Below are 66865 nucleotides of genomic sequence, written 5' to 3' on the forward strand. Positions count from 1 at the left end.
CCACGTGGCGTGGGTTGCTCATGTCCCCTGTGGGGTGGAGCGGCAGGAGCGGGGAGCAGCGAGGCCTCCTTGAAGGCCTCTGCGGGGAGGGGCACATGCTTCTCGGCCCACTCGCTGCCGGAAGGAAGGAACTCCCAGGAACGTGGGCTGCTGAGGGCAGCCGGCCGGTGTCCAGCTCGGACGGAGGTCGCCGCAGTGGCCCTCCCGATCCTTGTTTCCTGCAGATGTTTTCGGTCCTTCCACTGTGAGGCCGACATGCTTCGAAGGGCTTCCGCGTCCCTTCCCACTGGGCTCCAGAGAGGGCTCCTTCACCTTGGGGCTCCCCGTGCCTCGGATGCCCGTCTCCGGGCGTGTTTTTCGCAAGTTCTGCTTGTTGCCTTCTGGGGGCCGAGACCTTTGTGGCCAGCCACAGGCTGGAAGGGCCATCGGAGGCACTCCCTGCCCGTCTGGCCACCATGCCGGCCAAAGAAGCCGGGGCCCCTTGCACTGCAGAGGAGAGAGAGGTGGGCTGCAAGCCAGGCCACGGGAGCTGGGCAGCTCCCACCTTGTGCCCGTGATGGAGCCGGCTGGTGCTCAGCATGCCAAGGGCACTGCGCAGCTCAGGGAGTGGCAGCACTCAGTTGCGTGGTGCTCCTCCCGAGGATGCCCCCAGCTGTGTGCCTGCCTGGGGACTTTGCCGCCGGGGGGGTGAGGAGCGGCCCTCCCTGCTGCCGTTTTTCTGCCTACACTTTGCGAATCGGCATCCCCAGGCTGGGCTGCTCTGGGTCCTCAGTGCAGTCCTGGGATGGGCTGCTATGCGGGGCTCCGGGCTGCTAGGCACCCAGGGTCCCGGCACCTGGGGGCAGGGAAGCCCCGTGCTGCCCTCCAGCTGCTGGGGGATTTCTGGCCCAGCAAACCTTTCTGCATCCCCCAGACTGTGGCTCCTGGCTGAGGCTTAGCGCCTGCCCCTCTGGAGGGCTGCCCCGAGGAGGACGGGGCGGCTGAGGTGCAAGGGGCTCTGTGGGGCAGAGTGGATCTCACTCTCTGACAGCTGCTTTTGGGAAGGGGAGGGTGGAGGAATGACTGGCCGGGAGGAAGTTCTCCCCCAGTGAGCCTCGCAGAGCAGCCATTGCTCCTGCAGTGCCTGGTGGGGCTGCCTTCCTGTGGCGTTATTTTGGGTCTTCCTGGCTTGGTGCCAGGGGCCGCAGCAGACGGTGGGTATTTTTAATCTCCCTTCCTTTTGTACCCAGCTGGGCAGGCGGAGCTGCTTGGAGCCTGGATATCTTGGTGCCTAGGGGGGCAGTGGAATTGGGGCCATCTGTGTCCAGTGAGCCCCGGACTTTTCTGCCCCCGGCTCTGCCTGTTCTTTGCCTGTGCCAGCGCCAGGGGCAAGGCAGGGAGCCCATCCTCTTCTTGTGCTTGGAGGGCAGCCCCTCGGCACCTGACTCTGGGCTAAGGGAAGGGAGGCAAGCCCTCCGCTCGCTCACGTTTGCCCCCTTCTCATCTTCTGCATGGGAAGCTGCCGGAGGCAGGAAACAGAAAAGCCACCTGTCCTGCCTGGCCAGCTGGTCCCACGCCTGTTGTGCGTGTCTCGGGAGGAGGGAGCTGCCCAGGCTGGCCGTCACTGCTGTCTGCATTCTTCTGGGTGGCCAAGCGTCACACTTGGGGGCTTGAAGTTGGGGGCAGCCAGGACAGCTCGGAGGGGCCTTCCCCAGCAGAGCCCTGTTCCTGGAAGTGTCCTGATCCCTGGCCGGTGACAGGCTCGGGAGGGCCAGCTGGCCAGGGCTTCATGTGCCTCTCTGGGGGGAGGGGCAGGGGCTGTTCCCCGCATCCTAAAGGCGGCTCCACTGGCATGTGCTTCCTCCCACAGAGAAGCTGTACAGCTCCAAGGGCCCCGAGCTGCGGCGCTCCCTCTTCTCCTTGAAGCAGCTCTTTCAGGTAAGCCCCACTGCAGGGGCAGCTTGGTGGGGGGGCTCCACTCACTCATGACTCACAGCCCACCCCCTTCCCTCGCCCTGGGCTGCCGCTGCCCTGCAGCTGCCCTCTTCTGCGTGCCAGGTGGGGCCCTCTCCTGGCAGCTGCAGGTTCCACATGGGAAAGGGAGCTGCACCCCGGGTAGCCGAGGGAGCTGCTCAGACTGCGGTGGGCAACCCTGCCATGGGGGGCAGTGGTGCTCAGACAGGGGGCTCACCTCTGTTGCTGGTACAGGAGGATAAGGACCTGGTGCCGGAATTTGTGAGCTTGGAGGGCCTGACGTGCCTCATCACTGTGGGGGCTGAGGCCGACCAGAACTACCAGAACTACATTCTCCGTGGTGAGTGGCTGAGTGGGGGGGCAGGGGGCAGCATCCAGGCCCTTCGCGCCCCCTTTGCTGCCAGCGGAGTTTGGGGGCATGTGCAGGGGTGCATCTCATTGCGCAGATGGTGAGCCAAGCGATGGCTGTGACCCCTGGTCCTGGGGCCCCCCTGCCACCCCAGCCCATGATCACCCTGGGGTCAGACCCAGTCAGCCTGGCCAAGCTAACTCTGCAGTGTTTGCTTGGTGTCTCCTCCGGGCCACTCCTTTCCCCAGTTCCTGCCCCCTGTCCCCCACCTGCGACGGGGCCAGAGTCGGTGCTACTTGGAGACCCCTCCAGCGGCCTGCCCAGGCTGGGACCGATGTTCACCCTGCAGAGATGCCTCACCCAGAGCTCTTCCGCAAGCGGTGTGCTTGCCCGCACTAGCCGTTTCCCAGGCGCAGCCTTCAGGGCAACCAGTGGAGGCAGTGGGGCTTGCATGGGCCTGGCCCCCCTCCCGCTGAGGGCCTTCCATTTCAGCCCTTGGCCAGATCATGCTCTTCGTGGACGGCATGACAGGTGTGATCCAGCACAGTGAGACCGTGCAGTGGCTCTACTCACTTTGCGGCAGCCTGGTGAGTAGGGGCCATGCTCTCTGCGGACTTCAGCTGGCCCACCGGTGGGTGTGGGGTTCGTCATTCCCCCTCTGAGGCAGGCACGGAGCTTCCCTGGGGTGCCAGTTCCTCTTCCCTGCTGCGGAACGTCCGCCCAATTCACCCCCTGCACACGCCCCTCGTGAGTTCTGTGATCCCCCCCAGGGTTGGGTGGTCCTTTTTCCCTGGGGGCTGGAAGCAGTGTGCCCCCACCCCATGGCTCAGGGAGGGAGGGTCCCCAGAGACGAGCTGGGGGAAGGGGGTCAGGAGAGTCCCGAGTGTGGGGAGGAAGCACGTCAGCCTGGGGTCCCCTGGCTTTGCCTGCCAAAGGCCCCAGGCAGGGCTGCTGGTCCAGAGCAGGCCCTGTCCCCAGCCCCAGGGCCCTGCTGGCTTATGTGGGGGCAGCCGCGGCTCTGCCTAAGGTGCCCCCTCCCCCGGCTCTTGTGCTAGTACCGCTTGGTGGTGAAGATGGCCTTGAAGCTGCTGCTGGTCTTTGTGGAGTACGCGGAGTCCAACGCCCAGCTGCTCATCCAGGCCGTCCTCACAGAGGAGCAGGCCAGAGGTGAGCAGGTGGTCCCCGCGCGTGGGGAGGGCTGCGTGTCCCCTCCAGCAGGCTGGCTGCGGCGTCTGGGCACCTCACCGGTTGGCGCTGCCCCCCGCAGAGGGTGGGGCGGCCAGGAAGAGGACTGGGTGCTCCGTTCCCAGCGGCCACATGCCTCAGTGGCCAGAGCACTGGCGCAGTCCTTACGGCAGGGTCCTCTTCCCCGGCAGTATTTGTGTGGAGGCTGCCTCGGGGGGCTCGGCGCCGCCAGCACCGCATGCCTGGCCGGCCGGCCCTTCTTAGCGTGGGTGTGCCGAGGCGGCCATCTTCCCCTCGCCTCAGGCCAGGGCTGCCTGGGGAGTGCCCGGGGAGCCCAGCTGAAGGGATGGGCGGGTGCACATGAAGGGCTGCCCCTTTGCCATGGCCTCTGGCCAGTTGCGCTGCCTGCCTGCCTTACAGGGAGGCTTCCGTGGTCGCGCCTCATGGCTCTCCTGGAGCAGAAGAACGGGGCTGACAGGGAGCTGCAGGTGTTTGCCATGACACTCATCAACAAGGTAACTGCCGGGGTGGCTGCGGGGCTTCCGGGTGGGGGGCTCCAGCGCTGACTCTGGCGGGCTCTGTCGTGCAGACGCTGGCCGCCCTCCCGGACCAGGACTCCTTCTACGACGTGACCGACTGCCTGGAGCAGCAGGGCATGGAGTGCATTGTCGAGCAGCTGCTGGCCCAGAAGGGCCTCGACCCAGATCTGAGGCAGCAGCTGGCCGTCTACGAGGTGAGCCGCGGGCCGGGGCCGGGGCCGGGGGTGCGGTCATGCCGGCTCGTGGGCTGCCTCATCCTGCCCCGGCCTCCCTCTGCTCCACAGACGGCCCTCAAGTTCGAGGACTGCGTCGAGGAGCCCCCATCCGGCCCGCGGAGCAAGGAGCGCAGAAGGGGCGCGGAGGGCCCACGGGGGCCACAGCGGTCGGTGTGTTGTGTGGTGGCCCAGGAGGATGCCTGGAGAGCCGCAGAGGCCGAGGCCCAGCAGCCCAGTCCCGCTCCCGTTCTCACTCCAGTGCTGGGCCCTGCCGCGGAGAGCCTCGACGACCGGTGAGTCAGCTGGGGAGGGCCAGTACGAGCGGGTTCGAGGCCGGGGCCCTTCCAGGCCCCCTGGCTCTTGCGTGGGACCTCTCGCTGCCCACAGCACTGACTCTGCCTCCTGCCCACCCCCCAGGCCCGGCTCGCGGAGCACGTTCAGCAGCGCTTCCGAGGTGCAGCTCTCAGTGCCCCCGGGCGAGGGCGGGGAGCAGCTGGCCGGCCTGGGCGAGAGGAGCATCTACAAGTAAGTCACAGGGGCAGCGTGGGGCCGTCGAGGGGCCAGTTGGGCCTCGCCTTCTTGTCCTGCCATGCCCAGGGCTTCTGGCGGCCGTGGCACCTCCCTCCCGGGGGAAGGGGGCTGCGGAGAGCCATGGTCCTGCTGCCCGTTGGAGCATCGCCATTCCTACGGCGCAGGGCCCTGCCTGGGGAGGGTTTTGGGGAGCTGTCAACCGCACTGTCCTGAAGTGGTCCAGCTGGCCTGCCTTGGCTCAGGTCCTCCCACCTTCTCTCCGCCGGGTGGGCTCCCGGCGCTCCAGCTGCGGGGGGGAATGCCACAGTGGCAGAGGGGGCAAGCCCGGCAGAAGCCCCCGGGGCCTGTGGCAGGTCCGTGATGTGGCCCCACTGAAGCGGCCCATCCCTCCGGGTTTCGGTCTGCGGTGCTCAGCAAGCGACGCAAGGAGGGCTTCCATTGTTCTGCCCACATCAGGGGTGGGGGGCAACTGAAAAGTCTTGTCGTGGGTGGAGCATCGAGGGGTGGGCGTTTCTTTCACGTACGTTGTGCTGGAGGCCTGTCCTTCCCTGGCCCGTGCCTCGGGAAGGCTGCCACGGCCGGTGCAGGGAGGTGACGGTCCAGGGAGGATGGAGACGTGGCTGGGGCCAGCCTCACAAGCAGGGAAGGGGCAGTTGCAGGGGCCTTCCCAGCATGGCCACCCCAGCAGGGCTTGTCAGTGCTCTTCCACTCTCCGCTCCGCTCCGCTCTTCCTGCCCTGCTTTTTCTCTGTCTGGCCCTGGTCCGCCTGCCCGAGGTGACTTGGCCGCCGGTCCAGACGGCCAGGACTGGTGGGGCCGGCCAAGCAGCAAGTCGCGCTGAGTGCCTGCAGCCCTGGAGCCTGGCGGGGCGCCTCTTGCAGCAGCCTCTCTTCGCTCACTTGCTCACCCTGCTCAGCGCTTTGGCCTCCTCCTCAAACTGCCTTTCCTTTTCCAGGCTCCACGAAAGGGGCTCTGTGTGGTAAGTGATGCTGCCACTCGTGCCTGCGTATGGTTCCCGTGGCCAGGGAGGTGCTCTTTCGTTGCGGGAGGGGACAGCCGGCCCTGCGGAGGGGCTTGTCTGTTGGGCTTGGGGCAGGAGCGACTTGGCGCGTGGGTTTGCCTTGTGCTGCCCTCTCTGGGCTCAGCTTGTGTGGCGCTTTCTGGGACTGGATGAACTCCTTGCTGGGGAACCGTGGTGCCGTGAAGCACGTGGCTGGAAGGCTGACCTGGACTTTTGTGGGTGGACTCCACGCAGGGCCTCCCGCTGGCCTCTCCCTCCCCTCACCCTGGGGATGAGGATGCCTGCTGTGGGCTCCCTGGGAGGAAAGCTTGCAGCTCCCGCTGGGTTCACCAGGGGGCACCATTGGATCAGCAGCTGCAGGATGCCCAGCCAGCCCCGCCTTCAGGCAGCAAGCGAGCTGCCCATTTCTCTGCTCTGGGCAGGCACCTCAGCTCCACACGTTCCCAGTCTGCTTCCGACAGCAGGGACTCCACTCACCTGGCAGACGGCCCCCTAGTTCCTTCAGAGAGCCCTGCAGCCATGCAGCCAGCCAGCCACCGAAGTGACCTCTGCTGGGGCCATGCTGGGCTCCGCTGGGGCCATGCTGGGCTCCCCGCAGTCCCATGCTGAACTTCCCCGCAGTCCCATGCTGGGCTCCGCTGGGGCCATGCTGGGCTCCCCGCAGTCCCATGCTGAACTTCCCCGCAGTCCCATGCTGGGCTCCGCTGGGGCCATGCTGGGCTTCCCGCAGTCCCATGCTGGGCTCCGGGCAGGTTCCCGGGCCAGTGAGCCCCCAGGGCCGGGGCAACGCCCCCCGCCCCTTGCTGCCCCCGCAGCCTAAGGCCCCTGCAGCGCAGGGTGCATCCGGGGCTGCCAGCATGCCAGGGGCTGCAGCCCGGTGCCACTGGGGGGGCCCTCTGCAGGAAGTGGCCTCCCCCAGGAGAACTGCCTCCCACTGCATGTGCCCCCGCTTCGGCCTGGTGTCGCTTGGCATGGCATGTGGGCATGCGGAGGGGCCGCTCCTGCCCAGTGGCGCTAACAGACTTTTTCTCCCAGGCGAGAGCAAAGCCCCCCAGCGGGTGGGGACAAGCCCATTCTCAGGCGCTTTGAGTAAGTACAGAGCATGTGCCCTTCTTGGCACAAGGCCTGGCCTGGGGGCTCCGCGGGAGCCTGCCCCCCCCCCGCAGACACCTGGCCCCCTGCCCTGGCCTCTTGTGCAAGGGAGGTGCCAGGATCTCTGCTGTGCTGTTGGGGGGCAGGGGCAGCGGCCAGCAACCCCGCGTGGCCACTGTTAGGGGCGGCATGTGCGGAAGGCCCTGGGGCAACTGGAGACGTCAGGGCAGCGTTGTGTGCTTTTGGGTCCCGGCTCTCTTCCCGGACTGGTGCCTTTGCTCAGTTTTCTGTGCAGAGCGTTCCTGTTTCTTGCTGCTGGCTCAGCCTTTATGTGCAATCTCGCTCATTCTTTCATTGCAAAATAAAACCGCAGACACGTGATGGGGTGGAGGTGGCCAAGTGAGGGGAAAAATCCGGGGGCTCTTCGGTAGAGAGCGCAGGAAACGGAGCTGGACCGGCCTCCGTGGTGGGCCATGTGGCCTTGGTGTCCAGGCTGGCTGCTGGTGCTCGGCAGTCTTCGTGCGGGCGGCCCGCCTGCAGCGACCGCCCCTGTGAGGCTGTGGCCGATGCAGGCGAAGGCCCTGGCCCCTGGGTCTTGGGGAGACCCAGGGCTAGAACGGGATCTGACCACAGAGAGGGCGGCTCCCGGGACCCGGCTGCTCCAGGAAGGGGACAAGGGAGCCGTGAAGGACTGGGAAGGGAGGCCCGGCTCCAGGCCCCAGTGTGCTGCTTCCCCCCCGCCCTTGGGGTGCAGAGCCAGACTGGGGGGGGGGGCTTCTGGGAGGCCTGGAGCCCCCAGGCTAGGCTAGGCACGCGTGTCAAGAGAGCCGCGGCTGGGGAGCCCCGGGCAGGGCAGGGCAGGCTCCCAGGTGGGCGAGGCAGGAGGGGCCTCTGCCCAGGAAAGGGCAGGTGCAGAGCAAGGGCCGGCGATGCAGCCGTCTGGGGAGGCTGTGCTTCTCCCCTGGTTTGGATGGTGGGTCTCGGTGGGAGCTTCTCGGTGCTTTGCGGCGCCCCACAGCCTCTCCGCCCCAACTCTAAGCCGGGCAGCCAGCCTCCGTTGAGTGCGCCAGCTCCGGCAGGGGACTCTGGAGCCTGGCAGGAGCCTGCCGTGTGTGGCGTGGCCGGCACCTGCGCCGTCCTGTTGGCTACAGCTGTGCTGGGAGGTGCTTCCAGAGCCCCCAGCCCCACGGGGGGGGCTCCCCGAGCCCCTTGCGTCCCCGCGGGGGCGCTCAGTCCAGGCCCCGTCCCTTTGCCAGGGCCCCGGCAGACGGTGCCATGCCGCTGAAGTGTGCAAGAGGTGGGGAGCTGCACAGGGGGCCTGTCGCTTGGGCATGGAGGGCGGCAGCTGCAGAGCTGGGGCCTCCTGAGGGCAGCTGGTCCGGCTTGCTTTAGCCCTTTGACCCTTGCATTCCAGAGTTATTCCTGGTGTGGCGTTCTCTTCCCAGGAATGCTGTTCTGGGGGAGTCCTTCATTGGTGCAGACTGCGGGAGAATGGGAGGAAAGGCCTGCATGTTCTGGGGTGGAGGGGGACTGATGTGCTGCCCCGGTACCGTTTGGAGTCCTTGAGCTCCATGAAGGACATTCGGCTGCTTCTCTGAGCAGGCGCAGGGAGCTTTGGGTTCTGGGGAGCTGAGTCGGTGCTGGTGTGCTGGATGCTGGGCCAGGCTGGGCTGGGTGGTGGCCTTCTGGCTGTTGAGTGCCAGGGCTTTCCTCCTCTGCAGAGCCCGTTTCCTGGAAAACCTTGCTGCATCCCAGAAGGAAAAGATGGTGGCCATCTCCAAGGGGCGGGCAGGGATCCTGGCGGAAGTGGCTTCAGGAGCAGAGCCAGGTGCCCCAGGTAAGGCAGCCAGCACTGGGGATGGCAGCTTGTGCAGGGCTGCGGGGCTACCTGGCAGCGGCACCTGGGTGGGTCTGTGCCCTCGCCCACGTTCTCATTTCCCAGCCCCCTGCGGATCAGCGGCTTCATGTCGCTCTTTCCCCTGCCTCCCGCAGAGAGATGGAGCAATGACCAGAAGGAGCCCAGCTCCGGGCCAGCCTTGACTGGGGTCTGCAGCGGCCAGGTCATGGGGGTGCCGGCAGCCCAGGAGGCCTCCAGCAGCCGCCCCGTGGGTCCCTGCAGCAGCATCGCGGGGAGTGTTCTGCCCCAAGGGGGCACAGAGCCCTGCGGCGGCACTGCTTCTGGGGAGATGCCGAACCATCACGGTGAGACGGAGGTGGGGAGGGGGCCTTCCCCCCCCGCAGAGGCCCAGAGCAAGGCGGGCTGGGCCAAGCAGGGCAGCTGTCCAGGCCAGAGGTTGGAGGACCTGCCCGACTTGCGGGGCCACTCACTGCAGTCCCAGCTCAGCACTGAGGCCAAGGCCGGCCTGGAGAGAGCCCTCGCGTCGCCATTCCAGAAGGATGCTGGGCTGGGGGCGGACCTGCTGGCCCCCCCCCCTAAACTCCTCAGGATCCGAGACCTGGACTTCTCTGACCTGGGTGAGGAGGATGACGACGACCTTCTTGATGCGGGGCCAGCGGGGCCTGCAGCCGCTCCCCTCCTCCCTGGCTGCCCCCCTGCCCCCCCTCCCCTGCCGGGGCCCCCGCCCCCGCCCCCGCCCCCTCCCGGTGCTGTCCCTCCGATGCTCCCCCTGGGCTGCCCACCTCCCAGCACGCTCCACCCGTCTCCGGAGCAGGCCCAGGGGAAGAAGAAGAAGACTGTCCGGCTCTTCTGGAAGGAGCTCGTGGGCGTTGGCGGCCCGGCCGGCGGTGGGGCCAGCTGCTTTGGGCCAGCCACACTGTGGGCCTCCCTGGAGAGGGTCGAGGTGGACACGGCCAAGCTGGAGCATCTGTTCGAGTCCCGTGCAAAGGAGGTGCTGAGCTCCAAGGTGGGTGTCTGGGCTGGGGCATCTGAGCCCCGCAGGCAGGAGGAGACTCGCCGCTCACTCGCTTGGAGGCGGTGGCGGCGGCGGCTCACGGCAGCTCCCCTGGCGCTTGCCTCCATCCCAGGGTGCCGTTCTCCCTCGCCTGCTTGGCTTGGGCCACACTGAGGCGGGGGCAGCACAGCTGTGGGGGGGGGTGCTGTGCACGGGCGAAGAGAGCGGGGCCTTCCGAGGCACGGAGCAGCGTTGCTCCCGGTGCCCCGGAGCCGCTGGCCTGCAGTGGCTGTGCGGCTGGGAGGCGAGACCTGGCTCCTGCTTTCCAGGTCCTCTCAGCGCGAACCGTCCTGCGGCCCGGGGTGAGGGGGGGCTGCCATGGGCAAGTGCAGGCGGCCGTGGCAGGTGCCTGCCTCTGACCTCGGGCGTCTCCCCCGTTCCCAAGAAAGCTGCGGATGCAAAGAAGCTTGTGGTGGTCCTGGACCCCAAGAGGAGCAACGCCATCAACATCGGGCTGACGGTGCTGCCCCCGATCCCTGTCATCAAGGCGGCCATCAGCAACTTCGACGAGTTCGCCATTGGCAAGGAAGGGATCGAGGTGAGGGAGGCGAGGCTGGGCTGGCCTGTGCGTGCGGCCCGTACCCTCGGGGCCCTTCCGCTGGGGCCACGTGTGGGACCATGGCCCTTTCGGTGCTCTCCACTGGCTGCAGCCACGCAGGGCTGCGGGGAAGCATGTGCTGCGGCTCACCTCGGGGCGCGGGTCTCCCTTCGCTGCAGAAGATCCTGGCCATGGTTCCCACGGAGGAGGAGAAGCAGCGGATCCAGGAGGCGCAGCTGGCCCACCCCGGCATCCCCCTGGGCTCCGCTGAGCAGTTCCTCCTGGCGCTCTCCTCAGTCCCCGAGCTCAGCGCCCGACTCCAGCTGTGGGCATTCAAGCTGGACTACGACACCATGGAGCAGGTGGGCAGCAGCACCGTACGCTTGGTGTGAGAGCCCCCGCGGGGCTGGCGGCGGGCTGGGCGGGAGCCCCGCTTGCAGCTGCGACGCTCGCCGGGCCTTTCAGGGCGTTCAGTGCTGGGCCTCTCCTGCCGGCTCCGAGCGAGGCAAGGGCTGCAGGGAGGGTGGGCGGATGGTCCTCACCTGGGATTTTCCAGGGGTTGCCTCCCTTCCTAGCAGCCCACAGGAATGCCGTGCCGACACAGGCCACTCTGGACCCAGAGGCCCCTGGCTGTGGGGCACGAAGCGCTTCCTGCAACGGCAGGCGTACGGCCCCTGCATCCCTCGGGGGCTCTTTTCTCCTTTCCTCTTCAGGAAATTGCAGAGCCTCTCTTTGACCTGAAAGTTGGGATGGAGCAGCTGGCCCAGAACCGGACCTTCAAGTGTGTCCTCGCCACTCTCCTGGCCATGGGCAACTTCCTGAACGGCTCCCAGGTGAACGAAGCTGCGGGGGCAGCAGAGGGGCGGACTCACTCAGACCCAGAGCCGCGTCTCAGGCAGGGCTTGGCCCTGCACCCGGCTTCCAAGGAGGAACGTGGGGCGCACCTGCAGGGCCTCCCTCCTTTGCTGCCTGGGAGCTGCAAGCCACGCGCAGGGCTGGGCAGGTGGGGGTGGCTTCCCAGTGGTCACTCAGCCAGCCAGCCAGCCAGCCAGCCTGGCCTGAAGGGGGAAGGACGGGGCCATGGTCAGACACCAGCTGCCTGCCACCCTGGACCAGGCCCACGTGTGGGGTCTACGAGAGGCAGCAGCCGAGCTCGGCCCGTGCCGCCGTGAGCTCAGGAAGTGCCCCGACTGGCTCGGCACGGCTGGCTGAGCCCAGAAGGGCTTCTCCGAGCAGCAGAGGAATGTCGCTCAGTCACCTGCTCCGGGCCTCCCCTGCCGAGGCCCCGCGGGCTGGCGGCTGCTGCCGAGAGAGCGGGCGGGGGCTCCGGCGGCCCCCATTCCTCTTCTGAGCGGAGGTCCCGGGACGGCACCAGGGTTCTTGCGTGTGGAGACTGGCCTGCATTCTCCACGGGCGCTCTCTGGCCCCGTGGGTCTGTTCGGACTCTCAGGGCGGTGGGTTGCCGGCGAGCGTTGTGGCCCCTCGCGGGGGGCAGGGGGTGAGGGGTGGTCGGGACTGTGGGGGCAGCTGCGAACGGCAGCTCTTCCCCATGCAGAGGCCGAGGCCCAGCCGCTCCCTCAGAGCGCGGTGGGCAGCTGAGCACGCGCTTGACTTGCAGAGCCGAGGGTTCGAGCTGAGTTACCTGGCGAAGGTCTCGGAGGTGAAGGACACAGTGCGCCGACAGACGCTGCTGCACCATCTGTGCCACCATGTGGTGGATAAGTTCCCCGACACGACGGACCTCTACTCGGAGATCGCCGCCCTCATGCGCTCTGCTAAGGTGAGAGGCCTTTTCTCGGGTGGCGCGCTCAGGGGCACCAGGGCCACGCCTCGTGGCAGCTTTGACGGAGAGAGCGTTCTCCTCGATTGCACTTTTCTCCGGAAGATGTGCTTGGGCTTTCAAAGCAATGTTTAGAATTGTCTCTCTGGGGCCTGAGGGACGCCCTACCAGGGGACTCGGAGCTCTCCAGCTGCTCCTGCACAGCTGCCGGCCCCACCAGAGACCTGGATGCCCTTGTGCAGCTGGCCAGCGAGGCTGGGCCGGGGCGGAGGCTGGCCCCAGAGCCGCACACAGTCCCACAACTGCATCTGTTCACTAAAGGGCAGCTGCACCCACGGGAGCGCCACTCTTGTCTGCGGCCCTTTGCATGCTCAGTGCGGACTGTGGCAGGGCTCAGCAGGCCCCGTGGCTCTTCAGAACCGCTGGTGGGCTTTTCACTGCCGTCCGAATCCCCGAAGCGCTTGCTCTGGCCAGGGGCAGCTGGGGGGCCCTTCCCTGGCCCTGAGGCCTCCTGCCTGGCCTGTGCCTAACCAGCCCCCCAGTGTCCCGCAGCAGCTTCGGACCCGCAGCTGCTGGCGCCAGTGGATGCCATGCTGGGAAAGGAAGGAGCCGCCCAGGCCCAGCAGCTCATCCTCTGCCCAGCTCTCTCTGGTCCTCACCGGGCCTCGCGCCACCCACCCGCTGCCTCCTCCCTGCAGGGGAGCTGCCCCAGCTGCTGGGGCCCTGAGCAGTGCCGGCAGCGCCTCCGCACGCGGTCCAGCCTGAGGGCTGCCCCCGCAGGTGCAGGAAGTGGGAGCTGGGCTGGAGGGGACGGGGCACGCGCCCCCCGCTGCATTCCTGCAAGTGCCACACGCTGCTCCTCCAGGTCGATTTCGATGCGCTGGCCGAAGGGCTGCTTCAGCTCGACCAGCGCTGCAAGGCCTCCTGGGAAAGCCTGAAGGCCATCATGAAGCACGACACCAAGCCTGGGCTGAAGGGCAAGCTGGTGGACTTCCTGCAGGGCTGCACCCAGAAGATCGTCATTCTGAAGGTGGTGCACAGGCGGGTCCTGAACAGGTGTGTGTCCTGTGGTGGGGCGTGGGCCATACCAGGTGTGCACCTGGGGATCCGCCTTTGTGCTAGGAACTCCACAATGGCTCCAGGGACCCCCTGCCCCCTGCCGCGGACAGCCAGCAGGCCCGTCTTTCCGAGGGTTGCGCCCGCTCAGCTTGCGAGCAGGCAGAGGATGGCCTTTGCGCAGCTCCGTACGCTCTCCCACCGCTGGAGCCCTCCCGGCCACCCAGTGTGGCAGCCAAGCTCCGGAACCGGCTGCAGCCGAGTCCTTTGCCTTTTGGCGCCAGGTGGAAACTTTTCCTAGAATCCTCGAACAGCAGAGCCAGAAGGGGCCAGGGAGGCTCTCCGCCCAACCCCCTGCTGGTGCAGGACACCCAAGTCGCACACCCCACTCAGACGCCCCAGCCTTCATTTCCACTCCGCTTTCACAGAGCTGTGTGGCTTCAGGAACTGTTTCCTCGTTGCGCTCGGCATCTGCTGTTGGGGCGGCCCTGAGCGGGCTGCGCTGGGGTGGGCAGGCTCGCTGCTGACCCCGGCCCGCCGCCCGGCCCTTTCCCAGCAGGTTCCGCGCCTTCCTCCTGTACCTCGGCTATGACCAGCACTCAGCGCAAGACGTCAAGGTCACGGTCTTCTGCCAAACCCTGCGGGAGTTTGCGCTGGAGTACCGCACCTGCCGGGAGCGCGTCCTGCAGCAGCAGAAGAAGCGGGCAGCCTGTCGGGAACGGAACAAGACCCGCGGCCGGCTGATCACAGAGGTGAGCCCTCCCCACTCCCCCCCACCTGACTTGCCACAGTCGGTCATGTCCCCAGGACCGATTCCTTTGTTGCGCCTTCTGGCCCTGGGCAGGAGACCGGCAGCTGGGTCCGTGGAGCCCCCCACCCCTGTCCAAGCCACCGCCTCATCTTTCCATGCAGCTGGAGAAGTTTGCCACTGTTTGCCCTCCGGAGGATGCTTCCAGCTGTGCTCCAGCCGTGCTCACTGCCAGCCCAGAGCGGGCGGACGGCACGGACCACAGCAGCATGGCCAGCGTGCTTGCCTCCCCTGCCACCGAGCCCTCTGCCCGCCGTTCCCGGGGTGGCAAAGGTAGGGAGGCCGCTCTTCCCGGGGGAGCTGGGCCCTTGCTTCCCCCCGAGCCTCTGGGTGCCTGCTGGCCGTGCTCCGGCCCTGGGGCCGGTGGGTGGGGCTGTCGTGGGCCGTCAGTCTCTCGGATGATGGTGGCCACTCTGCCCAGCGCCGGATACTTGAGAGGGCACCCAGCCCTCCCGTGACCCCGGTGGCTGCCCGCCGGCTTTGGCTGCTGCCCCCTGCCCCATCCCAGCTGTTACTGAACCGCCCGCCTGGATGGGAGCAAGGCGGCGTGGCCAGGGTGTTCTGCGTGGGTGCCCTGCCTCAGCCCCGCTGAGCTGTCAGTGCTGCCCCCCAGGCCGTCAGAGTGGCTGGCAGTGCTTCCTCCAGAGGAGGGCAGCCCAGGCAGGAGGGCAGCCCCTGGCCGTGGGGAGAAGGCCTGCTGCGCAGCCTGCCCGGCTGGGCCCCAGGGCCGAATCGTGCCCCATCCCGTGGCCACCGCAGTCCTCAGAGCAGCTTCTTCCCAGGAGCCAGCAGGCTGAGCCCGCCCAGCGCGCCCCCCACCCCGCCAGAGGACACGGCGGGCTCTCCTGAAGATGCCTCTGAGGAGATCATGGACCGCCTGGCCAGGTCTGTCACGCAGAGCACGCCGCCACGGCCAGGTGCAGGGAGGCTGCGCAAGCGCTCCCGAGTGAGCCGAAAATCCCGTAAGTCCTGCCTCTCTGCTCCCCCTTGCATGGAACTGCACGGTGCCTCCTCGTGTACTTTTGCCGCAACAGGGGCTAGGAACTTGCTTGCGTGCAGCTGTCTTCCGATGGGCCCGAATCCTCTTCTGGGCAGGCCCGGCAGGACTGAGCTGTGTTCCCTCTGGGGACCGTGGCAGCTGTGCCAGCCACCCCCTGGGGTAGGTGGGAGGCCTCGGCCCGCGGCCAGTCGGGGCTGCCCCCTCGCTCCCCGTGCCATGGCCCTCGCCGTTCGTCTTTGCCAGTGCGGCGGACCCTGAAGAGCGGCCTGAGCGATGAGCTGGTGCAGGCCTTGGGCCTGGAGCAGGCGGCCGGAGTGGCGGTGTGACCGCGCGGAGGGGCTGGACAACGCTGCTCGTGCCCGCGGGGCTGAGCTGGAGGAGCCCTCGGGAGCTGGCGGCCAGGAGGCGGCCAGTTCAGGACGTGAGTCCCCCAGGCGCCTGGAGCCGCCCCGCCTCGCGAAAGGGCCCTGCTGGCCAGTGGCACTGCCGCACCTGCGTGTGTGTGTGCGTGCGCGCACACGCTTCAGCGCCTTCTGCCCAGCGCCTGTCCGAGGAGTCGGAGTCCACGGCCCTTCTGCAGGGCCTGCCATGGCTGCAGCGGAGGAAGCCACCCTGACCCTTTGCCGCCAGCCTGCCCGCCCGGAGGAAGAAGGAAGGCCCTTGGCTCCCGGCCGGGAACGGGCCGTCGCTGCGAAGGGAGCCCCCCGGCCACAGGCCTGGGCGGGCGGGACGTGCTGAAGACCGCTTTCCCAGCCAACGGGCTCCTGCTGTAGCCGCTGGTCTTCCAGTGTGACATTAAAGCTGTTTCGGCACTTGCCAGCTTCCTTTCTGCCGATCTGGCCAAACTGCTCCTCCTCAGCATTGCACAGCCGCCATCTCAGCTCTGGGCTCTGCCTGAGCCACACGGGGGAGGGCCAAGCGGGGCAGCAGCCAGTCCGCTGGATTTTGGGAGGGCTCCTCTGGAAGAGCAGCCTCGGTCCTCCCTGGGCAGATGAACGGGGAGGCTCTGCCGCCCTCAGCCAATGAGATCCTGAGCCTCGGCCCCCGTCACAGCGGCCGGCCTGCCTGACACGGGGACAACACGAGTCATGCTGTCTCCAGAGCCCCCTGCTTCCCCACAGCCTGCAGGCTGGGGTTCCCCAGCCCTCTCTGGTTCTGCCCTGCTGCATGCGGCTTGTGGGCAGAGCTGCCTCCCCCCGCTGCCTCGCGAGTGCAGCTGCCCTCAGCAGGAGGCAGGGGAGCCGATCGGCCGTCTTCTGCAAAGCGAGGAGGGGGCCTGGGTGTGCAGCCACGGCAGCTGGGGCCTCGAGGGTGAGCGAGTATGGCAGACAGGCCGAGGGGACAGAGGTGCCCCCAGCAAGTGCGACGGTTCCTGGAGGCCTGGTGGAGAGGAGGGGAACCTATTTCCTTGTCTGAGAAATGGTAAAGCAGGAAGGAGTCCAGGAATGGCAAGCATGTGGAGCCTGTCAGGCTGGCAGCTGCACCCAGCCCTGCAAGGGCAAGCGGAGGGACGGATGGGCCTGCAGGGAGCGCGAGGAGACACCAGCCCGCCTGGCCCCAGCACACCCAAGAAGATGGTATGAAGGAGAGACGTGTTCTGAGGAAGGCCTGATCCAGGCAGGGCCGGGGCTGCACTCCTTGGGCAGAAGGTGCCCTTGGCACCCCGGGCTGCTTGCGGTTCTTCAGCTTCGGGCCATTGTGCCATCCTGGATGTCTTCACACTGCAGAGCATCTGCAGGAGGGTGCGAGTGGAAGGAGGCACCAGCGGCCACCTGAGGTGTTGCTGTCCTTGCTGAGGGCTCAGAGCCAGGGTGGTGCTCAGTCCACAAGCCCAGAGCAGAATGCCCAGTCCCGCGGCTGGGAAACCAACCCACATGAAGAGGCCAAAAGGGTGGGAAGTCACCCCCCTCGGGCTCGGCACCCACCTCTGGCGTGGCACGTTAGGGAGGGTTCAGACAAATGGGGACAAGTTCAGGGTGGGCCACAAGGGTGATTCAGGGCCTAGAAATTAGGTCCTGCCAGGAAAGGTGGAGGGAACCTGATAGGCTTAGTTTCAAAATAGGTTAAACATGAAATTCCTCAGGCAGCATCAGAAGAATTGCAATGAGGAAGGACGATGAGAAGCGTCCAGAGAGGTGGAAACTGGGAGCAAGGAGGGGCTTTCAGCGGAACTCCGATCAAAAGGGGCACTTGACGGGAATGTGTGGGGCCAGTGCACCTGGCAGGAGCAGCGTCTGGTGCAGGGGGATGTTCTGGGGGTCACAGCTCGGGCTTGCAAGAGACTGCACAAATTGCAAGAATGGGAGGAGGCATGTTTGCAGGAAGGGGGAGAGGGAATGTTGACATGGGGGCTCTGCTCAGCCCCCCCCCCCCTTCATGTCCATCTTCTCACCCGAGGGAAATGGCTGGCTTGGCAGGAAGGAAGAAGGAAGGAAGGGATGGTAGCCGAGATAGGGGCAGGGTGATGGGGAGCCCCCTGCCCCTCTAAAGAAAGCCAGACAAGCTGCTTCCAGGCTCCAGAGAGGGGCGTGGAGGGGGCTGCTGCTGGCCCCTTTCTTTAGCTGTATCCCACTGGCCATCACTTGTGCCTTTGAACAAGAGTGACTTGAACTGCAGGATGGCACCTGTGAGTTCTTTGAACTCACCACAACCAATGTTCCTTGACTTCTTTCTGTCTTCGTCAAGTTATCTTTAATTGCACCACTAACCAGCCAGCTGAACAATCAACTCAATACAGATTTATCTGATGCAGCAAGACCTTAAACCCACTGAAAGAAGCCGTTGGTTCCTCTTGAAGACGGTCCCCTTGAAAAGGCTAAGGATTTGTCCTTAGCCTGCCTTTGAAGTTACGAGGCTCGTCCCCCATCCGCTGTGGTTGGGAGCAGCTCCCTTTTGCCGAGGTGCCCAACTCCCAGGCGCACAGTCGCAGTTTAAACGGAGTGCTTTGATGCCGGAAAAGGTGACACGCATGCATGCCTTTCGTGGCTAGTTCAGAAGCAGGAGGAGGAATCACCTCTGACAGACCTGTCTGTCTTCAAAGAGCCTCTGAATGCGGCTGGAAAGGAGTGCAGGGATCTCGGGGATGGGCAGGGCCAGGCACCTGCAGGAGCAGCTCTCCTGTCCCCTGGTGTGCTGCCGCTTCCCAGGCCGCCTCGGTCCATGTGGCACACAGCCCATTGCTCCAGCAGAGGGCCATGAGCCCCGCCATCTCCCCCACCAAGGGTTCTTGTGTCGTCTGGCCCCACTCTGGACATGGGGAGCTGGTTCGCAAGGGGCCTCGCTGCTCTCGCCCATGTGCCTGGCAAGTGGGGGCAGCTGCCCACGCCACTTCCAGAATGGCGAGCTGTTTCAGCCTCTCTGTGACTTGATTTTTTCTTCTCAAACTCACCTGCTGTCAAATCAGCCCCTCCAATTCCCTTTTGGACAGCCACAGATGGACGCTCTTCAGTGCTCCCTGGGCACCTTGGAGAGGCCACCTTAGTTACCAAACAGTTTAAAAGTGGGTTGCCTCACTGCCATTTTTGTGAGTATTTGTGAGGCTTTTTTTTCAACCTGCGGTTGAATGGGTGCGGGAATGGAGAGCTGCAGGTGAGCGACATCGGGAGGGAGGTTGCCTCTGGGGAAGCCCGCCAAGCGCACTGGCCCACAGCTTCCGCTTTCTTCCTGGAATCGGCTGAAGAGTAGGAGTGGCACCCGTGAAGTGCAGGCACTGGGTTCGCGAGCCATGGCAAGCAGCCCCACGTGGAGGCCACACTTGGTGGCTTCTGGCCTCAGTGTGCCTGGCAGATTTCAGGCTCGTGGCAGTGGACCGTCTCCCTCCGCCGCCATCTCCCTTCGTGGTCTCCCAGGACTCTGGGCAGCCCTTCGGCCTGCTCCTGCACCATCGAGAGAGCCGACTCTGGCATGCGCCTTCTCGCGTGTGCTTGGCCGGCGAGGCGCTGCGATCGCCTCACGGTGGCCCTTGCAGCCATGCAGTCCGGGCCCAGCCGAGGTCCAGCAGCCTCCGCATGCAAGCTGGACGCTGCCAGCAGTGTCACTGGGGTCCTCGGGGCCAAACTGGCCGAGGCACCGGCAGAATCTGAACCCGGTTGTCCTTGGACCGGAGGGGAGGCGGCGTTCCCGTGGCCCCCCAGCCCACCCGGCCTCGCAGCAATGCCAGCGAGTGCCAGGTGCCCAGGAGGGCGTGCTGGGAGAGGCCTGCTCCTCCCAGTTCCCACGCTGGGTCCCAGCGGTGCACGCCCAGTTGGCCATCCCACCCACAGTGAAGGCACGGATGAGGGAGGACCTGTGCTGGGCCGGGCCTGCCCTGGCTGGCGCTCAGCCCCAGCTCCAGCCAGCCTGCCCAGGTTGCTCTGGCAGCAGGGAGCCTCCTGGCTGAAGGCAGAGTGGAGAGGGCAAGGTGCACATCAAGAGATGACGCATGCAAAAGGTTTACAAGGGAAAGGAAAGCAAAGGAACATGCACAAATTGCACGAGAGACGTTTCCTGATTACCAAGAAAATGCACTTATAAAATCGTGAGGTGGGGTGACTCTCTTGTGCAAAGGTTACAGCATGCAAAGTAAACTGCGGCTGAACGCTGCTTGAAGCTATCTAGGAAAACAACACCTAACGAAGCATTACGTTAAGTTGTTACGACAAACGAGAGCTATGCTAGGCAAAATTGGCAGCAGCTGGAGTGCTTTCTAGTTCCACCATAACTCTGCTAAAATGTGCTTCCTAAAACATCCAGCCATGCAACGGAGGCCATGGATTTCCCAGGCAGAGAGAGGTTTGCAAAGAAGCTCCTGTGGCATCAGGAAAATCCAAAGGCCTCTGGTGAGGGGCCCAGCAAACTCCTAGGAAAACTAACCACTTAGCATGTGAAGAAGAAGAGGCTTTTCCCGACCAGGGGTCCAAGCCTTGCCAAGGAGAGACAAGAGAATTGTGGGGAGAGAGAACCTGGGCCAGCCAGCTTGAGGCCCACACACCCAGCCCCCAAAGTGGAGGGATGGTGGGCAAAGGAAGGAATCCCTCTGTCGCTTGCAGAGAAGGCAAAAAGGCGAATCCCTGACTGAAGGGTCCCCAAGGAAGCCAAAGACTGCTGGCAAAAGCTGGAACTGAGGACACAGGAAACCATGTGAAGGAAAGGGCGAGGCCCCTCCGAGTGGGTGCTGTAGCTCCTTGGCTCACCAACTCCCTACATTCCCTGACCTCTGGTTGGCCTCCTCTCCTGTCCGCTGCCAGCTGGGACACCAGCTCTGAACTGGTGGACATGTTTTCTTGGGTTTTCCATTTGTTTGAGGGCTGGCACACTCTCACATCCTACCAGGGGACTTATCACGTGAGGCCCGTGAAGATCACCCAGAATGGCAGGACGTGTTTGTTTATTTTTTTGTGTTGCTCTTCAGCCAAAAAGGCTCCCAGAGCTGCTAGCATAGAACCAGTTAAGCAAGACAGCATGTTCCTGTTGGCTTACAATCCAGAAAGAAAGGACACACAAGGAAAAAGCTACAGGGAAACAAGAGGTGGGGAATGCATTTGGCTCTGTTGGTACAGCGAGGTAACCTGTGGTTAGCCCATGGTTTGTTGCCCCAGCCGGAGTCTGTGGCAGACAGTCATGCAAACTGCAGTCCCTGTGCTGGATGCTCTCTCCTCTGGCATCCTTCACCCACTCCTTCCCTGCATCCCAAATTCTGTATCGACATATAACTCAACAAGGGGCTTTTTTACCACTCCTGCCTGCCACCTCGAGTGTAGCAAAACATGATTATTACATATACTTGCTATTATCACTACATGCTTGCTATTGCTGCTGCTATTATGTAATAACTTTCATCTTATTTTTATTTATTTCCGATTTATATCCTGCCTTTTTCCTACAAAGGGCTCAAGGCAGCTTACATCATTCTCCTCCTCCATCTCATCCCCACAACAACAGCCCTGTGAGGTAGGTTGGGCTGAGAGTCTGTGACTGGCCCAAAGTCACCCAGTTGGCTCCATGGCTGACCGGGAACTAGAACCCAGATCGTCTGAGTCCCAGTCCCATTCTCTTCACCACTACGCCACACTGGCTCAATTGCCAAAACTCTCTGGGCAATTTACAACAGTTTGTAAAAGTGATACAGTAAAATATCATAAAATGTTTCCAAAATAGAAAAACAGAAAGCCAAAACATCTCAGAGTTTGGGGTTTGTGTTTACCAACAACCCATAGTTTAAATAGCCTGGTGTTCACAATCCAACAGCAAGCCATTGGTAGTTTGTGATTATCAGCTCTGATTCATCAGTGTCAAGAGCTGAGCAGTCAAAAGTCAGAGGCCACTTTTCTTGCAAAACATTCTTGATTGCTCCCAGGTACCAGTTACCCAGAATGGACATCTGAGCGCTCACAGAGCAGTCTGTTGAATCCAATCTAGGGACCTCGGGGTGCTGGCTGACTGCAGGCTAAACATGAGTCAGCAGTGTGATGCGGTGGCCAAGAGGGTGAACTCCACCCGTGGTTGCATAGGTGTCGCACAGAGAGGGTGTCACATGGAGGTGGGTAGAGACCTGTTCTCCCCACAGAGGAGGGCAGGACGCACTCCAACGGAGCCAGGCTCGGGGAACCAAGGTTCAATTTGGATGCCAGAAAGTACTTCCTGACATTTAGGACTTCGAGGGTGTGGAATGGGCTTCCATGGGAGGTGGTTGAAGCCCCATCGGGGAGGATGCTCCAGGGCAGACTGGACATGCACATGGTAGGCATGTCATGAGTAGAGTCAGCTGGAGCCAGGGGTCAGACTAGATGGCCTGGGAGGCCCCTTCCCGGGAGTTGCTATGTTTCTATGTTCACCTCCAGGAACTCTCCTTAGGAACATGCCTGAGCCACAATTCCTTGGGAGGGGGCTTCTGAAGCTGCTCTGCTGCCCATTCTATGGGTTTCCCACCTTGGTGATGCCTTGCCGTGGGACTGAGAGCGGAGGGTGCCTGAAAACATCTCATCCGCGGAGACCCTCCCACTCTTGGCTGTTCCCAGGAACTGCCTGGCTCGGCAAAGCACCCGGTCTTGCGATAATCATCTCCACCTCCCTCATCTCAGAATCTGGACCGAGCCCATCCTCCCCAGTCTCGCCATGAGTTGTTTCACATTCCAGTCCCAAGGAACCACCTGGGGGGCAGCCAGCCGTGCATGGGAAAGATTGCCCAAAACGGCCACCCTTCCTGCCCACTCCCAGCACTTAGAATGACTGGGTTCGTCTGTCCTGACAGCACAGGATCCAGTGCCCCACAGGTCGGAGGAGCCGCGCTGCTGCCTCCTGGCCGAACTCCAGGCAGATGCCAGACGGAGGGGAGAGGCTCGTTCTGCGCCCACACCGAGCCTGACGGTCTCTGGACTCACGTTTCCCCTCCATCCTTGTCCGTGGCTCCTGCGGACCTCCATTCTCAGGAGACCTGGAACTCCCCGGGGGGATGGCCCCCCCTCCAACGCACCCTCCCACAACTAGGGGGGAGAGCCCAGTTCATCTCCAGGGAGCAGACCTGTTTGGCTGGCCGTGGGTCAGCTGGCGGCCTGGACCCCACACTGCTTCGGTTCATCATTTCATGTCCACCTAGCCAAGGCTCGCCGTGAGCAATGCGCCGCGCAGCTTCCCCTCGCAGCTGTCTCGCAGGGTGCCCTGGGACCCACAGGGGGAAGGGGGCCTGCGAGGGCCTGGTGCCCACCAGCTCCCTGTCTCAGGCTGGTAGAGAGGGGCAGCCTCTGCATCGGGGTCTACGATGTCCAGGCCTCCCCCCCGGTACGGGCAAACCCCCTTCTGCCTTCTGCACCTCTTTCACCATATTTCTTTCTCCTCCTCCCATTGCAGCCTGAACATGGACCAGCCCCCTTTTAAGATGACCCCAGCTGGCTGACTTCATGGCCGACCTGCCAGCCAAGCCCCTTGCACACCTGCCATTCCTTCATTTAGTTAGCAGCGGCAACATCCAGAAAGTTAAGGGCTCTGGGAGAGGAGCTTCTTCGTTCTGCTGCCCTTAGAGGCACCTTCGATGAGCCCTGAAGGAGGCCTTCGCACTGGCTTTCCCCAGCCCTGGAACTCCCTGCCTAGTGATGCCAGGCTGGCTTCGCCTCTGCTGTGTGTCACCCACAGTGTTGCTCAGGCAGGAGCTGAGCCACTGGCTTGGCCTGTGATTTGAAGAGTGTGGCTGTTTCTTCCTTATTGATGGGCTCTGTTTGCATTGCTACAGGATGTGTTCTTGTGTGATGAGTTGTAATGTTTTAATTCAAACTTTCATTTATATTCTGCAGTTTGCTGTCTTGAGCACTAATCTCAGGGCTTAATAGTGACTTCAGATACCACCCTGGTGACTGGATAAATGTTTGATCCAGCATGACTAAGAGGTCGGATGTCTCAGTGCCTTAAACACCTATGCCCTAGAAAGCCATTTTCTAGGCTCAGTCCCAGGCATTGCCACCCAGGACCCAGCGTGAACTATGAATGCTGCCAAGCAGGGTGGAAGCACCCTGTGAAGTGAAAGGCTGGCAAGGCTGCTGGGTGCCGTCACCTTTCCTCGCAGTAGCGGGAACTCCTCAGATCATGGAGGCCCATTCATCTGCATGCGGACACTTGCAAGCTGGGGCGACATGGGGCTTGGGGAGGTGGGGAAACAGGCACCCTGCTGCACTGGCGCCTTCAAGCAGGCCTTCCCTGCTGCGGAGGAGGATCGGGCTGAGGGCGGCTGCTCCTCTGCCCTCCACCCTCTGCCTCCCCCTTCTACAAGATGGTACCCTGGGGCTTACTGCAATTTTTCCTTTGCACGCCCTGGTGCAGAGGGACTCCCGCCTGCCCTGCTTCCACGAAGTGAGGTCTCACACGCTCACTTTGCTTGCCCTGGGAGAATGGGGAGGCCGGGAGGCCGGGCCGCTCATTGCCAGGCAGCAGCACCCTTGTGCCACCCGCATCGGAAGCAGTCAGTGTTGCCTTCCTGCCCCCATCAACACGCTGACCTTGAGCGACAGGGAACTCCAGATCCAAAGAGGTTGCTGCAGCACCGGCCCCTGCCGGGCGACAGATCCCGGGGCAGCAGCTGGAGGACTCGTGCCATGCAGGTAGGCCAGATGCCTCCCAGGGTCAACCTGTGTGAGCTTAGCAAGGGAAGCCTGTGCGAATGGCACCCCTGCCCGCCCGCTGCTGCCTTCTCTCCTGCAACGGCTTGCTTGGGTTTGCAGCCAGGCTTTGGCAGAAGGAGCAAAGACACTGCAGTGGCTGTGCTGGACTGCTACAGGCGAGGAGTGCCGGAGGGGGCTTGAGCCAGGCCACCCTGTCCCATGCTTCACGGACACACTGCCGCCCCACCCGCCTGCCTGTCCTCACAGCCACAGTGGGCAGACATCGGGCTTCTGGGAATAAATGCTGGCACCCCTCCGCATGCCAGCCCCGCCAGCGACTTCTGGCCATGTGCAGAATGTGATACGTGCAGAAGCAGAGAACTTGCAAGACTTTGACCTTGGGAGAGTGCTCCCATGAGAGGTGGCCAGAACCAGATTTCCCCCTTCGGCATTTTCGGAAGACTAACTGGTTCTGGGGAGAGCTCTGCCCCGCCGCCGCCCCGGGCCGCCGCCGCCGCCGCCGCCACAGAGGCGTGTTTTGTCAACAGCTGCTCCAGCGGGGGGAGGCGGTGGCCCGGGCAGACCGGCAGAGGGCACCTGAAGGGGAGCCGTGCGTGCGCACCTGAGCAGCGGCCCGCGTGCACCGGGGCGGGCGCTGCCCGGGGCTCGGCGACCAAAGGCGCAAACCGTGGGGCCAGGAGGCGAGCTGGCGGCAGCGCTCCTGCTGCTCAGCCGGCGCGAGGGACGGCCCAGGCTCTGCACCAGCGCCCCCACCCCGGTCGCCCCCCAAAGAAGCGCGCCGCGCCGACGAGGCTGCAAGGCCCGCAGGACTTGCGCCCCTGCCCGACCGGGGCGGTGGGGCTGCGGGGGCATTCGAAGGCTCCCGCCCCGCTCACAGGCTCCCCGGCGGCGGCCGACCGCCACCCCCGAAGGGCCTGCCGAGCACGGTACGCGGGAGGGGCGCCCCCACGGCCGCCTTCCAGCCCCGCACCTCTCTGAAGGCGCAGCCGGCTTGGCAGCGGCTCCGTCCCAGCCGCCCCAGGAACCGGCCCGTGGCGGGGAAGGCAGGCCGGCCCGCGGGTTGGCCGAGAGGACCGATGCCGGCAAGCGCCTGGTCAGCGCGGGGAGCCGCGTGGCGCCCGGGATCCCCCGCGGGCTCCGTACCCGCTGGAAGGGGCCGCGCGGCCGAAGACGCCCGCCGGGTGCGGCACGCGGCTGCCCGCCAGGGCAGAGCCGCCCGCGGGCCTGGCGCGGGGCGAGCGCGGCTGCCGGTCCGTGCCGTCGACGCCGGGCAGAAGCAGGCGAGGTCTGGCTCGGGCGATGTTCCTCCCATCCCCCGTTCCCCCAGTTCAGGAAGCGGGGCGGCTGGCCTGCGCGGCGCCGGCACGCCAGTGCCCTCCCCTCGCCCCGCCGTCCAAGCAGCGGGCACGCGCAGCGGTTCCGCTGCACCCGCTCATCCACCCGGCGAGCCCCTCGTCCTGGGAAGCTCTGCCCGGCCGCCCCGGGGCAGCGCGCCGCAGCAGCTCCAGCAAAGGGGCAGGCAGGGGACGTGGCGGGTGTCAGGGCGCTCTCCCTGACTTTGGACGCTGTCCCTACCCCGCCGCCCCTCGTGGCCGGCAGCTGCTCTGCGTCGCGATCCGAAGGCAGCGGCTGGAGAGGACAGGCGTTCCCCCCATGTTCCCAGCGATCCTGCGGACTCCCCGCCTGGAGGGGCCTGCTCGGCAGCGTCGCAGAATGCACAGTATCGGGTAGATGCGCAGCCCTGTCCCTCCGCACACCTTGGACATCTCCAGGAAAGAAAACGTCCTGTAAAGGCAGGGGGGGGGGGGGGGGAGTTGCGATCACAGGGGGGGGGGGGGAGCCAGTGCCAGCTGCCCCCAAGTGCAGTTTGGGGGCTGCTGGCCTTGGAGGTCGCCTGGGAGCAGGTTGGCAAGTCTGGCAAAGATTTTTGCTGCTCTTGCCAAGGGACTCCATAGCCCATTCCCTGAACCCATGGCATTTGCCTGAGCTTGGGCAACATGTTCAGCAACCCCTGCAATTTCTCAAGGCAGCTCGATGTCCACAAAGAAGCCACTCTAGAAAAACTGGCCCACGTTGGCACGACATAGCAGTCCGCCGGGGCTAGCAACCAGCCAGGGCGACTTGCGTTCCGTGACCCCAGACAGGCTCCTGTTTTGCATGTGGCCAATTCCAGAGGCTGGGGACCCTCCGGAGCGGTTCTGAGGGGGGTGCAAAAGGTGCAAGAGGAGAAGGAAGGAGCAAGTCCACTGCATTAGCAGACTTCTGCTAGAAAGGGGCTGGATTCAGTCCAAAGAATTATGGTTGCAAAAGAGGAAAAGGGGCACAGGCACGCCACGTGTTCCTTACAAAAGATGCTTCACTCTCACTTCACGTGGGACGCTAGTTCTCCTTTCCCGAGAGCTGGTGAGCCCTCGTCGGGAGTCCCGTGTCCAGCCGTGGGCCCCAGAATTTAAGAGGCTGGTGACCTGGCAAAGGTTCAGGGGAGAGCAACAACTTGGGAGCCAGGGTGGCGTAGTGGTGAAGAGCACGGGACTGGGACTCAGGCGATCCGGGTTCGAGTCTCCGCTCAGCCATGGAGCCAACTGGGTGACTTTGGGCCAGTCACAGACTCTCAGCCCAGCCTACCTCACAGGGTTGCTGTTGTGGGGATAAGATGGAGGAGGAGAATGATGTAAGCTGCCTTGAGCCCTTTGTAGGAAAAAGGCAGGATATTAATCGAAAAATAGATAGATAAAAAATAAATAAACAAAAACGGGCAGGGGAATGAAAAGGAAGGCATGTGAGGAGAGGCCGGAAGAGTTGGGCATTTTCAGTCATAGGAAGACTCTTGAGCTGCTGAAGAGGCTGTCATGCAGACGGGTGAGGGCCAGAGTGAGGGGGCTCAAGTTCCAGGAAGCCAAATCTGAGTTGGACATCAGGAAGAACTTCCTGATTGTTAGGCCAATACAGCAATGCCCCCCCCCCCACTGGAGGCGTTCAAGATGCACTGAACAGGAGGTTGGACCTGATGGTCTTACTAGCCCCTTTCAACTCGACCGCTATGTGCTTTACGAGGAGGGGGAGGACCTAATGAAAGGGAAATTCCAAATCATCTGGCTGGGGCAAAGTTCAGGTATAGAGAGGAGGCTGCAGAAAGGGCACTGATGGGCACCTGACCCGATGAGACACTCCTGCAGGAGAGCCATGGACTGAGCGGACTCATCAGCAGGCCGGTGTGTCTCCACCAAACCACGGCGGTCGCCCATGATCTCTGGAGAACGGAACGGAGCGTTCTGCTGCACGATGCAGACCTCGGCTGGGCTGCTGCTTTCCGGACTGCATGTGCTCCTTCGCAATTCCTGTCTGTGTTTGCTCTGCTGTGGCTGAACCGTGAAGGTGACAGTGGCACAGACAGTGAATGCATCCTTCATCCAAGAAGGGCTGTGCTTCAGCATCGGCAGCAAAGGGAACCCGGAGGTGAAGGGCGGGAAAGTCGATCCATATGGGCCCAGCAGGCAGCACAGGGCTCTCACGCATGGCCCCTTCCTCATCCCTCAAGTAGGCCTTGCAGGGAAAAGCTGTCCCCCCATAGGCCCGGATCCAGCCAGAGCAAGGTCTCCTCAAAGAAGGGGGGCATCTTAGAAGCAGCCCCTCCGTCCTGCTGCTGCGTCCCACAGGCTCCTGTTGCCCTTCCCCTGCAACGAGAAAGGGGTGAGCGTAAACCACGCATGGCGATCAGTGGCTGCAGCAGGGGAGGGCTTTCTAGGCAGGAGCTCGAGGCCCCCTGCAGGAAGTTCTCCTGGGGCGGATGACGGGTGGAGGGGCCGCCACGTGCCCACCAGTCGCCCGGCCTTTTGAGGAACGAGCTGGGGCAAAGCTTGACACTGCCCTGAGCACCTCCTGAGGGATCACGGACTGGGCTGGATGCAGCCAGCAGGCAAGTCCTGGGGAAGGGCCCCCAGGCGGTCCCTGGCCGGGGCAAGCCCAGGCCCCTGCGCATCTCCCCAGCGGTAAGGACCTCTGCGGAGGCCCTGCTCTGGACTCCTTGCCACGGGCACCCTGGGGTGTCTGCGGCACGTCTCCTCCTCATGAGGCTAGGCTGCCTCCTCCCGCCAGTGGGAAGACCCTCGGTCTGAAAGCCAAAGCTGACGGGACACCCCTCGCAACGCCTCGGCTTGGGCAGGGCGTGGGGTGGGGGAGCAGAGGCCCTTTGCGTCTCCGCCTCTGCGGCCCGAGCTCAGGACAGGCTCGCGGGAGGACCGGAGCGGCAAGTCCCCGCGGACCGCCCGAGCAGCGCCTCTGGCTCCAGCAGGGCGAAGCAGAGGCAGCTGCAGGAGAGACGCGGCCGAGGGCAGGAGAGGCTGCGGGGGCCCTCCAGGCACGCGGCGCGTCCGCCCCCGGGGGGCCGCCGTTCGTGGACGGCGTCCAGCAGTCTGGAGACGCCCTGCACCGTCCACGCGCTTCCGCGCCCTCCGTCCCTCTGCCCCGGCTGGGGAGAGCCATGCAGGCCGACCGGAGGCGAGGGCCAGCCGCGCGAGGGGCAGGGGCCCTCCCGGAGGAGCAGGCGCAGCAGTCCTCCGCGCCCAGACGCGAGCCAGCCGGGACGCGGCCGGGGCGGGCGGCCGAGGGCGCGCATCCCGCTGCCGGGCTCGGAGCGCGGCCGCCCCCCTTCTCCCATTGGCGGCCCCGCGGCGGCAGGGCAGGGCAGGGCAGGGCAGGGCAGCCCCTCCCCGCCCGCACTTTTATAACTCCCGAGCGGCGCGCCCGGCCGCTCCAGCTGCGCCCCCCGGGCACGCACTCGCTCGCGCCCGCTGCCCCGGCGCGCCGCCCGGGCGCCGCCGCCCGCCATGGAGCTGGGCTGGGCGTGCAGCTCGCTGGTGTGGGCGCTGCTGCTGGGCAGCCTGGCGCTGCGGCTGGCGCGCTCCGAGCTGCTGCTCACGCGCGGGCTGCTGCTGCGCGGGGCGCTGGCGCTGCTGCTGCCGCCCGGGCTGGGCTGCGCCCTCCTGCCGCCGCCTCTGCTGGCCGCGCTCGCGGGCCTGGCCTGCTGGCTCGCCCTGGCCGGAGCCATGCGCTCCAGGAGGATCCCCGTCCGGGAGAGAGCCGTGCTTATCACAGGTGAGTCCCGCCCCGGCCGGGCGTGGCGTGCCCTGCCCAGGCCACTGGGTGCTGAGCCCCTGGACGGCTTGCCCGGCACAGGCCTGCTGCTGGCCCACCCTGTGCCGGGCGGCCGGTCCTGGGCAGAGCCTTGGACCCGGGCCCACAGGGAAGCGCCTCCTTCATCCCCAGGCAGGAGGTACCCGGCTCTGCACCCGAGCCGCAGAGCCCTCTGCCTGCCGGGCCGGGCACGTGTCGGCCAGTGGGGTGCTGAGCCCAGCCTCTGCGGCCCTTCCCCGGGGCCTGTGGGCCAGAGGGGGTCCAGTGGCCAGCTGCAGCCACAGCACCTTCCCATGAAGCCCGTAGGATCCTGCCAAATTTCTACCATGCATTTACAGGAAATGTGGAGCTGCTCACCTGTTGCTTGAGAGCATGCCGTGCCCTCCGCATGATGGGGACCCGTGGCCGGAGGAGGACAGGGTGCATCTGTGCCAGCCGGCCATTGGCTTGGCCTCTGGAGCAAGTGGAAAGGCTCCCCTCCCCTCCGGGGTCACCTGCCACTGCTCTGGCAGGTCCAGAAGGGCTGTTGCTCCAAATGGCACCCGTTGCAGGGTGGGCAAGGGCGACACTGCCTGTGCTGAAGAAACCTCGGTGGCAGCAGTGCTGCGCCACGCCATGCATCCCACCAGCCCCAGCCACGGCCTGTAAGTTTGAGGGAGGCACCGAGGACAAAGCCCGGCTTGTGCCATTGTCCCCAGTCTGCCTCTGACCAGGAGGAGGCAGCTGCCCCCCACCCCCGGGGGCTTGCTGCCCCAGGAAATTCTTTTGAAGGGTGGACTGAAAAGCCGGAATACAGAAACCACTGAAGTTCTGCAGAATCCGCTCAGAAAGCTTTCCAAGTAAAGCTGCCCAGCACGGGGGCTTTGCCTCATGAGCCAGGAGGTTGTGGGGACGATGGTGCACCACAAGAGCTGACCTTGAGGTGGGGTGGGGAGGAGCTGGCTGTGGGCAATGCCTGTAGGGGGGGAGGGGCAGCAGGTGCCAGGGGGCCACTGGAGAAGTGGGGAGGCTGCAAAGCGGCAACTCCCGGGGCCGGGAACTGGCTTGGCCGCTGCAGGGGGCACTCACTGGCATGGGGGTGCAGACGGATGGGGGAGAAGCAGGGCAGAAAGGGGCACCAACCAAGGCTGATATGCCATGACACACGTTTCAGTGAAAATCTTCACACTCCCTGGAAATCTTCACCTCTACTCCTTAGAACCCAAATCTGAGAATGTCTCCTGGCACCCACTGGCCAAGTGATGGATGGGGCTGTTTGTCTTCGGCAGACGTACACAGCCAAGCCGTGCAAAGCTGGACTGCGTTGTCTTGGTAGCTCGAGCACCACACAGTCTCCAAGACTGGGCACAGGGTGCCCCCTGTGCATGCCCGCTCTTGGGGTCTGGGAGGCCTTTCTGGCAGCCACACATGGGCACGCAGAGCTGGGCTGGGCTGGGCTGGGCTGAGCTGAGCTGGCAGAACCCTTGTTTTGGCCTGGCTGACTCGTCTCCCTGCACTCTTGGGGCCTGTGAGGAAGCAAAGTGGGCAGCCCCAGTGCCAAAGGGGGCGTCAGGCAGTGCCCCTCCCTCACTGCGCAGCCTTCCTGCCCAGGGCTGGGGGTGCCTCCTGCTAGCTGATCCTGATGGAAAAGCAGGGAACGGTGCCCGGAGGGGGAACGCTGCCTGCGGAACAAAGGGGCCCACAGAAGGGCCGGTACCTCTCGCAGGAAGGATCCTGATGGCTGATGGGGGTGCGATAAAAAGCACATGGACATATGGATGTGGCCACCCACTCAGTTCTCCACAGAAGACCCCGAGCTAAGCAGGCCCTAGTGGAATCCTGCCGTGGCCGCTGTGGCCAAGGCATGACCTTTGTGGCCCATGAGATCTGCTCCCCAGGAACGGCGGCAGCATGTTGTGCGGCATGGGGACCCGGAGGGGCTCCTGGCACTGCCGACCGGGAGACCTCGCACCTTTCCTGCAGCAGATACCCAGTGCACGAAATGCACGGGCAGGTGTGTAGGGAAAGCACCCCAGGGATTCTGTGCGTGAGCAGGGAAAGGCGCACTGCAGGACTGAGAGGGCAGGTGTGACTCTCGGTGCCTCCAGACGGGTGTGGAGCCATGTTTGGGAGACCTTCTGGCAGCCTTTCATTCTTTGCTGATTTTCTGCCTTGAGGGAAAAGATGGAAGCAGCTGTGAAGTGCAAGAGGGCCATGAACAGTAGAGGATGAGGAACTTCCTTGAGTGAGGCAGGGAAAGAGGCTGTCAGAGTCTCACCCAGAAGGCTCCAGAATGCCTGCAGCAGGTTGTGACACCTCCAGGGAGCTGTGAGGCACCCTCAAAACTAGGGAGGGGGAGGTGTGGAGAAGGGAATTCCAGGTGGGGAGTTTTGAATGTGGCAGCCGCGTCTTTTGCAGTGGCTGAGACAGCAACCGTCTTGGCCTCCGGGGAACCAGGCAGGGGGTCCACAGCCACAGTGGGAGTGGGAGCCTCCTGGGTGGGAGGGTTTCGGGGCACCCTTATCACACTGGGGACGATGGGTGTGGGGAGAAACACAGACACTGGCCAGATTGGCTTTACGGCATGAACATTTAGACAGGAGCTAGCAATTGCCTTTCAAGATCAAATGCTACCCAGCAGACTGCACCCCCAGCTATTCCCCATGTGCATTTTGTGGGTGGGGTCACTGACCCCTGGCGTCACCCCTGTGATTTGGACTGGAGTGATTTTTTCCTGGAAGGGTTCATGGGCTTTGCTCTAACGGAAGGTGCTGGCCCCCTACTTGAAGGGCCAAGCTCTACTCAAGCGTCTTTCCTTGGAGTGGCAGGGGGTGGGGTGGGGGGCTTGCTCAGCCTTTGGGTTCATCTAGTCACAGTTTGGGGCTGGGGGGGCATTTCCCTCAGGTCAGACCTGGCTGTGAGGTCCAGGAGACTTTGGCTTCCCACAAGGCGGACTGTTTACATGAGCTGCACTCTTCCTGCTCCCTGCTTTACTGAGCTCCTCAGTTTTGCAGGACGAACTGTAAAGGCAGAGTTCTAAATGGGAACATCAGAATACGGGCCCTGGCCTTCTATTCAGCCTGAGACAAACAGCACAGGCAGATCTTCCCAGGACATGTGAAGACGTATTCAGGGCTGCCTTTCCTTGCTGTGGCCAAAGAGCCGTTTGAAAACTCTGGTTGCTGGCCGGATACAGTCTTTTGCTGCTCCAGGCTTCCAACAAGTGTTGTGCTATTGTCGAATAATAGCAGTTGTTGTGGTTTTGAGCTGCATATCTTGACCTTGGTGGGAATTACTTTGTGGGGTTCTGCCCTAAGGGAGCAGACATGTCATAAGCACATGCGTTCCTCGGAGGAGCCTCCCAGAGGTCCCTGGCAGAGGCAGCTTTGCCAAGCAGGACAGGCCAACTGCGGTGAGGGAGCCCTGAGGTGGAAGTGGGGTGGCCCCTCTGTGGAAAGGACGACTTAGAGAGCTGCCAACCTGCCTGCACACTCCTGCGTGAAACTGGCTTTCCATCTGCTTGAGGACGCGGAGGCTTCCCAGGACGTGTGGCAAATCAGGACTGGATCACTTTTGGAGGTTTTGCTCAGGTGACTCAGCTGATGGCAGGATGCATTCCGGAGACCTGCTGCGGATGCAATGAAAAATCACAGGCAAAGCCCGGAGTCAGTCGGAGGGGGAGCCCTCCACCTGCTCCCCTGCCCTGACCGCTTCCGCGGACACCGCAGCCGGCGTGTGTGTGTGGGGGGGGTCCCTGGCCAGTGCCTGCCCTGAGTGAGGCACTTGCTAGCCGTGGGGCAGAGTCGAGCATCCCCCAGCTGAGGCTCTGAGGACACACCGGCGAGGCAGGCTTGCGGTGGGGAGGTCCCCCTCCCCACGCGGGGATGGCTGGGTGGAGCTGGCCCTGGGCTCCCCGACGAGCCTCCCATGACGGCCCCGCTCTCCAAGGGCCCCATTCCCCTTCGCCACACAAAGGGATACGCAGGGCTGGACAGGAGCTCTTCCCCAGGCGCCTTTCTCCTCTCCTCTCCTCTCCTCTCCTCTCCTCTCCTCTCCGCTGCAGCCCTGCAGCCTCGGCACCATCTTGTTTGTGAATTTCCAACATTTGACAGCACCCATGGAATCAATTACAGCCCGAGAGAGTGATCTGGGGCAGGAAACCGGGGCAGGCCGGCGTAGCCCTTCCTCCGGTCCTCGGACGCCTGGCTCCCCGCCAGACTGACACAGGAGAGGCAAGTGGTGGGCAGGCTCCAACTCATGCAGGTGGCCGTTTTCCCATGTGCTAGCAAGACGCACATTCTCCAGCCTAGCTCACCACTCCTCTGTGCCAGAATGGCTTCCAGGCTGCAGAACCCATCTTTTAACATTTTCCCCACCTTCTGCCCCAGATCCTGTGCCTGTCCCCTCCTCGGCTTGTATCCTGCTGCCACCTCAGAATGATTTTGTGGGATTTGTGGGCAGGGCAAGGCAAACAGGAGCAAGCCCGAGAAGCAGCCTCCGGCCTCCCATCTTCCCTCTTGCCCCACACCCCCAGTCCCAGGTCATTGTGCATTTACAGAGCTCCACAGCTGTGATCTCCCACACAACGACTTTCTGAAATCCCCTTGTTGCGCACCATCAGGGATGCGCGTGCAGACAGTGGACTCAGGAAAAAGGGGTGGGGTGAGAAGCGGAAAGGAGGGCTTGGCCCTGCCCCCTGCAGTTGGGGCTGCAGGAGTCCAGCCATGGGTCCACTGGGCCGGAGTTGCCATGCAGGGCCCCCCCTCTGTGCCACGGCCCTCCTCGATTTGCACTGCTGTTTCTGAGGTATGTTTGCCCATAGGGCACAGCACACGACCTCGGGAGTGCCTGCTCCCCCCACATCTCTCCCCGTGCTGCCTCCAGCCGGACACCCTGTCACCATTACCATGTTTGGACAAGGGCAGCGGCACAGGGGTGCATAGGTGCAAAAGGCTCTGCTGATCATGAATCCAACCACAAAGTGCTTGAACTGAATGTATATCCGCTGTTTGTCTCCCATGACTTTGGCCAGATTGGCACTCTCACCCCAGAAGGGGCAAGGAGGACTCTCCGGGGGCACATTCCCAAGATGGGGCTCAGCCCTGCTAGGTCACGCAGGTGCCAGGGACCACCCAGGGGACAGTATGGATTAGGTGGGATCCAGAATTGCCATAGGTAGAGCAGACCCAACCAAATCAGCAAAATGTAACCCAGTTGTGATTAAGGGTTTCTGGAAGTCCTGACTAGGGTGTGCTCGCCAGATTTGACTGATGCAGCCCAGACAGACCCAGCTCCGTTCCCACTGATGCTTTCTGGATTTTCTGTGAGCTGATCCAATAAGTGGATTGCATGGTTTGTTTCTGTGCCTTTCAGTTTGCACAAACCAGGTATCTGAGGGGTTGGGCTTTTGAGGGGGGCTTGCGCTCGCCGGTCTTTGGTCTGCCCGGTCTCCACGCACCACTTCGTTCGGCGGAGCGAAGCCGCGTTCTGCCCTTGCCGAGCAGCCTCCCCTTCGGGCCGGCCTTGCTAGCGAACCGCTGGATCTCTGGGAGGGCTGCTTCCCGTCACAAGCCCCCCTGCCCGCCCGCCCCCCGCGCCTCGGCAAACGGGTTGGCGAAACAAGGGCGTGCGCGGGGGGCGCACTTGCCAATCCGCGGGGGTGGGGGCGCCCCCCCCCGGGCAGTGCCGTCCTTCGACTCAGCCTCGGCTGGGTTCGGCGGCGCCCCTCCGCTCACGCCTCCCTGGTCCGAGGGGGCCGTCGGAGGTCCGCCCCGCACCGCCGGTCTGGGGCTCGCCCGGCCGGGCGCTTCGGCGGCGCATCTGCCTCGGCTGCGGGCGCCCTGCGGTGCTCCCAGGTATCTCGGAGGGAGGGAGTCCCCGGGAGCGTGGCCACGGCGCCTCCGGCGCGTCGGGGAAATGCGCCCCTTCCCAGGCGCGCAAGGCCCTCGGCGGCGGCTGGGGGAGACCGCGCAACCGCTCGGGAGGGCCGCGGGCCGAACCCCGCGTAGTGCCAGCCGCCGCCGAGGCCCCGCCGTTCCTGTCCTGAGCAGGACGCGGGGCTGAATGGCTACCGAGGCAGGGCGCGGCGGGGCTTCCCGCGCCCCGTCTGGGCAGCTCTCCCGCTTGCCAGGTGCGCTTGCGGGGGGCGCCGGCCCGGCTCGCCCCGCACCAGCTGCCGAGGGCTGGGTGAGCACTCTGGGCGCGGAGCTGCCGAAGAGCCCGTGGCGAGTACCTGCAGCTTCGAGATCTCGTTTCGTTTTCCTTTGCAATGTCCCTCGTTTCCAGAATTCAGTTTCCTTCAGGGTATCTGGATCAAGCCCCTATTTCAGAGTGGTTCGTATCCTGACATGTAAAGAAACACCAGCTGTTAGAAATCCGGATTTTTGCCGGATTGATGCCCTGAAAGGACAGACCATTTCTCTATAATTTGAAATAAAATAACATCGGTGAGGAGCGAGCAGCCCGTTCTGAGGACGGCACCAGCAGGCTGAGTCGGCAACCAACCGAGCACTGTGTCATCGAGCTGCGGCAGCCAGAGAAGCGCCTGCCAAAGCACCGCCGGGGGGGGGGGGGGGGGGGGGCGGGGCCCCCTTGTCTTGGGGGGGGGGGCAAAGGGGGCGGGGGGGGCCCTCAGCCAGGCCTGCCCTCCTGGGACCAAAGGGTGGCCCAGTGCAGAAGTCCCTTTTCTGCCTGGAAGCCAGGCAGAGGGAGGCAAGCTCACATGCCCTCTGCCTGTGCCATGTGCTTCCCCCGTGGGGAGTGCCCACGGCCCCCAGCCACGTGTCTCTCTGGGTGGTGCTGTGAAAGTGCCCTTGCTCAAAAGGGGCTGCAGGTGCAGTGAGACGGAGGAGGCCAGCTGTGGGTGGAGACCGACACTGTTCAGGGCACCCTTGAGTGCATCCACACAGCCCCTCGGACCCAGGACAGACGGGCAGCGCACAGCGCAGCGTGCCAGAGGCTGGCTCTCAGAGGTGCACGATGGAGGGCCGGTCGATAAAGGCCTGCCCAGAGATGCTCCCCATCAGCCCTGGGGCAGCTGTCCCCTGTTAGCTCGCAGTCGCTCTCCTGGGCTCCAGAGCAACCTTGTCTGCCCCAGAGCAGAGCACTGGGCTGAGAGCCAGCCCCACTCCCAGGAACTTTGCCTGCAGTGCCACTCCACTGCCAGCCAGGTGTGGGGATGTGTGGGCCATGCCCCTGCCCTACTCCCCGACCCTCTGCTGAAAGCCGAGGTGGGCGAGTCCACCTGCCACCTGGCCCTTCTCAGACATGGGATGGGGCGGGCCAGGAGCTCACTTAGGGAATGTTTTGGGGCGCAGGTGAAGCTGTGTGCTTGGCGAGTGTGGCACCCTGAGGGGCCAGCTGTGTGTGCACCCCAGCTCTTGCCATCCCATTCCTTGGGGGTGGGTGAAGTAGGTCCTCACCGCAAGTGGCAAGAGCTCCGGCCGCGAGGGAGCCCACCAGACTTCCGCCAGTTTTCTGAGGGCATTCTCTTGGGCAACTTGCCCGCTGCTGCGCTCCCCCGCAGAGGCCTGGGTTGTGATGGACTTCGCGGCAACTGACAGCAATCAGGTTTCCTTCCGCCAAGCAACATGTTCTGCTCCGCTTATCTCCCTGCTTGTGTACACTGCTGAGGGAAGAGCCCTAGTAAATCACCTAGGCAGGGCTTGTTTTAATCAAACTGCACTGGGCTGGATTAGATAAGTTTGCCCACACGCTTCTCTTATCTGGCCAGATAGGGAGCTCAAGGGACCGCGGTGGCTGCTCTCTCCCTGGCCAGGAGGCTGCGTGCGCTTCCGGCCGACCACCTGCTCACGCGGCCGCATGGCTGGGCAACCAGGGCAGGGGCAGGGCTGGCCTCCGGCACACTGCCCCGCCAGGATCCCCCAGAGCTTTCCGTGGGGCATCCAGGGCAACGGAGGGCAGGGAAGTGGCAGGCACCCTTAGTCTCCACCCGCAGCAACCCCCCTCTGAGTGGAGGAGGGTTCCAGCAGACTAGCCCTGCCCTGGCTTGGGCTTGAAGCCCCGGCTGGCTGGCTGGCCGGCTGGAGGAGGGAGCCGCAGGGCTCTCTGGAGCCTCGGCAGCCCTTGGACCGGCTTGTGGGCCTGGGAGGTCTCGGCCAGCCCTCGGGTGGGAGGCACCCCTCCCTGGGGCCCAAAGTGCCACACACACTGGCCATGTCGCTCTGCATCTTCCCCTTCAGTGCAGCAGCACAGCAGTTCTCTGGGGCGGCCTACTGAGGCTGAAGTCGTGGGGCGATTCCTCTCTGCGGGACTTGGGCAGAAAACCTCCTGGCGGCTTGTGCCAGCCTTGGGGCCATGGGGCACACCACTGCCCGCCCTGCTCCAGGGGCGCTTGCAGCCCGCGTGGGGTCAGTGGGCAGCTGCGTGGCCGGGCCGCCCTCCTGGCCCTGCTGGGCTCTCACCCTCGGTGCTCCCTCAGGACTTGCCAGAAGTGTGCATGTGTCCTGCCATCCTGCAGCGCATCGCGTTCACACCTGTGCATCGACCTACCAGTTGGTGCTTTAGGGACAAGTTGTGCCCAGGGGCGCAACGCCCGCTCAGATGTGCACAAAGCTGTGTGAGGCCCACCTGGGACTCTGCACAAAGAATTTGGGGACATGCTGGCTGCATGCGGCTGCCTCCAAAAACTGCTAGTTGAAGCTGAGGCTGTGCCTGGAACCAGCCCTGTGAGTCATGCTGGTTTGAGCATCTCCCGGAAAGGCTCTGCTTGCCGGGGCATTAGACCCCAGGACAGGTTTGGGGAGGAAAGACAGCGGCCGCCATGAAAGATGGCACTCACCTCTGGAGACGCAGTGCTGGCCACCCATTTGGACAGCCTTCAAAGGGTTCTGTGCCGCCCCCAGTGCTGGGGGCTGTGTGCCCCCGTGCAGACGGGGAGCCTGGGTGAGAGGGGGCTGGTGTGGCTTTCCCACGGGCAGCTGCTGGCCACTCTCCGGACAGAAGGCTGGATGGAGCGAGCTTTTCCCACGGGAACAGGACAGGGGCCCTGTGTTTGCCCCACCCCCCACAAGCAGGCCAGGCCTGGAAATGGGGGCAGCAGCGGGGAACTGCAGTGGGCGCCCCACTCGTGAAGATGCATTGCAGAGTTAGTGCGCTTGCTTATTGTTCCAGGTTGGGTTTGGTTGCTCTCTGCTGCTTTTGCACCATATGGGGTGGAGGAAACGTGGGCCCTTTCTCCAGACCAGGCGCTTGTGGGGAAGCTGCCTCAGGGGCCTGCTCTCTTCTCTGAGCAGAGGGGCAGCCATGGGCAGGGGGCCGACTGCCTCCCATCCTCAGTTGCTGGCTGAGGCCCGCCTGCCTTCCCCCCTTGCCTGCCTGCCTGCCTGTCCACGGCTCATCTCCACACCCTACGGATGCATTTCTCTGTGGATGACACTGGTGTGGCTCCCACGACAGGAATTGCCCCAGGCAGCCTGTGGCATGCCTGCGCGCCTTTCCCACCCTGCTGTGGCTCAGCATGAGCGAAATGATGCCTTGGCCTCGTGACAGGCGGGGTCACGATTGGAACACCCACCGTGCCCCAGGCCTGGAGCACTGGCAGCCTGCTTGGGGGAGATGTGCTTGTGTGCATCTGCGCATGAGTGTGTGCGTGCAGCCCGCAGCATGAGCTGCCGTTCTTCTCCGGCTCTTGATGTGTCCCTGTTAATGGTTAATGTTGCCATAAACCTGCTGAGGTTTGTAATCGCTGGGAAAGGAAGCTATCAGCCAGGCCATCAAGAGTGCCGAGAACAGCGTGTACCCAGGCGAAGGGTGGGGGCGTTTATTTCCATTCCTTCCTCTTTCAGCCTCCCCTCCTTCCTTTCTCTCTCCTGACTTGCAAGACACGCTCTGCCCTCCATCCAGGGAGGCGCTGGCCTCACTTTCAGCAGAGGAGGCTGTGCCAGGGAGTGCTCAGCTGCCTCACGCAGCCCCAGGGCCCCCTGACCTGACTGGCCCGGTGTTCGGGAGGCCTGTCCACATCCGCATGCGCTGCAGCCGGGGGCCCAGCAGCCACAGCCTGGCAGCAGTAGCCACGGAGCACGAGTGGGGTGGAGCAGCAGTCACCTTCCCCCCGCACTGCCCCGGCTTCGCGCTGCCGCCTCTGCCTCTCTTCTCATGGAGGAAGATCTTGGGAGAGCTTCGCCAGGCTTTCTGACCAGCAGCCCCCACATCTGGAACTGCTGAAAGAGGCGACGAGGAGCGGTATATTGCCGAGCCCTGCACTCACCTCTGTGCCCTTGCACTAGGAGGGGCCCCAGCTTCCTGCAAGTGGGTGCACGTTGGCTTGCCAAAAGCCTCCGACAAAATTACGGAGGCAACCGAGTCAGAGGGCGCTGCCCCTTGGGAGGGGGAAGATCCACAGCAGGGGCCCCACACACGCCATCCTGGAGCCGAAGTGGCCCTTGCAGACAGCAGTCCCATGATGCATTTAATTTCGCAATGCACAAAGAACAGCCGCGATGAGCGCACCCCAGGTGTGCCAAATCCCAGGTACCCAAGCTCCATGGTCATGGTGACAGGTTAACAGACATACTATCAACTACTGCAATTCTGCTCGTGATCTGCACCCCCCCCCCCGGTGGCCATTCTTTATCCTGAACCAGTCAGTCCAGGGGCCCATTGCTCTGAGGGCAACCACTTGTGCCCTGGCCAACCAACGGACTGGCCCTCCATGGGCAAGTGCGATGGGCGACAGGAGGCAGGAGCAGCGCCCAGGAGCAGCCCAGCCGCTGGCACTGAAACGGGACCTGTGCTTGGGTCCCATTGGCTCTGCCTGCAGCTGCTAGCTTTAGGGGGCCGCAGGGCAATTGGCGGTGCGCATGGCAGGGGCTTGATCTGATGCCCTCCTTGGCCTCTTCCGTTCCATGAGTCTAGGATCCTGTGAAGGTGGCTGCTGGAGAGGCTGTGTTGGCTCCAGCAGCCAGCAGCTGCCCCAGACTGGCGAGGTTAATAGAGTGGCAATGCGGGGCAGGCCGCGCAGGCTATTTTTATGTGTGATGGTTGTGAGATAAGCAGGCGTTTTGTTTCTCATCTGCAAAGTACATAAACAGTCGCTTGGCGAATTGCAGTGCCAAAGTCACGTCCACGTGTTGCTGCAGGCGGACCTGCCTCCGGCACTTGCACATGGTCAGCCCTGGGAAGGGGGCACAGGGAGCCGCTGCTGGGTGGGGGATATGGGCCCTGGACCTGGGTAGGGCCAGCCTAGGAACTGCTTCTGCCGCTTCCCTTGTAGACCGCAAGTGGGAAGCTTCAGAGAAGCATGTCACAGAGTTCAAATGCAACGCACAGGATGCGGAGCGCCCGGAGCATAACACGGCCAAAGTTTCAGTGTTCCAAGAAACTGAGGGTACATGATAAAACGAACCCAGAAGACTCTGGGCCAGCTGCCAAGGGACAGAATGTGTGGCGAGGAAAAGGGACAAGAAGCTCAGAGGACGAAAATGACAGGGAAAGCATCCTTCAAGCAGCTGCTCCAACTGGAGCGTGAGGCACGGCCAAGAGGAGAGCGGTGATGATGTGCACGGAGGGACCAGGCTGCAGGACGCCCCTCGTATGACTAGCGACAGCTGTGCTGGGCTGGTCGGGATGTTTGCTTGCTGGCATCGTTGTTGTTATCCTTACTATTATTTTCTCATTGATCTTCCGAGGGAAACTTTGTGAGAAGAGTCTGGAAGGGTTACTTTCAAAGAAGTCTCTGGCAGAAATCATATTAACTCATAGTTCATGTTTCCTAACCAGAAACATTAGGAACGTCGTAGCATGCTAAGACTTTGGGCTTCTCCATTTGGGCAGTGAAATGTAACTGTACTGGGCAGGGAAGGGCTTATCACCCTTTGAATCAGCAATTTTTTGAAAAGGGAAGCCCTTTTGGAGTTTGCAACTCAGAAGAAGCAAACGTATTTTTACTAAAAACTACGGCGGCCTTGTGGCACCTTAAAGACGAACACGCATATTCCTGCCGATGTGTTCACTTGCCTCATCACATACACAAAGCGCTCATCTCTATGTAGCAAATCCGTATCCAAATGTGAGGGAGATGTAAACTTTGTTCTGTGTAAAGATGGAAATGCAAACTGTATAGACATGGACAACTCTTGTCATTCCCAAAAACATTGCTGGGTAACAACACAGAGCCATTTGAAGATCCACTTAGCCAGTGGAGTGAAAAACTATCCTCTTGGGACCACAGGAAATAGAGTCGACTCTCAGCAGGGCCTTCTTGGCAGCTGCCTCTGAAATTTTAACAGCGGTCCCTTAAGTCCTCCTTATCTGGAGGCTACAGCAGGCAAACGCAGGCTGAGAGAGGGCTGGTGCTTCGTCCTTTCCAACCCTCTTCTTTTGTTGTTCCTTAGGGTGCGATTCTGGCTTTGGAAAGGCGGCTGCCCAGCACCTAGACACTCTGGGACTCACGGTCTACGCCAGTGTGCTGGACTTGAAGAGCCTGGGGGCAAAGGAGCTTCGGCAGAGCTGCTCGTCAAAGTTGACACTGCTGGAAATGGACCTGACCAAAGGGGAAGACATACAGAGAGTCCTGCACTTCATCAAAGCCCAGACGGTGATGACAGGTGAGTTCAGGCCAACGTGGCCAAGAACAGGCTGGGCCTCGCTGGCGGCAGGCAGGGGTTGCTTCCTGGCACACCAGCCCTTCCCTCAGGGGGCGCACCACCAGATTAAGGCTCTGTCCTGTCAGGATGCCCCAAGGACTTCCCCCCTTTGGTTCAGCTCCAAAGAACAGCCCCGCAGGAGATCACGAGAGCATCCCCACCTTACCCGGCCACAGATGCTGCTGTGAGCACCGCTCCCCCTCTTCCCTTTCCAGCAGACCGAGGCAAAGGGCTTCCAAAATATGGCCGGTTGCTGATCGAGCATGGCCAGGCGGGACTGACTGCACAATACCTGGTGCACAGCAAGGAGCTGATAGCAAGCATCATCTCTCACAGTACTGATCCCTCTGGCCGGGGAGTTTGCTCCTGCCCCAGGTGGAATCTCCTTCCCGCCTTCCCTGGAAGGGGCTGGCTACACCCTCCAAGAAGTCCGTGCTGCATGTGGGCCGGGTGGGGGGAGCGGTGGACCCTGCTGAGCCGGTATTCTCACCTGGCTGGGCAACAAGCTGAGGCACTCACAGCCCTCCGGCTTGGGCTCTCCTTGAGCTCCAGTGTGGCCACGAGCCGGAGGGGGTCCGGGCCTCGCCAGCCCCTTGCCCTTGCCAAGTGTGGCCTCTCAGGAACGCAGTCCAACCTCCCCTCCATCTGGGCTGCATTCGGTGCCTGAGAGCTTGGGCCTGGAAAGCTGCACGTTGGGAGGGCAGGCCAAGTCCCCGCAGGGGCAGAGAGACGAGCTGCTGGATGCTCCCCGCAAAGCTGCCCACCGGAGCTGGACAAGGCCGGCTGCCTCACCCACTGTAGCAGTGGAGTCCAATCCCGGTGGATGCAGGACGTCTTTTGTGGGCAGTCCCTCGCAAGTGATCGCCGCGGCCTGAAGCATCCACAGCCTCCCAGGGGCTAGCATAGCACAGGGCCAGCGCCACAGCGCTTGCTTCCAGAAAGTGCCTTCCAGAGGGGCTCAACACCGGCAGGGGGCAGTGGGGCTGCGAAGGCTCTGGACGCAGAAGGGGCAGGGCAGCATCTGGGCCAAGCGCCACAGTCCTGCCTGAGGCCTGAGGAGCCGCCATAGTCAGTAGGGTGTCCCGGGGCCGGCTTTTCCTGCCAGGCATTTTAGGAACTGCTCTGGCAGTGGTGTTGGGTCTGCTTGCACTGTTTCACCCCTTGCTGATTACCATCAGATTCTCCTGCTGTTCTTGTCCAGTTTACTTGACCACTGAGATTCTGTTACTTCGTATTTTAGATGTTTACTTGTGTGCTGCCCAGAGAACTCTGCTTGTGGATGCTTTGGCCATGCCACTAGCGGGCTGGCTTCTGTGCCTTTGTGGGAGCAGGCCTCAGTGTCCATCTTTGCCCCCTCCTGTCTTGAACCGCAGGGCTCTGGGGCCTGGTGAATAACGCGGGGTTCAATGACAGCCTTGCCGACGCAGAGCTGACGCCGCTGCAAAGCTTCCGTACCTGTATGGAGGTGAACTTCTTTGGCCCACTGGCCTTGACCAAAGGGCTCCTACCTTTGCTACGCTCCTCACAGGGAAGGATTGTCACCATAAGCAGCCCGGCAGGTAAAGGGAGCTCGGAAGCCTTTATGTCGGCACAAAATCCTTCTCAGGATCCACGGAGAGAATACAGCAGTGCTGCTGATGGCCCACCGCCCCAAAAATGTTGGTGCACCCACTTACGCCACTCTCGCCTCTGGTAAAGCAAGCTCTGCATTGCTTCAAACACCCGCTTATCTGGAGGCGACAGTGCTGGGAAGAAGCCCAGGTCTGTGCCTGGGAAAGAGACTCACAGTGCTCTCAAAACGGCTGCCTGTATTCCGGGCCCCACTCTGGTTCCCTCCGGTTCTCCTGTCTGTTGCAAGGCTTGCTTTGCAATTTGGCCGGTTCAGAAATGGCCAAAATTGTGCAGTTTTCTGTGAAGTCACTATCGGGTGCTTGCGCGCACTCGCTCACATGTTCCAGGCTGCTGCAGTCAAGCCAATGCCAGGCACGGCCTTATTTCTGCACTGACCAGTTGCTGCTCCGAGGATGGTTTGCAGTGGCCCAGTCCGCTGTGTGGAGACGGCCGTGGGGAGGGCAAACCTCTGCTCCTCACGGGTTGGAGCGCACCCAAGGCAAGTCGGCTGTCTGGGACCCCGGGCAGTCCCAGCAGGCGACAGTGGCTCCTCCCCACTTCTCCTCCCAGGCAGCATGCCATATCCCTGTTTGGCTGGCTACGGGACGTCCAAAGCCGCACTCAGCCTCCTCATGGACACGTTCCAGTGTGAACTTGCCTCCTGGGGGATCCGAGTGAGTGTGATCTTTCCTGGGTACTTCAAGACAGGTAAGAGAAGGCTGATGCTCTCCACCCTCCCGGAGCTTTGTGGTTTTGACAGCAGGGCCTCTTTCCTTCTGATGGATGCTTCTGTATGAAGCCAGAGTTGCAAGCAGGCGCCAGCGGTGCCCTGCAGCCGATTCTGGGGGAAGGCAGTGAGGAAGGGCCCTTATTTCATGGGGGCTGGTCTGCCACTGGGCACTGCCTTGTGGAGGCCTTGGGACGGAGGAGTTCCCCCAGACCCAGGAGCATGATGCAGGTGATGCAAAGAACAAGAAAGCTTCACATCAGCAAGTGCTTACCTTTTCTCCTGTCTGGGGAGCACACAGTGTGCGAAAGGCGCTGAGAGCGCGTTGCCCCTTCCAGCACTGGCGCTCGTCACACATGTCCTGTCCCAGGCCTGGCTGCCCATTGGAGTATTTATTCATTTATAAAATTTGTATGCCGTCCACTTACTTATGTCTCTGGACAGCTTACAACACAGATAAATTGACAACCCACTCTGGTTGCAAGTTAATAAAATGCAACAACAAAATTCCATATTAAAACATATTAAAATATTGATTAAAGAAAAAGGTCTTGACCTGGCGCCAAAAAAAATATGACAGCGCCAGGCGGACCTCTCTGGGGAGCGCATTCCATAGTCGGGGCGCCACCACAGAGAAGGCCCTCCTGCGGGTACTCTATCTCCTGACCTCTTTCACGGAGGGTTCCCAGAGGAGGGCTTCTGCTGCCGATCTCAGGGGGCGGGAGGGCAAACAGGGAAGGCATTCCTTTAGGTGTCCTGGTCCCAAACCATTTAGGGCTTTATAGGTAATAACCAGCACCTTGAATTGAGCCCGGACTTCGATAGGAAGCCAATGGAGCTGATAGAGGACTGGGGTTATATGCGAATAACGCCCAGTCCCCGGCAGCATCCTGGCAGCTCTGTTTTGGACCATCTGAAGTATCCGGACTGTCAGCGGGTGCGGCAGCGTCTGCAGCAGCCAGTCAGTCCCCGGGCGGTGGCGGTGGTGGACCTGCCCTGTCCTGGGCTGGAGCAGTCCTGTGGCCCTAGCCACAGCATTGCTGCAGAAGCACTCGCCACCGCTCCACTTCCCTTTTGGGCTTAGCCAAGCTTTGCCTTGATCATACGACCTCAGTTCCTCAGAGCGGCCTCCCTTTATTTGCCGTCCTTATTCCAAGAGGCACAGGAAAGAACGAGGTGTTGCATGAGAAATGATGCTCCATCCTCTCTGCCATTTGAGGCGTTGTGAGCGGAGCCAGCAGGAGCCGGGGGTCAGACTAGATGGTCCAGGAGGCCCCTTCTGACTCGCTCTGTTTCTACGTGTCAGCAAGCACTGCCTGTCCTTTTGCAAGCTCTTGCGACTATTCCAAGGATGCCAAGGCGCTTGGGAGGCCCAGTGCAATGGCATAAGCAACCTGGGCAACACAGTGCCCAGCTCCCATCTTACCAGAGGTGCTAAGAGGGCCGCCACCTGCCCCCCTCCCCTGCTTGTTCTTTTCAGGCAGCACCTGCAACACCGATTTCTGGAAGGAAAGGAAGGATCAGCTGCTGGCAGAGCTGCCCCCTGGGCTGCTGGAGGCCTATGGAGAGGAGTATGTGGAGGAGATCAACAGGCAGTTCCTCAGCTACATGAAGCTGGCAGTGGAGGACCTCAGCCCAGTGGTGGAGAGCATCACAGATGGCCTCCTCTCTCCGCAGCCTCTGGCCAAATACTACCCAGGGCGCGGCCTGGGGCTCATGTATTTCATCCACCACTACCTCCCCTGCACCGCCCGGGACCGGTTCCTCAGGGCCTTTTTTATCCACCCGCAGCTGCCCAGGGCCCTGCAGCCAAAGCCCTGTGAAGCACCCCAGAAGCCTTGAGGGACTTCTGTGGCCACTTGCTCTGGTGCTGAGCCAGGAGAAATGCCTGGAGAGACTCCCCTTGCACTCCCCTTGTGGCCTGCCCGAGCAGTGGCTGTGGCCTCCTGCTGTCCTCTGCCCCGAGGGGATGCCCCAGCCTTTGCTGCCCATGATGCCGGCATGGCATGTCTGTCCCTCAACAGCAGCAAAAGCCCCCATGTTCTCACCCAGTGCTGGATACGGGAGCTCTTCTGCTGCTTCTCTACAACTTGATGTTGTGATATACTGCCAAAAACATTGGCCAGGTTGGACCAGTCTGCCTTCTCTAGTCGCTTGTTGGCCAGTGGCTGACCTCCACGAGAAGGCCCTTTTCTTTCCTTGCTGCTTAACCAAAGCTGCCTCTGTTGCTTGGGGCATTTTGCAGGTTGCTCTGCCCTTTGCAGTCACCACCCCAGTGGAGAAGTGGAGCCGAGGGTGCCTTGCCACCTGAGACCAGCAGACACATGCATGCGGACGGCCCGAGACCCTTTCCCAAATCTGCAAGGACAGGATTGTCTCTGAGAAATAAAGCACAATTAAAGCTATTGCATGGTCTGGCTGCTTGAGTTGCTGTCTTGCAGGGGCACGGCAAGAGCCTGGCTCCCTCTCATGTGCAGGGAGAAGAGCCAGTTTCGTGGACCAGCACCAGCATGGGCGCATGGGCTGCCTGTCCTCCCTGCACACTTCCTGGAGCCAGCAGGAGCCCACTGGCTCCTCCCATGTGGCTCAGCGCACGAACACCAAGGAGCTCAGGTCCTAGCTGGGACGGAGCGCTGCCTCACAGGAACAAGCGAAACCAGGAGAGGTGCTTTGTTTCGGGAGGTAATTTATTATCACACCTTAGAGAGGGAAATAAGCAGCAGGCAAACACGTGGAGCGCAGTTGAGTCATGGAGCTGAAGCACCTCTTGGACAGAGGCTTGAAATATTCTCTTCAAAAACACATCAGCCAGGAAAGGCCGCCTCCTCCTCCTCCTCCAGCAGGCTGCAGCACTTCCTCGTGCTAGAGGGACAGAGGCCAGGGCCTGGGCAGCTGGGGAGCTGCTTCTCCAAGACCAGGATCGGTTCCCAGGTGGAGGCACAGCCGTCCCGCTGAAAAGCAGCAGGGATGGCAAGAGCGGGGGAGGGATGGGAAGCAACGAGCAGCACGTGGAGAGCCACAGGGGTCATGTCTGGAGCCGGCCACAGAGCCTGGGGACTTCAGCTAACTCCTGGCAGAAGACGACAGCCAGGAAAGCCTGGGGCACTCCAGTCCGGCTTTGGATATGGTCTGATCTTCCTGGTGGGGCCATTCCCAGGCATGGCCCTGCAGCCTAGAGTAGAGCAGCAAGGCCGGAGCCCAGCAAGAAGCTGGGAAATGGCTGCCTCCTCCCATTTCCATGGGCTCGGGGGACGTTCTGAGTTGCCCTGCACCTTCTAGGCCTGACAGAGGATGGAGAGGAGCTGCCCCTTCCTTTGGGAAGCATTTGGGAACAGCACCCTGGAAAAGAGCCGCATGAACAAGGGTGCAGAGTCTTCTAGGGAGCGCCAGATGACAAGCCGCTGCCAGGAAGGCCCTGCTCCTTCCAGCATGCCCATTTCCCACACTTCCCCAGGTAAGGGCCTGGTCTTCCAGGGCCACTAGCATGGGGGGCAGGGGAAGGCCGCATGCAGACAACCCTGAACCCAGGGGACTGCCCACTCAGTGGAAGTGCCACCGCACCCCAGGGCCCGCCAGCCCTGCCAGTGGGCCTTTCAAGAAGTGGAGTCCTGGGTTCTAGAAGGGCCTTCTGTGAAGACCACCCCTGTCCACTGCAGGACTGGCTCCTCCACGGTCCTGGGGTAGCAGAGCCAGGAGAGCAAAGGCAGTTCAAGGGGGCAGCACAACCCGTCCCCGGATGCACCCTGTGCAGACACGCGCTCCTCGCTTCATCATGTCCAGACACAATCCAGGGCTGGTGTTCAGGAGCCTCGCAACCCAGCCCTTCCTCTGAGCAGGACACACTTCTGGCAAGACAGAACAACTGAGGCCGATCGACACACAGCACATACAGTGACATGTTACAACTATGGGGGGGACGGGACCCTCCATGAGAGCCAGGGGGCCTTGAGTGTCCTGACAGCAGCCTCCCTTTCCTAAAGAGCTACCTTCGGGACAGGATGGGGTGCCAGGAATCTGGGAGCTTTGCCAGGCAGGCAGGCAGGAAGTACTTAGAAGATGGGAATGTAGTTGTCAATCTTTGCTCGGTGGCGCTGGGCGATGCATTCCGCAATCCATACGATGTTGCGGCACTCCTGCTCCTTCAGCTTCACGAAGGCGTAGAAGACACCGAAGTGGAACTGGTTCAGGAATGCCAGCTTGTTCAGCTTCACCTGTTGAGAGCAGAGGCCGGTCAGGCAATCCTCCCAGCCAGACCCAAATTCCCGCAGGAAGGGTCCCGGCAGAAACCAGAAATTCACTACCAGGAGATGCCGTGGGGCCACCAGTGTGGCTGGCCTCAAAGGGAGGGCTTATTTGTCGTGCCACTTGTAGGCTCTCTCCAAACCAGAGGCCAGTGCTGGAGCACGAGGGGGCACTCCTGCTTCCCACTGAGCCTCCTCCAGGGCACTGAGAGCAGAACCCTGCTTAGAAGGCCTCCAGAGTGGATCTCACCCTGTTCTAATTGCCCTGTGATTGTGCTCAATCTTCTAAGGCACTCGGGGAGCCCCCACTTATGGGTGGCCACATGCAGGACATCCGACAGGAGAAGAGACGCAGGAGTACACCAAAGGGCAGCACTTCTCATCGGCTAGGCAGAGCCTGAGCAGCCCGTGGGCCGCAAGGAGAGGGCTGGGCCAAGGGTGCAACCGGACAGCCGGGTCCCACAGATAACACTGCTCTGGGCCTCCTGCTGACACGCCCCGCCCCCCGGTCCCCTCTGGTCTGTTCAGGATCCATCTCCTGATTCATCGAGGCAGCACAGACTCCCTTGTCTCTGACCAAACTTGGATTTCAGGCAACCCATTGGCTTAGGGAGAAGCCAGGGCCTGGAATGGCCGCGTCCGAGTGGCTGGAGCGGGCCTGGCCCCATAATCACACTTTGGCCACCACAGTGACAGACAGTTCACACTGAGCACAGCTCTAAAGCTTCAAAAATCACCACTGGCAGAATTACAAGGATAGAACGTGCGGCCGATCGCTCCCGGCAACCTGCCCAGCCCTCAAGAAGGAGAGCTCCAGAGGCATGGCCCTGCCACCATCAGGGCCTCCCACAAGGCCAGCCAGGTCCCCAGCTGCTCTCTGCGCCAACACCCATGCCACCTGCACCCGGCAAGCGGTCCAAGGGAGCACTCACACTGCCCGCCCCTCCACTTCACCCTCACGACAACAAGCACCCGTCCCCTAAACTGGCCATCAGCGCAGAAGATCCACTGGGCGAGTGGGCAACGTGGATCACACGGGCACAGCAAACGCTCCCAGCAAAGAGGCCACCTCACCTCGTGCTCAAAGAATCTGTCCTCCAGCGTCTTGTCTCCAGGATTGCTACCTGCTCCTTCAAACAGCAATTTATATTCCTGCGAGACAGAAAGGTAACTGCAGGTTTTGTGGTGACGGACACCCTTCTAAGCCAGTGGGGACATGCGCTGAACTGGGGTATTGAACAGAAAGTTGAGAGTCCCTGTTAATACCTCATTTTCTCTGTGTTGGGAAACATACGACTAAAGCGACGCTGCAGAGAAGAGCAAAGCTTAGGGAAGACGGACGCCTCTTCAGCAGCAATGAACTGTAAGGAGGAGAGGCAAACCTTTAAAGGTTGAGAAGCCTCAATGCACATGAGGGGGGCAATGGAGAAAGGAAATGGGGCAACTCTGCCTGGTTCATCTCTCCCCCCCCCCGCCCCGTAGAGAGAAGGCATCCCCGTACCCAGTGCTTGAACCGTCAAGAGCCCCCCTGACCCCGCTGCCACTGGGGAGCTTTCGGAGGTTCGGTTCACAAGATGAGAGGAAAATGGAGTGCAGAGAAGTGTGGGGCAGGGCTGTTCATCAGCAGAGACACACCAGGTCCCACCCCACCTGCTCAGGGGCTCCTCACACTCCCCCGCAGCAGGCCAGCCAACTCACAGGCGAGATTGCGCAGGTGGAGATGCAGACTGATGGCAAGTCATTGCCACTGGACTGCTAGGAACAGCCTGGGGCGGCTGTCAGCAGAGAAACACAGCCTTCCAGGATCTCCCGGGCCCCCTGCTGCAAGAGCAGGAGCTGCCCTGCAGCCACGGGTGCTCCTGCTCAAGGCTTCCCCTGCTCTGGTGTGCAGAGGAGGATAGGGACAAGCAGGTGTGGAGGACGCTGCTTCCCCTCGAGCATGTCCCAGCCAGCTCTGGCTGACAACACACACCAGAGTGGATTAATTCTGTATGGCGCTTTCTTGTGCTAGTTCCTGTTGTTCTGACTCCAGGGCAGTTTTATGAGCAGCACTTTGCAGAAAGGGGTGCGCAAATGGACCCTAGTTCAAAGTCCAGAAGCCATAGTAAACCCAGAGCAGGGCCCATGTGCCTGGAGGTCTGGGCTCTGGGCTCTCCAGCCAGCACTCCCACGTGCTATGCAGCCCCAGTGCACCTTCCCCCACCCCCCCACCCCCCATCTTGGAGCAAGGAAGCTTTAAAGCTCCTACCGGGTAGTAATCAGCCACGGCTTTGACTTGCTCATAATCATCGGCTCTTGCAAGCTGGGCCAGACCTTCAGGATAAAGTTTGCCACAGTGCGGGAAGAGCTTTGCGCGGTCTTCCTTGGACAGCTCTGTGCCAAAGGAGTTGATGGTGATGATGAAGGCTCTGCGGTCAGCTTCGAACTACAGGAGAAAATGGACAGGGCAACCCTGTGAGGCAGGGCAAGAGCTGGGAGGGGAAGGGGAGACGGGGTGGAGGAAATACCCGACTGCCAAGGTGGCTCTTCTTTGGCACAAGCAAGGGGGGCACCAAGCCCCCCAGGTGTGGGAACTGTGCTGCAGCTCCTCAGCTGACCCAGAGCCACCGTCGTGAAACCTTCTTTGCCTCTCAACCAGAGGCCACTGCAAAGCAGTTCGAGAGAAGCAGAGGGCTGAACACACCACGGCAGCGCACCACACCATGTGGTCATCGAGCTAGTGGAAGCGAGCCCTGCGCTTGTCACCAGGGCAGGCCTGGCAGCTGCCCGAACCAGGCACGACACTCTCGCCTCCGCTGCGGCAGGGGCGAAGGGGAGACTGGCAGCCCTGGCAAGTGCTGCTCAGGCCCTGTGGCGGGGGAGCCGGCAGCAGTGCTGACTGGCCAGGCAGAGGCAGCAGAGGATTCTGCCGCGCCTGCCAGGTGGCTCACTTGCAGGGGCTTGGCCCACGATGGGTCAGGCTGCCTGGGCTCGGTTGCAAACAAGCCCAGCTGCAAGCCGCGGTTTGCTGGGGGACCAGAAGCCAGCCTGACAAGCTCTCGCAAGTACACAGGGCAGGACCACCCACTGGGTCCGATGAACCACCCGAGACCACCATGGCTTACAATCTCAGCCCCTGGAAGAACAGCAAGCTAAACATCAGGTAAAGGGAGAGTTTAAAGAGCTGCATTTGAAAGCTGAGAGAGCAAAGATGAATTGCATTTCTGGAAGGTGCACATTTCACTTTTAAGAAATGTTTCCAACCTTTTTTTAGGCTGAATGTAGAATCAGACTGTCCTTCAGACTTTTTAGAACACAGAGCATCTGAGCATCTGAGCTCAAGCATCTCTCTCAGCTTGTGCTCAGGCTGCCACGGCAGCAGACCTCCAAATGGGTCAGATCAGCTTTTTAAAGCCGTTAAGTGGGGCAGTTGGCTGAGCACAGGAAAGGCCGATCGCCAGCGAAAGGGGACATCAGACCTTTCAGCACCAGGGGGCAGTCCTGGCCTCAGCAGCCAGAGCACGAGCCACAGCCCGTGCGCACGCCAAGCCCTGCGGCTGCTTGAGCAGGCACCTACCTCCAGGATGGGGCACATGGCATCTGCCGTTGTGCCACTGAGCATCTTGCAGAACTTGTAGAAGGACTCGAGGTAAGCCTGAGGGCAGGAAAGGCAGCAGAATCAGGCCAGTGCAGGCAAGCACCCATGGCACAGACATGCAGGGATGCAGGACTCCCGCTGGGCGCTGGGCCTCATGAACTGGCCATGGCTGTGGAAGGACGTGCAGCACTGCACTCGGGCTCCCTCTGCTGTGAGCCCACGTGGGCCGCAGCACCCGGCAGGTCTGGCTGCTGCACCTCGGCGGGAAGAGCCCTGATCCACTCATGGTGGTGGCAGGGAGGCCGGCACGTTCCCTGGCAGCAGCGCCCGCCAAGGCAGCACCTAGGCCAGGCCTCAGGCAGCGGCACAGGGCAGAGATGCCACATGCATGGCCGCCCGCTTTCCCCAAGCAGGCCGGGCCGCCCTTCTCCATGCCTTGCCAGGGGTCACGAGTGAAGAAAATCCGTGAGGGAGCCATGGGCCTATCTGGGGGCAACATGTCTCCTTGCCCAGCATGTGACGCTGATGTGGTGCCCCCGAGGTGGGCCTGCACTGCCTCTGGGTGCAACTCCAGCAGCTAACACCCTTTTATGGGGAGGCGTTTTAAGGGCCCCAGAGAATCACCTTCCGTTGGCAGGATTTGGACTTCAGGAAAGCAGTCGGCCACTGACCTTGTACAGTGTGTTCCGAATTATTTCAATGTTCATTTCATCCAGGTCTTGTTCAGATATGCAGTCTTGGAAAAAGGCAGCTGGAAGGAAAGAAAAAGGGTGAGGAGGGCTGAGAATCTTCAGTGCACGTGCTCCTTCCCTGTCCGGCCAGCAAAAACTACAATTCTGTGCAGCCAATGCAAGTTACAGCGAGATTCTCCATCAACGGCATTTCCAAGGAGTGCTGTCAAGTGGAAACAGTAAGATCTCCCTTTAGAGGACAGAGAGAGCTGCATAAGCCATCTTAAAAGGCTGGGGAGCCTCTTTCCATGTTAGAAAAGCCCTTGAGGTTTGGATGCAACTGAAGAATGGATCCAGAATACTGGCTCGCTTCAGCTTACAGTGCTTGGAATGAGGGAAAACCTAAAGAAACATGTGAAAAACACTGCATGATCAGCAGGCAGGAGAACTCCAGAGGGCCAGATCAGGACTGTGCAAGGAAATCTTTAAAAAGACTGGCCAAAACGATTTCCTACCAGTAGTGAGTCACAGACTGGCGCCATAACACAACTGGCACCAGTTAATGTCCAGAAGATCCCAAACTGCTCCCAAACCAAGGTTCTCCCTTGCAGGAAGCAAGAGGCCCCTTCCTCACCCAGGGGCGTGTCCACAAGGATGGCGCTGTAGAGCTCGGCCGGGGTCTGGGCGATGTTCACGGCCTCCATCTGCTCGAAGCTCCCCAGGGGGTGACACTTGGGCACCAGCTCCGCAATGGAGCGCTGATGCAGTGTCCCCGTGATCAGGAGGATGACGTTGTCGATCATGTAGCTGTACCTGGAGAGAGGCAAACGGGGGACTGGCAAGACAGGACAAGGGAGCAGGGCCAGCTGCTGGTTCGCGCAAGGGGGCAGCCAGTCTCTACAAGGTGGGTCATTTTCATGGCGAGCTACTCCAAGGACTGCCAAAGGCAGCTTCTCATGTCATTCAAACCCAGCTGGGTGACTTTGTGGGTAAAAGCAATGGCCTGCAAGAGCAGCAAAAACCAAGAGTGCTCTTTGCGATCATGCGAGGGTTGCCACCCCTCTCCTTTGCCACTTCTCCGCCCACTGTTTCCATAGGACTAAGCCTGTCATTTCTGGTCGATAACATTCTGCAGTCAATAACTTTCCCCCACTTTCACCAGTGTAAGGAGCAAATGTCCACTGCTGAGAAACTGGCATAAATATTCCACCCGTTTTACTGCTCTGCCCTTAAGATTTGCACAGCGGCTTCCCCCATGTTGTCGGGCACATGCAGAGGGGAGGCTCTGCGGCTCAGTTCGGGTCAGATGGACTGCAACTCAGCAATGGCCTGTCAAGGAGGCAGGCCTGGCTCAGCAACCATGGACAGCAAGTACCTCAGCTCCTCACGTTCCTAGCCTTGACCTGGAGGAAAAGAACAGCGGCCCCTCTGCTCTCACACCCACTCAGCCTCTTCCTCTTCTTCAGCCATACTCACGTTATGAAGTCCAGGAAGCTGGCCAGGGGCTCGTAAGCGTGATTCCTCATGTGGCGGAACTCCACCACCATCTTCTCCTTCAGCTTGTCATCAATGACAGATACTGTGAGAGGAGAGGCTTCATTTGCAAGGAAGTTCCCATAGTCTGTGCTCTGGAGGTGAAGTTTCAGATCTGAAAAAGTAAAGTCAGCCTTCATGCTAGAGGCCGAACCTGACAAGATTACCTGCAACAGGGAAGCTTCCCCGGAAAAGCACCACGGGGCACAGAACAGTCATTCACACCTGACTTCATTTTGAAGGTGGACAACTTGTTTGTGCTGAGGGTCTGACCTTCGGCAGGGTCAAGCACCTCCTTCGCTCAGCAGGGACAGTGACTGTGCAAATCCTGTGGTTTCTGATGCAGGCTCCCAGGTGCCACAGGACCAATGGGATCCCTCCCCCCATTGATGGACTTGGATAGGTAAGATGATTTTTACCCAGGACGCACTAGTGGGTAATACAAGTCTGTCATTTTCAGCTTTGCATGTCAAATATGACCAGTCTATTAACGTACTGCCATTCGGCCACAACAGACATGCAAAGTTGAAAATGACAGACTTTGTTAAAATCTAGTTCTCCCTCGGTACTGAAAGCTCCTATTCATGATATGCTGACATTAATAACCAGAAGATATTGTGATGAGGAGTTAGTATGCACTGTTCACAGTGGCCAGCACAGTCCAATAAGCATAGCCAGAAAAAGCTACAGGGATTTGTGAAGCTGCATTGCAAGGGATCAAACCACCAGGAGCAAGACTGGGTGGATGCCTGCAAGCTTCGCTTTTGCTTGTTTTGATAAACTGCATTCAAATTTCACCACTGTATTCAGTGACCTGCATGTTACCTTTCTGACAGGCCGGATTTCCCCCCAATTATCCCCCAAACCAAAACTGGATTAATAAGAGGCTGATCAGGAAACTGACTCAGGATACGTCCACAAATGTTTATTACTAGGGAATAAATGTGATACAGAGAGTGAAAACGGGATTGTCCATGATTGCCTAATCAAGGGATTGCTCTTCAGCATTTCTGAATTGCAGGCTATGCCTTACACGGGAAGGCAGGAAGACTGAACAGACTCGCAGGGGACGGCGTTCCGCCGTTGTCCGAGGCCACTTCCTCACCCGGCGCTCCAGCCTCGGCCGGGGATCGCGGACAGCGCAGCGTTACGAGCAAGCCCCGACGAAAGGCGCCGCGACGGCGTCAGGAACTCTCCGGGGCCGACGACAGCTCCGGTCCCGGGAAGCCGGCCCTGGGGAGGGACGGAAGAGGGCACGGCGCCGAGTCCCGCCCGCCGCCCGCCGCCCTGCCCTGCCCTGCCCTGCCCTGCCCTGCCCTGCCCTGCCGCACCTTCGAGGCTCTCGCACTGCACCAGGTTGACGTAGTCCGCCTGGCTGAGGACGCCGGCCTTGAAGCCGCGCACCAGCCCCTCCAGGTAGCCGCTGTCCACGTTGAAGTACAGCTCCGGGAAGCACGAGAGCAGCATGGCAGCGGCGGCGCTCAGGCCCGACCGGCTCGGAAAACGCGGAGTCCGCCGACGCTCCGGCCCGCTGCGCTCACGTAACGCGAACCGGGCCCGCCGGCGGAAGTGTACAGAGGTAGGACGCCTAGACCGTCGCCCTTCTCCTGCCCTCCCGGAAGTGGGAGAACAGCCAGAGGGACCCGTAGGACGCCCTGGATCACGCAAGGGCCTCCGTGATTGACTGGGAAGGCGGCCCCGCCCCCGAAGAAGCCAACCTCCCGAGTCACGTGAGCGGTCCCGTGCGGTGGCGCTTCTAGAGTACGCTTCCGCCCGGACTGATGCTCCGCCCCTCCTCGCCCTGCTCCACGCGCGGACGAGGCGGCCCCGCCCACATCTCGCAGGTGGAAGCGGCCTCGGAGGCGCGGAAGCGTCTCCGGGAAGTGGTGCGTCTGAGGTCGCCCCCGCGGAAAGGGGTCCGAGGGCGCGCCTGCTACCGGCAGGGAGCGGCGGCTGTCAGGTCCCCGACGAAGAGCTGGGCAGAGCCGCTGCTCGGCGCCGGATCGCAGCGAAGCTCTTCCCGGCTCCAGGATCCCCACCGGGGGAAGCAGCCGCGCCAGGCCGGCCTGCCCCGCTGCCCCGAGAATTACGCACTTGTTCCTCGCCTCCTCGTTGCGCGTTTATTTCCTCCTTTTCGGCAATCGAATTGACGTCTCCAGGCGGCTCAGACCAAGAAAAGAGACAGGCCGCTCCCCAGGCTCGCTGTGCAAATGGCGCTGAGAACTTTTGTTGGGAAAGCACGCTGCAAATATTTGCCATGGTGGTGTCCGTCTCCCTGCTCACCCAGCTTGAGGAATAACACGAGGGGAAAACACGGGGTACCCGCCTCCCGCTGCTCGGGCCAGATGGGGGACTCGCCAGCCTGCAGTGCCTCACGCAGCCCCCTTGAAAGGCCTGGCCTTTATCCCCCACCCCCGGCCTCCTGGCTTGCCCATCTGCCTGCCCCACAGCTCCTCTAGCCCAGCCAGGACAATGTGCAGCCCCACGCCCGCCCATGCCCCTATCGGGGCCCCCCGTAGGCCGCTTGTTTTCTGAAGCAGGCACGCAGGAACTGGCACCACTGGGGCCTTGCTTGGTGGGAGGAAAGAGGGCCCCGGGCCTGTTCCTCCAGGCTAGTTGGACAGCGGCCCCCACTGACTGGCCGCACCCGTTAGCCTCATTTCAGTCGAGCTGTTTCAGTGGGCATGCTCTCCATAGGACTAATTCTGGATGTGATTCGATCTGGCAGTGGGAGCTTCAAAGAGCAGATAGGATGCATATCACGTCCCTGCCCATCAAAATGCAGTTTGAGGTACCCAGAGGGCAGGGTAAGGCTGCAGGATTTGGGAGAGGGCTGAAAAACAACTCCCTGGGCTTTTGGCAGCCTGGCTTTCCTTTTTAAAGAAAACACATGAGCCAGTAACTCCTTCTCTTAGGCTATTTATTAGGACAGGGAGCAGAGCATGCGGACCTCCTGCCACTCAAGCAGAGAGTGGAGAGAAGCTGTCCTGCAGGGGATGTGTTGGCTAGTTCCTGCCACAGGAGAAAGTGTTGGTAAACTTCTTGCAAAAGCAGTTGGCATTGAAGAAGCGACAGTAGCAGGCAGCACATGGATCACAGCAAGGGAGCTTGTGCCCCAGGCATGATTCCTGCAAGCGGACACATCTGCGTGGAGAGCGTGGAGAGCGCTCCTCCCGCCCCTGGGCCTGCAGGGCTGCCGGTGACATCTGCGAGGAGAGAGACAGGGAGTGTTGTAGCTCGCACAGGCAACTGGGAAAGGACAGAGAGCAACATGGCACAGAAGAGGTCTTCCATGACTGCAGAAGCATTTGGGAAGAGAGCCAGTTCTGCATGTTTGCAGAACTTTTTTATTCACCCACATTTTCCAGGAGATCCCCAAAGTGTGGGCCCCCATAATGTCCTTCCAAGTTTCCCCCGTGCTGCTTCCACCTCATATTCTTGGCAGAGAACACCAGACTTTAGTTTTCAAAGAGAAATTTATCTCCACATGTGTAGATGCCCTTAACACAACCTTTTTTGAGAGAGTTGTGGACAGTGGCATATATCAGCAGGCAAACACATAAGAGTTTAGCACTTTTGTGCTGGGCACCATTTTCTGTAACCTGTTATATCTCATTTTAGACTGCTATTTTGTTTAGCAATAAATCACTTTCCCAATTATATATTAAAAAAAACAAAATGGCAGCAAAATACCAACTCATAAGAGCTATAGCACTGTAATGTTACTTGAAGAAAGCTTAATGGCATTATGAGGGCATGGTACCATAGCATTTGAACCCTATTTTTAAAATATTTTTGGTTCCTAACAGTAACTGACTTGCTAAAACCAAGAATAATCTTCTGGCTACTGTAGGGATTGGGTGGCTGGTTTAGTTTATGTAGCAAGCCTGTAAAGCTGGAGCTGTCTCCAGCCTTGGACTCTGGCACCAGCCTTGAGCATGTGCCTGTAACTTGCCAAAATGGTACGTGTGTTTCTTCAGGTAAGCGCAGAAGGGCCTCTTCCTTCCGCAAGGAGGCGCTCAGCTGCCACTCATTTCAACGGATCGCCCTCAGTGGATGGTTCCCACTTGTCTAAGCAGGCTTGCCAAGGGAGATGGAAAAAAGGCCACCTCATTGGCCTGGGTTTCCGGGAACTGCCGATCCTGTGATGTTCTTTGACCGTGGCCTGCTGTCGGCGGCATGGGCAGGGGGCTTCTGGCGCCATGGCAGGCACGTGGCTCATGCACACACGAACACAGGGCCTCCTCAGTGTGGGCCGTGAGCACAGCAGCAGCTCCCCTCCAGGGCTGCCTGCCAGAATCCTGGATGCCTGAGCTGAAGTGCAGCTCCCTGCATGCAGGATGGGGCCAGCCTCTTTCCCCATTCAAATGAGTGCTCAAAGCAGGGGCGGTAACTCCCGGCCCTCAGCCCTGGTCTGGGTACTCTGCAGCACATGGCTCGTGCCACCAGATTCCTCCCATGTGCCCCTCCTGCTCAGGATGGGGGTGCAGGGGGTGGCTGTGCCTACTGCTCTCCGCCAAAAGCACTCAGGCCCCAGGAGCCTGTCCTGCCGCTTTGGGGGTTCCCAAGAGCAGTGTTCCACCAGGAAAGGTTGAGTGGGGAAACACTTCATTTTCCCAGTGTTTTAAGACCTGACTGTTTTAATTGGAGTTTTATTATTGAGTTTTTAGGACACTGTGTTTTAAATTGTTTACATTTTATATTGTTAAACTGTCCTGAGACTTCGGTAATGGGACGGTCTAGAAAAGTTTTTAAAAAATAAACTTTCCTAGTACAACTTGGAGCGTGATCCTGCTGGGAAAGTAAATGCATGGGCGGGGTGGGGTGGGGGATCCTTCCCTTCCCAATAGAAATGTTGGGAAGAAGGTAAAAGGAGAATGGTCTGGATCAGGCGCTGGGCAGTGCGTGCTGGTGGGCTTGCTGGCAATCCTGGCTGCCCCAGGAGCACTGTCTGCAGCCCGGGACTGAGGCGGTGGCTCACCGCTGCATTAATGGCTCTCGGATGTGAGTCTGGGGTAGGGTGCCCAGCCCTGCTTGAGACCCTGCAGGGTAGCCACCCCCAGGCTGATGCAAGGCGCAGTCGCTTTTGGGTTACCTGTGGCTCAGCCGAGCTGGGATCCAGCAGAAGGATGTCTCGAACTATTGGCATCTCCAGGACAAGCTGTTCAAGATCTGTAAAAGATGGGGGGCGGGGGGGGCAGCCGAAGAAAGCAGAGAAGCTGTAAGGCACCTGAGGAGCAAGTCCTAACTAATAGCAGTTTCTGTGCTGTGCAGCGGGGGTCTGGGTGAAACACATGCAGTGCCTGGCCAGTCAGTGCCAGGAGGAAGCCCCTGGAAGCACCTCACTGGGCATGAAATCTGCAAGTGAAGCGCCTCAGAACCCACTGGTGTAGGCGGCCGAGAAGGACAAGCTGGAGGGAAGATTTGAGCCGGCTGCTCACCCCACATGCTCTGAAGCTGCCGCAGCTAGAAACAAAGCTGAGTTTTAACTGGGAGAGGGAGGGGGGAAGCGAAGCTCCCCAAACGAGAGCAGGCACAGCACTTCACAAACGGTGGTGGGGCAGCTGATAGCATTTCAGCAGTCACCAGCTATGCATGCTTCTGCCTTGGGAGGGGCTCTGGGGAAAAAACTGCTTGTAACGTTTATTTTCAGCTGGGAAAGTCAGCAGTGGTGGGAACGCAGGAGCCAATCTGTTGCTCTGGCCTGCCCAGCAGTTTTGCCTCTGTTTTCTCATGTTTGCTTTTTTGTGGGGGAGCGATAAGAACCAGAGTGCCAGTTGAATGTTTTGAAGGTTTGGAGAATCTGTTGGATGCCGGAGGGTTTGGGCAAGGCTGCAGAATCATAGACCCAGCCGCAAGCAGGGTCCGAGGTTGTACATAGTGGTCTTGCTAGGCGCCTGGGAGGGAGGGGAGAGGGCAGCCGATGAGCCTCCCCTGAGCTGCGCTCAGCTGGTCCTGGAGGGGGCTGCCTTTCCCCCAAACCCCCAGAGGCACTGGCTGCAATGCTTGCTGGGGCGCAGTGACCGCCTGGGGCACAAGGCCTCCCCTCTAGCCATTGCAGAAGCCCCCTCTTGGCTGCACGGAGGTGCCCGGACAGGCAGACAGAAGGTGGCTCTGGGGGAACTGACCTGCGGGCGTCTCTCTGGCTGTCTGCAGAAGGCTTGGGTAGCCGGGCCTGCCTGCTTCGTCCAGAACAGGTCCCCCCTCATCCAGGGGGCTGTGGCCGTGGCCAGGGCTGGAGGCCTGGAGGGCCGGGATCCCCAGCAGGAGTCCCAAGGACAGCAGTAGTATCTTCAGCATGGCTTGGATCACCTGCATGCAAAGGGAAGGCGCTGAGGTGCAGGGGAGGCTGAGCACCACGCAGCAGGCCACTTAAGCACCGGGTCAGCGAGTGCCGAGCTTGCCCTGGCATGGCTGCGTTCAGCCCCTGTGCTTCACAATGGAGGATGAAGAGCATCATTCCTCGAGTTGGCAATGCACCCTCTTCCCAAGCGGGGCTGGGCCCAAGCACAACGCTGAAAGCCCTTCCCCTGTCTCGCACTGTGCTCTGCAGCCTGCCCCAACAGGGGAGGGGAGTGGGCATGCAGGGGCTTCTTTGGGTCAGAAGGCACATGCTGTTGGCACAAACAGGTCACTCTCCTCCCCAGGCTGCATCCTCCCAATGGGCAGGACTGCCCCTCTCGTCATTGTACCAAAGAGCCAGGGTGGCCACGCATGAATCCCAAAAAATGCATCACCCCAAAGGAGGGCCACGTTGTGCCCATCATGATGGATCGTGCCACCTGATCATGTTCCCTGGCAAGCTGCCCCTGACCAGAACCTATCCCTATTCCATGGAATTGCCTGTCCCCTCTTGAAGCTGTCCCATTTCGTAGCCACCACTCCATCTCAAGCTCATTAATGTCCTACTTGAGCTCTGTACTGTGCAAAGAAGTCCCCCGGTCTGTCCCGAACCTCCCACCATGGCTTCATCGCAGAATCCCCAGCACAGGGCAGGCCCCATCAGCACAAAAGGTGAAGTCTGGACTTCTGGCCCCAGCGTGGATAGCTTTGCCCTTGTCAACGCTGTGCTGCATTTTCCATTTTTATCCTGTTCAGCTATGCCAGAAATGCCTTTTTGGAGCACTTCAGGGCCCCCTTGTGTTTTTAGCACCCTGAACTATAGCCTCCTGAGATTCTGGGCTGCTTGTTTAGAATCCACGGCCACTGGAAATGCAGTCCAAGATCTCAAGGGGCTGCAGTTCAGTGTCTTAAAAGCAAAGGGCACATGCCTTGTTTCTCGTCTAGCCGTGTACTTGGCAGCACAGAACGGCCTATGCAGAAATCCCACCCACACAGCCTCATAGGCGTTCCGCTTTCCTGGGACTGTTTTGGGATATTTGCTTGGAAGACTGGGGTACCTAGGATCAAAAGGTGGGGGTGGAGGGTTCCCTGCACAAAGCGCTTGGGGTTTGCTCCAGGCTAGTCACCCCCAACATCTGCTGCAGAGAGGCAAGCTGAACCACTGTGCCCGAGTCCAGTCTGTGGGAAGGGAAAGCGGGATCTGGGTTGTTTGAGCCTGCCTAAGGAGTGGAACTTGAGGAGAGATGGCAGTTACAGCCCCTGGAAGTACGAGGGTCTGCTCTACTGTACTCCTAGCTCAGCCTGCTCTTTTCTAAATTTGCACCCTGGGTTTTAGAGCTCAATTAATATGGGAGATTTTAATTAAATTGATTGTAACCCTAGACCTAGGCTTCTGCTTATAAACGGCATGAAGGTGAGAGCTGAGGGCACACTCAGCTTGAACTGAAAGCCAAACCCTGCAGTTGCATCTTGTAAGAGGGCTTTCCCACTCGTGAGGTCTGCCCCGAACAAGAGTTTCCTTTTGGATGTAGCCTTGGCTGCTGGCAGAGGTTTAATGGGGCCACTCGGGCAGCGTCCTCAGCTCCCTGGCCTGCTGCCAGATTTAACTCCTGGAATGCAGCCCGGCTTTCAGGTACAGCAGATGATGAACATGCTAGTCCAGGCACTGTGTCCTTATCTCTCCTGCCTGCACGGTTCCCTTGGCAGTTCGGCACACGGGTGCTGCACCGACCCCACCCCCAGGTTCCTGGAGAGGGGTTCCCGAGCTTGCTTAAAGCAGGCCTTGCCCCAAGACTGCCAATTGCTTTGGCTGTTTCCTGCCCCTTTCTTTTATCCCCCCAGCAAGAAGAGAGACACTCAACACCAGCTGGCTTGATTTGTTCAGGAAGCCACACTGTGACCCAGGCATGCCCTCCAGCTGGAGACCAAGAAAGGGAGGTGCCCTGCGCACCAGCAACATTCCAAGATTTCTTCCCAGAATCCAAACCACATACTTTACCCCCACCCTGTTCCCTCTGGAGCAGTGTCGCGTCCCCCTCCTTCCACGAAGGCGCTCACGGAAGTGTCGGTGGCAGAAGTGCCCGGCTAGCGGCTTGCTGAGTGCATGGAAGCTGCATGAGCACCGCAGCTAATCGGGGGCTTCAACCTCCAGCTCCCCCATCAAGGCCCACCTGCTAGCTAGAGCTGTCCAGAGGAATCTGGGACACATGGAGATGCCCCCCTCTTCTTCTGGACAAAGTCACGTGGCTCACAGTGCTGCCCTGGGATCAGGCAAGCTCCTCACTGAGCACGGCGTGCCCAAGCTCACACCCCGCCAGGTAGTTCTGCAGCCCCTCCATCCCCCCCCCCCCCGCAGCAGCTCCCCTGCACTCTGCTTCTCTGGTGGGGGTGGTGGACTGGGGTTTGCTGCCTGCTTCCAGAGGCCCTCTGGCAGGAGGCAGAAATGTACTGTACCTGGACGTTGCCGTCTGACTCCGCGACCAAGTGCCGTAGGTCTGCTGAGCCGCGGGTTGTTCGAGAGTTTATATTAATTGCTCATAATTAATTGGCTCAGCCACATGACAACTGCCTAAATGGGTGGGCGGGCAGCTGCTTGCTCCCTCCTCCTGCGTTTTACTCCCCCTGCCTTCACCATGGTCAGAGGTGACCTCGCAGTCCCTCGTCGCACCCCCCTCCAGCAAGATCACTCTGGAAACTCTATGCTTACTTCTGGGCCCTTCCAGGGGTAGCCAGATCAAAAGACACAAAAGAAGGTGCCAGTCCCGAAGCAGCAGAGACACCCCTCCCCACCTGAGCTGGGGAAGCCGGCAGCTCTGGAGGAAGAGCACTCCGGCAGCAGGTGGGAGCGTGGCAGGTGCCACGAAAAGAAGGAGACGACGGAGGAGCTTGTGCAGGATTGAAGGCCCTACTTTTTAGCAGCGGAGAGCCACAGCAGCTTTCTGCTGTTGGAGAGCTGGAGCCACAGACAAGGGTGGCGTGAAGAATGCAGCCTCACCCGTCGGGCTGGTGCTGGTCCTGCCGCTCAGTGGACAAGCCCTGTCTGGGCACAGTCCACAGGGGCGTTTCTGTGCCTCCAGGAGGCCTCCTCTGGTCAGAAAAAGCCGCAAGGGAATCCTGCCATGAACCCCTCCACACAGTCGCTCAGACGCAACTTGCCCTGGTTGCGCGTGTCTTGCTCCCAGCCAGGTCGCTTGGGGCTGCAGTCCCAGGGAACTTCCTGCCAAAGGGCACTCCCTCGGCCACAGGGCCACCAAATGGAAACCCCTGAGACACTCAGGCAGCCCTGACTTGTGTCCTTGATCACGTGGAGTTGGCACGTGCCTGTGAGGTCCGAAACTACTACTGAGGCCACACCTGGCACCATACGTCCTGGGCACACTTGACACTCTGTCGAACCGCCATGGAATACAGACCAGGGCTTAAATGGATGTCAGCTTTATGACCAAATGCAAGACACAAATTATATGCAACGTTGGCATGGCCTGGCAGCAGTTGGTGAGAGGGACACTCTGAAGCCAGGACCAGCAGCCGCTGCACTCCGTCCACACAGCAAGGCGGTGAAGAAAGAGCCACGGGAATGTCGGAAGCCTAAGGGAGGCCGAAGGGGCTGCAAGTGGGGCTGCTGTGGATGCTGAGGTTGCACTGCCACAAGAGCTGGACACACAGAGGACCAAGGATGTGCATCCAGTGAGGGAGGGAGGAAACCTTATTTACATTGAGTCTTATGGGGAAATTTGACTTGGCTCACGACCAATTTGGGTTGCAACCAGAGTCGTGGAATGGATTAAGTTCCTGAGCCAAGGTACCACTGTATTCTGATGACTCTGCCAACACGTGGCGCATCGGTCAGGTGTTCATAAAAGGATAAGCTTGGTTGTGTTGCTCTGCCCCCTGCACTTTTTAGAAATACCAGATAAGGGATGATATGTGATTGTTTGGGTAGTTTTTAAAACATGTGCAAGCTAGTTTGAATAGTTTGTAAAAGTTGTAAGGCATTTCCTTCCTAACAGGACTGACCTAGGTGCAATATGCGAGATCCAAGATGTCTTATGTGCAGTGTTTGAATAACTGTGGGGCAAAGGACACGGGCAGTGGCATGAGTGTGGCCGTGAGCAGAGTGCCCAGAAATCTCCAGGCGTCACTGAGAGCTGGCCCCAGGCGCCCAGCCCAGTCCGGGATCCAGCGCTGGAGAGCAGGACTCTTAACAGTGCAAGGAGATGCCGAGTCCACCCCAGACGGGGGCATCTGCATCAGTTTGCCACAGGGAGGGCAACCTTCCCAAGTTTGCTCGCCAGAGATTCTTTCACCATCAGACAAACCAAAACAGGAGTCCAGATTCTGGAGAAGTGCATAGCCAGTTTCTAAATAGAGAAGTATCTCCCAGAGAAAGTCTTCAGGCTTTTGCAAGCACAGAACTCTTCTACAGTTGAGTACTGCAGCTGGAAAAATAGAACTCCGTATTTTTGCAAATGTTTTGGAAAGCACTCTGCTAGATGTTTCTGATCTTCCTCCTCTGAATTCCAGAAAATCTTCCAGGCCTTGTGGGAAATCATCACTGCCTCAGAACGGACGGCCACATCCTGGCTCTGCTCTTTGGGCAGCCCATTTCCAAAGCTCTTCAGCAATTGTTTGTCTGGGAGGCAGAAGAGGATTCTGGGAAGAGATTAGTGCCATAATGAGAGAGGCAAATCCAAAGTGCCCTGAGAGCTTTTCAATCTGCAGAAGGAATGCCACGTTGATGCACTTCCCCAGCATTCAATAAAGGGCTTAATGCTCCTCCATACAGCCATTTCCTGACAGAGACAGGCTCAAAAATAGCAGGAACACGTGCCAGTTGAGCACGCTCGGTCTGCCAGGCACGCTTGCTCTTACCTGAAGTCAGAAGGGATGAGGTTGCTGGCATTGGGCGGGGGCATAATTATGCCTAAAGACCGGTGCTTATAGTTCTGGGAAAATATCCCCCTGCACAGGCACATTTGAGAGGAAAGCAGGGGATTTTTTCCCAAATCTGGGGAAATACTTTGGAAAATGCACTCTCACAGCCCATCTCCGTTATGCTAGCCACCACCAAAATGCCCCACTTGAGCCCTGGACAAGCATAGGGAGAACTGTCACTGCTGTTCCTTCCCTTGAGCTCCCTGGTGAGCCCTTGCCCCTCCAGGAAGCATGGGTCCGGGTTCTGGGACTGGATCGGAGGTCAGCCTACCTGCAGCACGAAGGCACCCACTGTTCAGAGCAGGGAACCCTGCCCGATTGGCCAGCCATGCCATTTGAACAGGGGCTGCCAAGTCCTCCATGAATTGTCCCACAAGTGTCTCTGCACTAGTACAAAGCGCCTTGAGACAGACATGGTTGCTTGATGGACCTGACAGTTAGCTGCCTCTTTTTGCTGAAGATCTCCAACAATCTTTATCAATTTAAAACTTTTGTAGATCGTCCCATGACCGAAGTCTCGGGATAGTTTAACAAAGATCTTCAAAAGTTTCACTCGGCTTCAGGGGAGAGATGCTTTTCCACTGGGGGTGGGCCATGCCACCTGCTCCCTGCTCCCTGCTCACAGACACTAAAAGCTGGCTGGAGCTGCAGCAGGAGAGGGGCTGCTCCCAGGAGGGATGCCTGACCTCGCAGCAGTTGCTGGCAAGGGGTTACTGCAGCGTGAATCAATGCAGAGAGGTGATCTCTGTCTAGGAAGGACCTGGTTGCTGTATCAGCCTAAACAGATTAAAGATGCTCTTGGCCACCCTGTTCCACTGAGCCAAAGCTGGCTCCAGGAGGGGCTCCCCTCTCCGGGTTTATGTGGAAAGAGGTGGTCTTAAGATGGGGGAAAGGAAGGCCAAGCTGCCCCCAGGAGCAGCTGAAAGGGAGGCAGGCTAATTTTCTGAGCACCATCCACAGCTAGGACAGCCTCCTGAACAGGAAAGGTTTGGGGGCTGCACGGCATAACCCAGCAGTCTGTGTGTGGACATCCAGAGTGTCCCTCAGGAGCCAAAGTGTCTCTGTCCAGCTTGTGGGCTGCTCTTTTCTGTCACGAACAGGCCAGAGAGCAAAAGGGCCATGGGAAGCCATGAGCATCATGGCAAAGGATGCAGCCCCCCCCCCCGCGCCCACCCAGCACGTACACACTCACATCCCCCATGGCTGCGCTGAAAGCTTTTTAATCTGCTGGAGAAACATCAGGCATATTTTCTGCTCCTGACATTAAATAAAGGGCTAAATGAAATCTCTGCATTCCACATGGCCACTTCCAGGAAGAGAAGCCCCAAATAGCAGCTGAAGTACCTGGTCAACAAGGACTGTTCTTCTGAAGCTAGGTGGGTGGTTGTGGAGTGAAAGGAAAAACACAGCGGCCTGTCCTTGGGGGCTGGTTGCTTTCATCAGAGGT

General features: G+C 60.9%; 4 protein-coding genes across 5 annotated transcripts in view; 2 read left to right on the forward strand and 2 right to left on the reverse strand.

Annotated features, from left to right (window-relative positions):
- Window positions 1-15795, forward strand: part of FHOD1 (formin homology 2 domain containing 1) — a 19822-nt gene extending 4027 nt beyond the window's left edge. The window contains exons 4-22 of one of the 2 annotated variants that reach the window (XM_044434239.1): window positions 1850-1917; window positions 2188-2293; window positions 2795-2889; window positions 3358-3469; window positions 3908-4002; window positions 4077-4220; window positions 4311-4534; window positions 4659-4766; window positions 8606-8721; window positions 8877-9748; window positions 10182-10334; window positions 10514-10696; window positions 11048-11167; window positions 11953-12114; window positions 12980-13170; window positions 13727-13922; window positions 14083-14251; window positions 14761-14940; window positions 15222-15795. In XM_044434239.1, coding sequence (XP_044290174.1) covers window positions 1850-1917; window positions 2188-2293; window positions 2795-2889; window positions 3358-3469; window positions 3908-4002; window positions 4077-4220; window positions 4311-4534; window positions 4659-4766; window positions 8606-8721; window positions 8877-9748; window positions 10182-10334; window positions 10514-10696; window positions 11048-11167; window positions 11953-12114; window positions 12980-13170; window positions 13727-13922; window positions 14083-14251; window positions 14761-14940; window positions 15222-15304 — 3377 coding nt within the window. In that variant the 3' untranslated portion in view covers window positions 15305-15795. The remainder of the gene's footprint in view (window positions 1-1849; window positions 1918-2187; window positions 2294-2794; window positions 2890-3357; window positions 3470-3907; window positions 4003-4076; window positions 4221-4310; window positions 4535-4658; window positions 4767-8605; window positions 8722-8876; window positions 9749-10181; window positions 10335-10513; window positions 10697-11047; window positions 11168-11952; window positions 12115-12979; window positions 13171-13726; window positions 13923-14082; window positions 14252-14760; window positions 14941-15221) is intronic. The other variant, XM_044434240.1, reaches the window with a different exon arrangement.
- Window positions 15796-28890: 13095 nt separating this feature from the next.
- HSD11B2 (hydroxysteroid 11-beta dehydrogenase 2) lies at window positions 28891-45961 on the forward strand. The gene is made up of 5 exons (XM_044433935.1): window positions 28891-29158; window positions 41530-41742; window positions 43155-43340; window positions 43963-44100; window positions 45600-45961. Exons 1-5 carry the CDS (start codon window positions 28891-28893, stop codon window positions 45959-45961), a joined length of 1167 nt encoding a protein of 388 aa, XP_044289870.1.
- An 827-nt stretch (window positions 45962-46788) lies between these two features.
- Window positions 46789-55774, reverse strand: ATP6V0D1 (ATPase H+ transporting V0 subunit d1). Its single transcript, XM_044434227.1, has 8 exons — window positions 55473-55774; window positions 54085-54256; window positions 53243-53421; window positions 52609-52688; window positions 51917-51994; window positions 50609-50785; window positions 49435-49512; window positions 46789-48330 (listed from the first exon to the last, which is right to left on the reverse strand). Exons 1-8 carry the CDS (start codon window positions 55606-55608, stop codon window positions 48169-48171), a joined length of 1062 nt encoding a protein of 353 aa, XP_044290162.1. The 5' UTR covers window positions 55609-55774; the 3' UTR covers window positions 46789-48168.
- A 1301-nt stretch (window positions 55775-57075) lies between these two features.
- On the reverse strand, window positions 57076-60441 carry LOC123025349 (agouti related neuropeptide). Its single transcript, XM_044433936.1, has 3 exons — window positions 60270-60441; window positions 59237-59313; window positions 57076-57347 (listed from the first exon to the last, which is right to left on the reverse strand). The coding sequence occupies exons 1-3, from the start codon at window positions 60439-60441 to the stop codon at window positions 57147-57149; spliced, it is 450 nt and encodes a 149-aa protein (XP_044289871.1). The 3' UTR covers window positions 57076-57146.
- Between the last annotated feature and the right edge of the window lie 6424 nt (window positions 60442-66865).

Source organism: Varanus komodoensis, unplaced genomic scaffold, assembly GCF_004798865.1.
Source record: "Varanus komodoensis strain SLA01 unplaced genomic scaffold, ASM479886v1 scaffold27, whole genome shotgun sequence".
NCBI classification, from domain to species: Eukaryota; Metazoa; Chordata; class Lepidosauria; order Squamata; family Varanidae; genus Varanus; species Varanus komodoensis.

Coding starts and splice junctions, on each gene's coding strand:
- HSD11B2 (XM_044433935.1), top strand. CDS start 28,891: ATGGAGCTGGGCTGGGCGTGCAGCTCGCTGGTGTGGGCGCTGCTGCTG. Junction 43,341..43,962: donor CACCATAAGCAGCCCGGCAG/GTAAAGGGAGCT, acceptor TTCTCCTCCCAG/GCAGCATGCCATATCCCTGT. Junction 44,101..45,599: donor TCCTGGGTACTTCAAGACAG/GTAAGAGAAGGC, acceptor TGTTCTTTTCAG/GCAGCACCTGCAACACCGAT.
- ATP6V0D1 (XM_044434227.1), bottom strand. CDS start 55,608: ATGCTGCTCTCGTGCTTCCCGGAGCTGTACTTCAACGTGGACAGCGGC. Junction 51,995..52,608: donor TTCGGAACACACTGTACAAG/GTCAGTGGCCGA, acceptor TCCTGCCCTCAG/GCTTACCTCGAGTCCTTCTA. Junction 49,513..50,608: donor CCGTGGCTGATTACTACCCG/GTAGGAGCTTTA, acceptor TCTGTCTCGCAG/GAATATAAATTGCTGTTTGA.
- LOC123025349 (XM_044433936.1), bottom strand. CDS start 60,441: ATGCTGAAGATACTACTGCTGTCCTTGGGACTCCTGCTGGGGATCCCG. Junction 59,314..60,269: donor AGCCAGAGAGACGCCCGCAG/GTCAGTTCCCCC, acceptor CATCTTTTACAG/ATCTTGAACAGCTTGTCCTG. Junction 57,348..59,236: donor CCAGCTCGGCTGAGCCACAG/GTAACCCAAAAG, acceptor CTCTCCTCGCAG/ATGTCACCGGCAGCCCTGCA.